The sequence below is a fragment of the Musca autumnalis genome, unplaced genomic scaffold (assembly GCF_047663935.1).
Source record: "Musca autumnalis isolate F117 unplaced genomic scaffold, ASM4766393v1 scaffold_5, whole genome shotgun sequence".
NCBI lineage: Eukaryota > Metazoa > Arthropoda > Insecta > Diptera > Muscidae > Musca > Musca autumnalis.
In genome coordinates, this window is record NW_027412088.1 from 166,301,370 (window position 1) to 166,373,458 (window position 72,089).

At 37.9% G+C, this 72,089-nt stretch overlaps 4 protein-coding genes across 4 annotated transcripts; all 4 read right to left on the minus strand.

Moving 5' to 3' along the window:
• Nucleotides 1-2,250: 2,250 nt before the first annotated feature.
• Nucleotides 2,251-2,736, minus strand: LOC141386826 (uncharacterized). The gene is made up of 2 exons (XM_073955734.1): nt 2,674-2,736; nt 2,251-2,610 (listed from the first exon to the last, which is right to left on the minus strand). Exons 1-2 carry the CDS (start codon nt 2,731-2,733, stop codon nt 2,251-2,253), a joined length of 420 nt encoding a protein of 139 aa, XP_073811835.1. The 5' UTR covers nt 2,734-2,736.
• Nucleotides 2,737-13,937: 11,201 nt separating this feature from the next.
• LOC141405440 (uncharacterized) lies at nt 13,938-14,453 on the minus strand. The gene is made up of 2 exons (XM_073989741.1): nt 14,376-14,453; nt 13,938-14,314 (listed from the first exon to the last, which is right to left on the minus strand). Exons 1-2 carry the CDS (start codon nt 14,445-14,447, stop codon nt 13,961-13,963), a joined length of 426 nt encoding a protein of 141 aa, XP_073845842.1. The 5' UTR covers nt 14,448-14,453; the 3' UTR covers nt 13,938-13,960.
• Nucleotides 14,454-49,206: 34,753 nt separating this feature from the next.
• Nucleotides 49,207-49,794, minus strand: LOC141386827 (uncharacterized). Its single transcript, XM_073955735.1, has 2 exons — nt 49,635-49,794; nt 49,207-49,575 (listed from the first exon to the last, which is right to left on the minus strand). The coding sequence occupies exons 1-2, from the start codon at nt 49,725-49,727 to the stop codon at nt 49,207-49,209; spliced, it is 462 nt and encodes a 153-aa protein (XP_073811836.1). The 5' UTR covers nt 49,728-49,794.
• Nucleotides 49,795-61,521: 11,727 nt separating this feature from the next.
• Nucleotides 61,522-62,064, minus strand: LOC141404883 (uncharacterized). Its single transcript, XM_073988706.1, has 2 exons — nt 61,990-62,064; nt 61,522-61,922 (listed from the first exon to the last, which is right to left on the minus strand). Exons 1-2 carry the CDS (start codon nt 62,059-62,061, stop codon nt 61,569-61,571), a joined length of 426 nt encoding a protein of 141 aa, XP_073844807.1. The 5' UTR covers nt 62,062-62,064; the 3' UTR covers nt 61,522-61,568.
• Between the last annotated feature and the right edge of the window lie 10,025 nt (nt 62,065-72,089).

The following is a 72,089-nucleotide window of genomic DNA, read 5'->3' on the forward strand; positions in this document are numbered from 1 at the left end:
ATGTTACGAACTACAAATATAATTCTCGAATTACAATTAAAATAATTAGAATTACATCTGAAAAAAGTGTAGTTAGGTTAAAAATTGTAGGTAAAATCCTCAAAATACCGAAAATCGGGAGGTATACCAAAACATGGATCAATATTGACGATTTTTTGGTGGAGAAGTTTCGTGGCCACTGAAAACCTTAAATGCCAAATTACAGTTAGTTCGGTTAAAATTTGTAGGTAGTAATTCTCAAAATACCGAAAATCGAGGGGTGCCGTTATATGGGGGCTGTACCAAAACATGGACCTTTGTCGACGATTTTTGGTGGAAAAGTTTCCTGCCCACTGAGAACCTCAAATGACAAAGTACAGCTAGTTCGTTTAAAATATTGGCTAAAATCCTCAAAATACCGAAAATCGGGAGGTACCGTTATAGGGAAAAGCCTCCTGACCACTGAGAACTTCAAATATCAAACTACATTTGGTTGAAAATTTTAGCTAAAACCTCAAAATACCAAAAATCGGTAGTTACCGTTATATGGGGGCTATACCAAAACATGGACCTATATTGACGATTTTTGGTGGGGATGTTTCGCGGCCACTGAGAATTTCAAATGTCAAATTACAGTAAATACGGACATGCAAAGATCGACTCAGTATTTTACCCTGATCAAGAATATATCAAAAATAGTGTCAATTATTTCATATTCCATTTCAAAAAAAGGTTAACTTTTTCCGCGCCACATCAAAGATTTTGGAACTTAGGTTAAGAAAAAATTCAAGAACCGTGGATGTGGCATCACACACTATTTTTTGGGATAAAATTAATCTAGCTCCCTTATCAGTGAAGTTGTTTCATTGCAGTGAAAACGACGAGCAGAAAACACGGTAAAATACGCTATATTTTCAAAAACAAATTTTAGGTGATTTTTCTACTTTGGAATTTCTCGTAACTCGCGTTTTAGTGGATGGATTTTCAAGTAGAATGATTCATTGGATCCGGAACGTAAAAAACTAAAATGTGCAATCATGTACGAGGTAATCGAATGACAGGTGCAAAAATTCGGCCCGAAAAATATAAGCAGATTTCTATGAAGCTTTGCAGACTACGTTCACAATAGTCGTATTAAATAACTCAGAATCCCAAGTACTACAATCCTATATATGATTTTCTGAAAAACCCGTTTGCGGAATGAATTTAGAAGAAAATTAAAAAAAAAACACTGTAAATCTGGCTTCAAAATGTCAGCATTATTTAATGGTAGAAGCAGATGCAATTTTGAAAATTAATACATTAGTGAGATGATCCTTATTTAGTTTGCATCTACTTTTACTTTGGCAGGAAGCTCGTGGAAAGTGTGGTTTAATCACAGATCGAGAGAAAACAAGAAAAGTCAAGTTGGCTTCAACCCATTTTTAACATAAATATAGTCACAGCTTCCACGCAAATTATATTTTAAGGCCAATATTTTTGCCACGTCCAAAAACATTTCATTTTATCCAAAAATAGTTAATTTGTATCATATAAAATCACAAGTCGCATGTTCCACAAGGGTAAACCTTGGCTTCAGCTATGTTAAATTTTTAAAAATATTGGTGATATATACTTCATAGGATCGCAAAGGATTAGATCGATGTGTTACAAACGGAAAAACAAACTTAATATACCGTCCATACTACACCTTTTTCAGATGTAATTCGAATCATTTTAGTTGTAATTCGAGAATTCCATTTGTAATTCGTAACATTTTATTTGTAATTCGAGAATTCCTTTTGTAATTCGAAACATTTTAATTGTAATTCGAATTATTCGATTTGTAATTCGAATTATTCTATTTGTTATTCGAATTATTCCATTTGTAATTTGAATTATTCCATTTGAAATTCTAATTATTCCATTTGTAATTCGAATTATTCCATTTGAAATTCGAATTATTCTATTTGTAATTCGAATTATTCTATTTGTAATTCGTATTATTTTATTTGTAATTCGAATTGTTTTATTTGTAATTCGAATTATTCCAGCTAAGCCAGCTAAGTATGTAAGTCACCAGAGGAAAATTGTAAATATTGGTCTATGTTTTGGAGGGAACAACGAGTATTATCAGTGAAGATATTCTGCTCCCGCAAGATTAGCAGAAATCCACCTACAAATGTCATAGTTAGAAAGACTTTTGGTATTATCGTTGTATATTTTTTATTACTATTCTTGAACATTTTTCATTTTAGAGAGACTTTTGGTATTATTGTTGTACTTTTGTTATTACCATCCTTGAACATTTTTCCACATACACACTTCAATTTGATAAATTTCTTCACATGCATCTGTTTCTTCGATTTCCAAACATTGCTTAAGAGCTGGACGAACTTTATGTTTATGCGCCTCAGAACGATCTTCCATGAAGACAGCAATCTGTTCGAATCTTGGGATATTCATATAGTCAATGAGATCAATTTTACGATAGAAACACAACAGCAAACACTTCATTTCATGAGTAAAATTATCCAAATTTGTTTCAGCATTCACAATGCGATTTGCTTCTATTATATCGACTTTTGTATCGTTGGCACAAGACTCTATTATATATCTAACAACGGTGACAGTTTCATCCTCCGTTAGGGTCTGTAAATAACAGAAATCGTAATTCACTGTAGCATTGTTAAGGATTATAAATATCAAACATACTGCATGTGAGTAATATAATGCCAGTACCAAAAGTCCGGTTAATAATTGATAAGCCTTCATTGTTACAAGTTGTGCTAAATAATCATAACTTTGCTGTTCACCATTTGGATTTAAATATCAAAATTATAGGCTTTGGTCTTTGGTACGGTCGGACGGTTTTGCTCACAAACAGTGACAGTTTAATAAATGTTAATAGTTCTTTAAAAAGCAACAAAAAATAATAATAAATTAATTTAAATATTTTGTTTTAATTAGTCACCAAAACTGTCTTACATTTATATAATTAGTATGTTGGTGGGGAGCGTGTTTTTGTTAGCATTTGTTAGCTCTGATGTGTGAGGTTTTAAATATAAAATGGCATGTTTACTTACAAATAAAATTGTTGGTGCACCAGTGTCAAAAGTGACAGGCACAAAATTAATTCTCCACAACAATTTGGCAATAATTACCATTATTGTTGCCTTTAATTGTTGGAAAATTAAATCAGTCTCGGCTGAAATAGTAAGACGTTATTATGCAATAATTTCCTTATTTATCAATATTAATTTTTCTTCCTCAAAAAGACAGTAAAGCTCCTGAAGCAATGGTTAAGAAATTCGCAAAAAATGCATTGCTTCTAATAAGTTATCTAAGGATCAACTTAAACTAATGAAGATCATGATTTGTTTATACCAACCACCACAGCTGCCAATACACCAAAATCACTGCAATGTTATTGCCTTTGTTATCTCCATGAAGCCCAAAATATTTCAAAACAATAAACCCAATGAGAAATTCATACGTGACACTCTACCCCTCCGCGGAATTTACATATTTATATGTTTGCGAAGTCGTTCACCCATAAGAACGTCAAAAACTTGGGTTTGGGCGTCGGGTTAGTAACCCTCCCTTAGAAAAAACATCCTACTATGAAAAAACGAAAGAAAAGAAAAACAAACCCCTCTAAAGTTGACGAACCCCGCAAACGTTTTAAGGACCATGATCTGCGAATCTGGAATCACCTGGAATGTTCGCACTCTTTATAGAGAAGGTGCAGTTTTCGCATTGGCAGACGTACTTGAAAAGTACAAGACCGATATTACTGCCATACAGGAAATACGATGGATTGGGAAAGGCGTCACAACAACACCTAAAGGTGACGCACTGTATTATAGCTGCCATGACGTAAAGCATGAGTTTGGTTGCGGATTCGCAGTTAGTCGGAGACTAAAACATCAGGTATACAGCTTCACCCCTGTGAATGAAAGACTTGCTGCAATTCGAATAAAAGCTAAATTCTTCAACATCAGCTTTATTTGTGCTCATGCTCCCACTGAAGAAAAGGACGAACAGACCAAAGATATATTTTATGAGCGCTTAGAAGAAACATATGACCGTTGCCCTGCCCATGACATTAAAATCATTCTAGGCGATTTTAATGCCAAAATTGGAAAGGAGAATATCTTTGGCCCATTAGTCGGGAAATTCAGTCTCCACAGTGAAACATCTGACAATGGTATGAGGCTGATAGACTTTGCAGCTGCAAAAAACATGGTAGTTAGCAGTACCAGATTTAATCATCTCGATATTCATAAGGGCACCTGGCTGTCTCCAGATCAAAGAACAAGTAATCAAATTGATCATGTTGTAATAGATGGAAGACATTCATCCAGCGTGTTGGATGTACGATCGTTCCGAGGCGCAAACATTGATTCGGACCACTACCTTGTTGCAGCAAAGGTACGTACCCGTCTAAACGTTGCAAATAAAGCACGAACAGACTCAACGCGGAAGTTGGACATCGATAGGCTGCAAACACAACATATAGCCACAGCATATTCCACTCAACTAGCCCAATTGCTTAACGCGAGCACTCCTTGTCCCGATAACATAACAACACAATGGCAACATATTGCCCACTCCATGCAAACAGCCGCAAAATCCATACTTGGATTCCAGAGACCTCCACAAAGGAATTCATGGTATGACCAGGAGTGTCGTGCTGCTACCGAAGAGAAAAATGCGGCATATAGAGCTACTTTACAATCAGTAGCAACGCGTAGCGCGCGAGAGAGATATCGGGAGAAAAGGAGAGAGAGAGCAAGAAAAAGAGAGAAATGGAAAAGCGGGAGTGTGAAAAAATCGAGATGTACAGGAGACAGAATGAAGTCCGAAAATTTTACCAAAGAGTGAAACATCAAACAGATGGCTTTGGTACAGGCACATCCTCCTGTAGAGACCAGCAAGGTAATCTGGTAACAGATACAGATAGCGTGCTCAGGATATGGAAGGAACATTTCTCCAATCTGCTGGTATCCAATAGTAGCGAAGACGATGATACCACAGATCCAATCCCAGAAGATGGTATAGAATGTATACCGCCCGGCCAAGATGAGGTAAAAACAGCAATCAACCGGCTGAAGAATAATAAAGCAGCAGGAGCCGATGGCTTACCAGCCGAGCTGTTTAAAACCGGAGGCGACGCGCTGATAAGGTGTATGCATCAGCTAGTTAGCACCATCAGGCAGGAAGAACGCGTACCCGACGATTGGAACCTGAGCATCCTATGTCCCGTCCACAAGAAAGGAGATAAGACTGTATGCTCAAACTATAGGGGCATAAGTCTTCTCCCTATAGCCTATAAGATAGTGTCAGGGATATTGTGCGAACGACTAAAGCCAATGGTCAACGAAATAGTTGGACCATACCAATGTGGCTTTAGACCTGGCAAGTCCACCATTGACCAGATATTTACCCTGCGGCAAATCCTATAGAAGACCCAAGAGATGCAGATCGACATATTTCACCTTTTTGTCGATTATAAAGCAGCATTCGACAGTCCCTCCGATCAAAGGTATTCCACGCAATGTCTGAATGTGGTATCCCCGCAAAGCTCATCCGGCTTTGTAAGATGACTTTAACTGATACTAGGTCCTCAGTTAAAATTGGAAAGAACCTCTCCGAAGAATTTTATACCAAAAGAGGTTTCAGACAAGGGGACAGCCTTTCGTGTGACCTATTCAACATTTTGCTGGAAAAGGTAATACGAGATGCAAATGTCAAAAGAAATGGCACAATTTACACCAATAGCCACATGTTACTTGCCTATGCTGATGACATAGACATCATGGGACGATCAGTAAAGGAAGTAACTGATACCTTTAGGAAGGTCGAAGCAGAATCTGCGAAAGTGGGTCTGGCGGTAAACGGCGAAAAGACCAAATTGATGGTGTCGACGCGCAAAGCGTCCATAGAGCTCGGACCAACTGTGGAAGTTGGTACCTACAATTTTGAGGTAGTTAAAGACTTCGTCTACCTCGGCACTGCCATAAACACAACAAACAACATCAGTTGTGAAATAAGAAGAAGAATTGTATTGGCCAACAGATGCTACTATGGTCTAAGTAAGCAATTTAAAAACAAAGCCACATCTCGTCAAACAAAAATAACACTATACAAAACGCTGATACTACCCGTGCTAATGTATGGCTCCGAAGCATGGGTACTTGCGCAAGCAGATAAGGCAGTGCTTGGTGTGTTTGAGAGGAAAATTCTTCGAAAGATTTACGGGCCGATTTGCGTTGACGGTGAATATCGACGTCGTATGAACCACGAGCTATATAAGCTATACAAAGACATGCATATAGTTAAACGTATCGAGATGCAACGATTGCGTTGGCTAGGCCATATCATGAGAATGAGCGATGATGAACCCGCTAAAAAGGCGTATGAATACATGCCACATGGCGGTGCACGCAGAATCGGCAGGCCTAAGCTTCGATGGAGCAAACAAGTGGATGAAGAAATGGAAAGGCGCGGTATTCCAAAAAGTCAAGCAAAAAACAGAGAGGAATGGAGATCTTTTCTTAGTTCGGTCTATGGAACAAATGTTCTGTAATGGGCCAACTAAGTAAGTAATATGTTTGCGAAGTCTGTCTTGTTTCTTCGGGGATGTTGTGGGAATATATGTTTGTTTGTATAATTGCGACACGTTATATATTGTTTTTATTACATATACTTTAGGGCGGGGCGATTTGTATGGAAGGAAAAAATCCTAAAGGGCGCGTCCTTTTAAATTGGTGAATAATATCCTTCGAAAATTTTAATTTTATAACATATAACTAAATAAGTCTGTAATAATTAACATTGCATGATCGCTAATATCCGAATACGGATTTGCAAATAAAGAAGAAGAAGCTACTTTTTTCAAATCGGCTAACAAATGAATTATGCTCGTTTAAATTTTCACTACTTTTTGTATTAAAAAACAAAAAAGCAAAGTGACCAAAACGAACCAAAGTATTTTCGTTGTCCACGGATCCCTACATGATACAAAGCTTGAATATTTTTCTGGTCAATTTTGTAGCACTGTGACATTTATCCGAAAAATGTGCACTTTCTCAATGCCAAAACTGCCTGAAGGAGCGTTTCAATGCTTTTGCGATGTACTACAGAGTTCTTAATTATTGTCTTAGCTACAGTATTTGTCTTAATGATGAATCGAAAATCTCAATGGTTTGGATGTTATATGCCAAAATATGCAAAAAACGTGTATAAAAAACTTTAAGTCAAAATCGGGAGGCTCAACTTTCACCGTGGACATATGGTCCAGTGGACTTTTTTGCTAAGTAAAATTCAAGAAAAGAGAATCGCGACGCGACCCTTAAGATTTAGAAATTTAGAAATAGCATTTGGTGACTATATCCGATTCGATCAATGAAAGACATCAATATTTCGAGGTATTACATTACTTCTAATCACAGATAGCATACAAACTTTAAAACCACTTACAGCCATACAATCACTTCATTGTCCCAATTTTAACTTCTATATCTCAATAATGATAAAACCTACGAAAAAGCCATAAAGATCAATCTTGTAGAGAATGTTCACAGCTACAACATTTGCTCTAATCCCATTTCAATAGGACTTGCGGTATCCAAGTCAAATCGCGAAAACCTAAAAAACCATATAATTGTGTGAACTTTGATCGCGAAAGCATGGAAATGCCTAAAATCGAGTTGTACCGTTATATGTGGGTTATACCACAACGTGGGTCTCTGTCCAGAATTTTTGAATGGAAAAGGTTTTAACTTTAACTAACTTTTTGGTAGTCGTGACTACTTACACTAGAAGTTGAAAAATAAGCTAAAAAACATATGTTCTATTTATACCCTACACCACTATGTGGAAAGGGTATTATAAGTTTGTTTTGGGAAAATTCATGTAACACCGCGAAATATTCGTCGGAGACCCCCAATGTGGTATACCAATCTTCATATATCGCCGAGATAAAGCGATTTGGAGATGTGTGTCCGTCCGTCCTTGTGTCCGTCTGTCCATTATAAATTGTAATCAAACTCCAGGCCGCAATTATGGACCGATCGTCACGAAATTTGGTATGGAGGTCGGCTTCACATCAGAATAGATCGCTATTTTAATTGGTGATGATCATGAAATATTTAGCGGATGAAATGGACCAAACACATAATTTTTATCCGATTTTGTAGCTGCTCTGTTGGTCGCAATAATAGTCCGATCGCCTCGAAATTTTAAATAAGGTAAGAGTATATGGCAAAGAAGAAGCTTGCAATTTGAGATGTCGATCAGATAATATTTAGAGGTTTAAATGGACCACAACTTTTGTGTGAAAATTGTGAAAATTTTTAATAAACAGCTTATATCTTTGCTCCTGAAAGACACATTCCCCACTCGTGAATTATATGTATGTGGAAGACCTTCTCTTGACCTTTCAATTGATGTCAATTATGTTGATGTACGTGATCAGATAACAGAGTTACAGCATAATATATCCAGTTTTTTGTTTGTAGTGTAATCATAAACCCGCTAGAGGTCGCAATTATAGCTCATTAGTCACGAAATTTTGCACGAGGTAAGAGTTTAGGTTGAAGAAAATGCCTATAATTTTGCATGATGATCTGATATTATTTAGTGGTTGAAAGTAATGTAATGGTCTATACTTTTGTATGACAAATATACAAATTTTATTTTTGGTCCATATTTTCATTCCTGGAGGGCATATACCGGCAAAGTAGCCTATATATGGAAAAATAATTACTGATCTTTCCAATGATGCATATTGCAATAAGGTGTCAGCTAGATAACACACCTACTGCCTGATATAGTTTTGTGTAGAGAACCACAATTTCCTCCCATGCTACAATTTGTCTCTATCATGACAGAGAAATTTTCAGTTCAGTTATCAAATTGGATGTTTATACAAATATTGCAACATGGGGTCGCCTCGCCAACTATTTTATACCTCAGGATTTAGGGTAAAATGGATACAAACAAAGTACGACCAAAGATGTGTCTCATAGAAATATTGGTTTTAGACGCCAAGTATATTTGGACGAAATTCGTTTCAGACATTTTGGAGTCGATTCAGCCATGTCCGTCCGTCTGTCTGGCTGGTGCGCCAGAACGGATCAACCAAACATCGGGAGGTCACTGGTATAAGGGGCTCCCAAGACATAGACCTATGTTGACAAGTTTTGGTTAAGAGAAGTTATGTGAACACTGGTAACCTCAAAAGTCAAATTACAGGTAGTTGCGTCAACAAATTTAGCTAAACTCTTCAAAACTCCAAAAAATACTAAAAGATAAAATGTTGAAATTTTTTGTGGAGAAGTTGTATGACCACTAGGAACCTCAAATGGCACATTACAGCTAGTTCGGCTAAAATTGTAGCTAAAATCCTCAAAATGCCGAAAATCGGGAGGTACCGTTATATAGGGGCTATACCAAAACATGGGCCTATGTTGATGACTTTTGGTGGAGTATTGTCGAGGCTACTGATCACCTCAAATGTCAAACTACAGATAGTTTCGGCCAACAAATGTAGCTAAACTCCTCAAAATGCCGAAATCCGGAGGTATTGTCATATGGGGGCTATACCAAGACATAGACCTATGTTGACAATTTTTGGTTGTGCGCTTTTTTAGTCTATGCTACTATCTATGCCGAAAGTCGTTATAACATGATGATCATCAGAACCTTTTGCTGTCCATTATGGACATAATGGGTAGGGTAGAATATAATAACTTCCCAGCAAAACTTGAAGGGATGGGTTCTTTGCGATGACGTGATTTCATGTCATCTTTGCTGATTCAAAGGAAGTCGTGAAAGATCCGATCTTTTCATTAGGATTTGAACCAATGCAAAGGAAGTCTTAAAAGATCCGATCTTTTCATCAGCATTTGTACCCATTCCATCGATCCAATAGAGATGATGTTTGTGTTTTTATTTACACACCTGTTTATTTTCATTTTGGTATGTTCCAGTACTGCAAAAATCTACTAATTTTTACTATTTTTTCCGATAACATAAAGGAAAAATTGTTATCGTAGTAAAAATTAGTAGATTCTTGCAGGTTCTGGAACAGACCAAAGTTGTTAGAACTGTCGTCGTGATGTTGTCTTACATTTCCTGCATATCAGACAACTAAAACTTCTAAACAATTGGTATTGTATGAAGCTCGAAATGTCTGCAATAAAAATGAAGTGCCAATCATCGTGGTAAAAATAGAATCGGACTGCACACATTGCTATTTTAAAAGTTCCATTGTCTGTTCTAAATCTGACATAGAACGAAATCAGTCAAATCTCGCTTCTTGGAATTTGAAAAAAAGTCCGAAACGAAAAGGAACAAGAATCTGAAAATAAAGAAGAAACGACTTTTAGAAGGAAACAATTAAAAATAAATTAAGCATAAATGGTATTTTCCAGAAAAAGTCTCTCCTTCCCGTTCGTTACATTTTGTTCTTAGAGATCCCTAAAGCAAGCCGGGTTGTAGATCCCTACATATTTTCGTCACTGAACAAAAGAGTATAAATTTCCAAAATGTTGTTATAAAATAACAAAATTATAAAATAAAAGTAATTTACGAGATAAAAATACTTAAAGGAGTGCATTTGGAGTCCATGTCGAAATCTGAACTGGTGATGGGAAGATAATAGATAAAAAATAATTTGTAAGATGAAAGAATATCAGTTGCGGGGAACGGAGGAAGTATTCTTTTGCGTTGCAGCGGTGGTGATTACATTGCAATTTTGGATGTAAACTTTTTGCTGATCAATTAATTGTAGTTATTTCGTGAATTCGTTTGAATTAATAAAGAGTTTTGTTTGTCCATATTTCAATAGAGCATTTCCATTTTCCAAACAAGACATGAAAATGTCATGCCAAGGGGTTGGTGAAAATGACATGTCAAAGAATGGGTGAAAATGACGTGTCAATGCATTGGTTAAAATGACATGCCAACGCATTGGTGAAAATGACATGTCAATGCATTGGTTAAAATGACATGCTTAGGATCCAAAAAAGAACGTCATCTTTTGGGGGTCACGCTCATATAAAATTCATGAGTGAAAATGACATGCCAGATCACTTGCACCCATGATTCATTTCATGATTTTTCATCGAAGATTTTACTGGGTTACTATAACTACCAATAATCTTTAAAAGAATTAAATAAACAAAAAAAAAATTTAATGTGCCAATAAAAGCAATATTGAAAATGTGTAAACTTAATAAAAACCGTATGCAATAAACCAACTATCATGTTGTCAGCGGTGATGACTTCATAGCTACTTCGCAGGTTATTGCCTTGAAGAGAACAATTCAGGCTATTGATTAGGGTTATGACTTTTTGAAATTTTATCTCAAAAATGATTTTCTGTAGTGAGAATGAATGAAATTTTGCCTACTAATGCCTAAAATAACATTCATTCGATTTTACTATAAAAAAGGTTCCGCACAAACCACTTTGTAAAAAAAATAATTTTAAAAATACTATGAAATAATTTTTTTTTGACTACGAATGACTAAAATAACATTTATTTCACAGAAATATTGAAAAAGGTCCCGCACAAACCACTTTTAATTTTTATGATATATGAAATAATGTTATATATAATATAAAACAAGTAAGCAAAGGTTATAGTCGGACGGGGCCGTCAATGTGATACCCTACACCACAACCTGTAGGAATTAGCTATGTACAACAGCCTTGCACGCTGAATGTCCGGGTTGGATTCCCATCAAATTGTCAAAGGTGGCAAAATACCTCTTAGTAATGTTGGCGATATTTCCTGAGTATTTCAGCCATGAGAAACGTCTCTACAAGTGGCAACTTAGAACACGCCGTTCGGACTCGCCGATAAAAACTAGGTCATATATCAATAACTTAATATGAATCCATTGATATAAGAGAAGCCTCCATTGTCTTTACTGGGATGTTTGTGGAAAAATATATAAATTATACATTTCTAAAAAAAATATTCGAACATTGGAAAATTCACATTGATTTGCCCCTCCTGCTTCATCTTTAAATTGTCTTTGAATATCAGGTTCCTTTTTGGAATAATGATCTATCGTCCAAAATTGTGCACTTATACCTATACAGATGAACGGACAGGGCTAAATAAACTCCAAATTGTCTAAAACTAATTTCGTCCAAACATACCTGGGGTCTAAATCCAATACTTCGATGAGACACATCTTTGATCGTATTTTGTTTGTATCCCCTTTACCCTAAATCCTGAGGTATAAAATAGGTGGGGTCGTTGCAATAGTTGTATAAAAAATCCAATTTGGCAACTGAACTGAAAATCTTACATGATAGAGACAATTTCTAGCATGGGAGGAAGATGTGGTTCTCTTCACAAAACTCATTATATCTTAGGTAGTAGGTCCGTTACCAAGCACACATATTATTGCAATTTTCATAAGAGGAAAGATCGGTAGTTAATGTTCATATATAGGCGAATTTGCCGGTATATGGCCTCCAGGGATTCAAATACGGACCAAAAATAAAATGTTTTTATTTAGCATACAAAGGTAATGGTCCATTGCACCCGCTAAATAATATCAGATCATCATCAAAAATTGTAGGCATCTTCTTCGACCTAAACCCCTACCTCGTGCAAAATTGCGTGACTATTGATCTATAATTGCGACCTGCAGTTTGCTTTTGATTACATTACTAGCAAAGCACTGGATATATTAGGCTGTAACTCTGTTATCTGACCACATAAATCAACATAATTGGCATTAATTGAAAGGGCAGAAGTTGTCCTTCCAAATATTATTTATGTGGGCGGAATGTGTGGTCAGGGAATAATGATATTACTGGTATATTAAAAATTTTCACAATTTTCACACAAAAGTTGTGGTCCATTTAACCCTCTAAACATCATCCGATCACCATCTCAAATTGCAAGCTTCTTCTTTGTCATATAATCTTACATTATTTAAAATTTCAAGGCGATCGGACTATAATTGCGACATACAGAGCCGCTACAAAATCGGATAAAAATTTTGTTTTTGGTCCATTTCACCCGCTAAATATTTCTCGATCATCTCCAATAAGAATAGGGATCTATTCTGGCCTGAAACCACGATCGGTCCATAATTGCGGCCTAGAGCGTGTTTACAATTTATAATGGACAGACGGACGGACGGACGGATGGACGGACGGACACACATTTCTAAATCGCTTTATCTCGTCGAGATATGAAGATTGGTACACCACATTGGGAGTCTCCGACGAATATTCCGCGGTGTTACATGAATTTTTACCAAAACAAACGTATAATACCCTTTCCACATTGTGGTGTAGGGTATAAAAACACTGTAAATCTGGCTTCAAAATGTCAGCATTATTTAATGATAGAAGCAGATGGAATTTTGAAAAGTAATACATTAGTGAGATATCCTTATTTAGTTTGCATCTACTTTTACTTTGGCAGGAAACTCGTGGAAAGTGTGGTTTAATCACAGATCGAGAGAAAACAAGAAAAGTCAAGTTGGCTTCAACCCATTTTTAACATAAATATAGTCACAGCTTCCACGCAAATTATATTTTAAGGCCAATATTTTTGCCACGTCCAAAAACATTTCATTTTATCCAAAAATAGTTAATTTGTATCATATAAAATCACAAGTCGCATGTTCCACAAGGGTAAACCTTGGCTTCAGCTATGTTAAATTTTTAAAAATATTGGTGATATATACTTCATAGGATCGCAAAGGATTAGATCGATGTGTTACAAACGGAAAAACAAACTTAATATACCGTCCATACTATGGTGGAGGGTATAAAAATTACAAACAGCCCAAAAAACGACCTACTTTATTGGACTTTGCTTTAATAACTACAAATATCCATTTAAACACTACTGCTGATGGCAAAGTAAATAAAAGAATCCATTCTGAATTCAAATTTATTATATGAAAATTTTTATTCAATTAATATGCCAACTTTCTGCAGTTTTGTTTCAAACTGTTCATCCCTGAACGTTTTGCAACATACATACCTCAAATTTATAAACCTCCTCACATGGATCTTTATCGTCGATGGTCATGCATTTAGCTAAAGCAGGCTTTACCTTATCCTTATTAGCAGCAAAACGTTTCTCCATTAATGTACCAAATAGTTCGTGGTTTGGATGATCGTCATAGGTTATTAAATCCATTTTCCTATACAAACACAGGAGGAAACATTTCATATTATGCGTAAAATTGTCCAAATCAGCTGCTTTGGCAGGCATAAAATGTTCCACCTGTTCCACTGGGACACTTGTGCTTTTGGCACATTTACCTATGGTAAATTTCACAATGGCCGACATTTCGGTTTCTGCCTGTAAAAATAAAGACGAAAACCTACATAAAACTGTGAAATTTAAAATAACATTTACATACCATGGATATTTGGGCGAAATCCGAAATTAATACCAACACCAATAGTCCACAAAGAATTAGATGAGCTTTCATTGTTGCAAGTTGTGACAAATAATCATAATGTTGCTGCCTGCATTTGAGTTTAAATAAGAAAATTATAGGGTTTCGGCATGAAATGGTTCGGTGGTTCTTTTGACAAACAATGACAGCTTAATAGTGTTGTTAATTGTTTAATATGTGTCATATAATTTCAACATTTTGTTTCACTTCAATAATAGAACTATTTCTAAAAATAAAAATATTTACATACATATGTACATAGTTAAAGCGTATGACTTGTTTAACTGTTTTCTGCTGGCATTTTGTATTCATCAGTATTGGCCCACGTCCTCATATAGTCCCCATAGAACCATACCTCCCGATTTTCGGTATTTTGAAAGTTGTAGCCTCAATATCCCACCGAAATGACTGAAATTTGGTATTTAGTCTTCGTTGGGGGTATAAAACTTTCAACCAGAAATTTCTCGATATATGTCCACGTCTTCATATAGTCTTCATATAGAACGGTACCTCTAGATTTCTGGTATTTTGAAGGTTGTGGCCTCAATATCCCTCCGAAATGGCTGAAATTTGGTATTAAGTCTTCTTTTGGAGTATATAAAACTTCCACCTGAAATTTCTCGACATGGGTCCACGTCTTTACACCTGAAATTTGTCCGCATCGGTCCACGTCTTCACATAGCCCCCCATAGAACGGTACTTCCCGATTTCCGATATTTTGAAGATTTTGGCCTCAACATAAAACTTAAATGGCTGACATTTTGTATAAAGTCTTCGTTGAGAGTATAAAACTTTCCACCTGAAATTTGTCAGTATAGGCCCACGCCTTCGTATAGCCCCCATAGAACGGTACCTCCGGATTTCTAGTATTTTGAAGGTTGTGGTCTCAATATCCCTCCAAAATGACTGAAATTTGGTATTAAGCCTTCCTTGGGGGTATAAAACTTTCCACCTTAAAATTTGCCGGTATAGGTCCACGTCTTCATATAGCCCCCATAGAACGGTACCTCCGGATTTGTGGTATTTAGAAGGTTGTGGCCTCAATATCCCTCCGAAATGGGTGAAATTTGGTATTAAGTCTACCTTGAGGGTATAAAACTTTCCACCTAAAATTTGTCGGTATAGGTCCACGTCTTCATATAGCACCATAGTACGGTACCTCCCGATTTCCTAAATTTTGAACGTTGTGGCCTAGAGTGGGGCGATTTGAACACCATCACGGGCGTCTGGAGATTCTGATTCTTGGGATTGTACTGAGCAAAAAAGTCAACTAGACCATATGTCTACGGTGAAAATCGAGCCCCCGGATTTTGACTTGAAGTTTTTTTTTAATGATTTTTGGATATTTTGGCATATAACAACCAAACCACTGAGATTTTCGATCCAACACAAAGACAACAATTGTAGCCAAGACAATAGTAAATAACTCTCTAGTACATCGCAAAAGCATTGGAACGCTTCTTCAGGCAGTTATGGCCTCGTGAAGGTGCACATTTTTCGGAAAATATCGATAAACGACACTGTGCTACAAAATGGAACTCAAAGTCAGTGGGTGGAACATTTCTTTTGGAGATGAAAGCCCTTGGTGAGTGTACTGAGAACCCAAAAGGAAATTTTCACCATAGGTCAAGTTTCCGAGATATTGCGTGATTAATTGTTTAATTTTGGCCCCTTAATTTGTGATCAAATAGCTTTATATCTCTCTAAAGCGTTATTGTAGCTTCATTTTGACATTACATGTCTTCAGTCAAATCGAATGGTGAATCTTTTTGTAGAATATTTCACCCCTCTAACTCAATTCCTTTTACGTCCTTTTCGTCCTTTATTTTTTGAACCGTAGTAAAAGTACAACAAGGCGAGATTTTACAGCATCCAAATATTCTACAAAAATTTTGTTCAGAAGATTTTAGGTACGGTTCTCATTGATGACCAATCGATATTTCCCCGTTTTCATGGTCCTTTTTGACATTTTACCGGTTTTTGTTCAGAAAACTATGTTTTGTTTTTATGTATATTCGTTATTGGTCTGTGGAGCTTCTGAAATACTTACCATAAATAGCTCTTGTAATGACGAACACGTTAATAACAAATTTTATTGGAGGACAGATCCGGTTATCTAAATTTTTGAACCGGATATTCTGATATTAAAACCGATTTTGGAACCGGTTTTAAGTAACCGATTAACCGAATATGTATATCATTAGAAAGCCAATAAATTGGTCAATCAAATGACAGCAAGTAGCTGATTACAACTTTGTCGGTTACGAAGCTTTTCAAAATAAATATTGAACAAAACAAAAAACATTATAGTTTTGGATAAAATGTAGGAAAAATAAGAAATATAACATTTTATAATTTTGCGCTATGGAAAAATGAAAATGATAAGGACTATTATTGACGTGGTTCAAACTTCTGAGTTATGGCGAAATCAATTCATTCTTGATGAACTTTAAGTGCATGATAAAAAAAAAACAGCATAACACAAATTCATCTCGCCATAACTCAGAAGTTTGACCTATGACATAACTGCCTTCCCAGATTTATAATATTATCTTAATCGACTTTCATCGCCAAAAAGAACCCAGTGATATTTTACATCAAAATCGGTTTAAGAACGCGGTTTTTTTGTTGTAATCAGCTACTTGCTGTCATTTGATTGACCATTTTATTAGCTTTCTAATGATATACATATTCGGTTAATCGGTTACTTAAAACCGGTTCCAAAATCGGTTTTAATATCAGAATATCCGGTTCAAAAATTTAGATAACCGGATCTGTCCTCCAATAAAATTTGTTATTAACGTGTTCGTCATTACAAGAGCTATTTATGGTAAGTATTTCAGAAGCACCACAGACCAATAACGAATATACATAAAAACAAAACATAGTTTTCTGAACAAAAACCGGTAAAATGTCAAAAAGGACCATGAAAACGGGGAAATATCGATTGGTCATCAATGAGAACCGTACCTAAAATCTTCTGAACAACATTTTTGTAGAATATTTGGATGCTGTAAAATATCGCCTTGTGGTACTTTTACTACGGTTAAAAAAATAAAGGACGAAAAGGACATGAAAGGAATTGAGTTAGAGGGGTGAAATATTCTACAAAAAGATTCACCATTCGATTTGACTGAAGACATGTAATGTCAAAATGAAGCTACAATAACGCTTTAGAGAGATATAAAGCTATTTGATCACAAATTAAGGGGCCAAAATTAAACCATTAATCACGCAATATCTCGGAAACTCGACCTATGGTGAAAATTTCCTTTTGGGTTCTCAGTACACTCACCAAGAGCTTTCATCTCCAAAAGAAATTTTCAACCCACTGACTTTGAGTTCCATTTTGTAGCACAGTGTCGTTTATTGATATTTTCCGAAAAATGTGCACCTTCTCGAGGCCATAACTACCTGAAGGAGCGTTCCAATGCTTTTGCGATGTACTACAATTGTTGTCTTTGTGTTGGATCGAAAATCTCAGTGGTGTAACGTGACAATACTATCACGTACATACATAGTACAACAACACAATACCGGCTACCATCCAATACACTGCAGACATACTGAACAGCCATTCCATAGGCAGCAGTCATTACATTTCATCCATTTACATGTTGTGTTTTAAGATGTAACCCAAAGGAGAATTCAATTCCAGTGTAGTTTCGCAGTTACAATTTTAACGCACACTGTGAATAATTCTCATTTACTCTGTACTCCAAGCCACTAAAGTATTTCAGGTTTACTTGAGAATGGCGAGCTTACTACTGCAGGGAGTTTGCTACACGGGCTGGAACAAAAGGTTGCTCTAAGTCCGCCAACTTAAGCCTCGGTGCCTAGTGTTGGGAATACTTTTTGAGAGCTACCCATTAAGTTGTGGTGGCTGATACATACACAGGGCCTTCGGGTCAGCTGTTCCACTGGGCCTTCGGGTCAGCAGTTCCACAGGACCTTCGGGTCAGCTGTTCCACAGGGCCTTCGGGTCAGCTGTTCCACTGGGCCTTCGGGTCAGCAGTTCCACAGGACCTTCGGGTCAGCTGTTCCACTGGGCCTTCGGGTCAGCAGTTCCACAGGGCCTTCGGGTCAGCTGTTCCACTGGGCCTTCGGGTCAGCAGTTCCACAGGGCCTTCGGGTCAGCTGTTCCACTGGGCCTTCGGGTCAGCAGTTCCACAGGGCCTTCGGGTCAGCTGTTCCACAGGGCATTCGTGCCAGCTGTTCCACAGGGCATTCGTGCCAGCTGTTCCACAGGGCCTTCGGGTCAGCTGTTCCGTACTCAGTAGCGCATGGTAGATACTAGATCGTAGCCTAGACTAACTCCCGAACATCAACAGCCGAGCGCCGGAGCCGACATTCATCGTACTCCCGAACATCAACATCCGACTGCCGAGCCCATCGTGTTGCCGAACATCACCAACCGAACACCGAACCCGTTGAATTCCAGAACACCAGCAGCCGACTGCCGAACACACCGCTATCCCGAACATCCACAGCCGAGCTCCGAAGCCGACACCCATCGTATTCCCGAACATCAACAGCCGAGCTCCGAAGCCGACATCCATCGTATTCACGAACGTCATCAGCCGAACTCCGAAGCCGACAACCCATCGTATTCCCGAACATCAACAGCCGAACACCGAATTCATCGTCTTCCCGATCATCTACAGCCGAACATCGAATACATCGTCATCCCGATCATCTGTAGCCGAACACCGAATTTATCGTCTTCCCGATCATTTATAGCCGAACACCGAATTCCTCGTCTTCCCGATCATCTACAGCCGAACACCGAATACTACGTCATCCCGATCATCTGTAGCCGAACACCGAATTTATCGTCTTCCCGATCATCTACAGCCGAACACCGAATACATCGTCATCCCGATCATCTGTAGCCGAACACCGAATTTATCGTCTTCCCGATCATCTATAGCCGAACACCGAATTCCTCGTCTTCCCGATCATCTACAGCCGAACACCGAATACATCGTCATCCCGATCATCTGTAGCCGAACACCGAATTTATCGTCTTCCCGATCATCTATAACCGAACACCGAATTCATCGTCTTCCCGATCCTCTACAGCCGAATACCGAATACATCGTCATCCCGATCATCTGTAGCCGAACACCAAACACAAACAACACCGTTTCCCTCGTAGAAGAAGCCGATAACTCAACACGAGCTCCTCAGCTGCCAAATCCCAGCGTGTCTGCATAATCCAACGCCAAATATTAATCTAAATACATATACCATTGAATTCATTCTTATCGTATTTGAACACAAGTAGATTGTAAATTAGTATTTATTCAATAAATCCCCGATTTAGCCCCCAGGAAAGGGAGAATACTAGTCTTCTCATTTCGTAAGGTTTAGTGGGTCCTTATGGAGACCCCGGACGCGACTGAGCTTACCCCAGCCGACGACAAAACCACGTTACAAATGGCGCCCGAGCAGGGACCCGATTCAAAATCGCATTGCGGAAAACCCGAAACCACCGCCAACGACGACGGATCGAGTCACAAATGCGGTAAGAAGTTAAAAGAAGAATCATTGGATTGGATTTATTTGCTGAGGAAGGAACAGCTCGTAGAGCAATGTCAGTTGGCAGCAATACCGACGGAAGGTTTAACAGTCGGGTACTTGAGGAAGCAATTGGCAGACCTCGTACTGAAGAAGCGGCAGGAGACCTGTAACAAAAATTTTCTTTGGGAGATAGAAAACGAATTGAGAGCCGAGGAGAGAACGGTGGTCACAAAGAAATGCTTGACCGTCCCAGAACCTGTTTCCCGACGAGAGACGAGCGATTCCGAGACCATAAATAGTGTGCAGCGCTGGAACCTTAAATACACAGGCGAAGGAAACTTGGTGGAGTTCCTAGAAAGGCTTGAGGAATTGGCCGAGTGTTATAGAGTACCCCACGACCGTTTGATTTCCACTCTACCCATCATCCTCGAGGGTAAGGCCTTGAAGTGGTACAGGGTGAAGAAAAACGATATCAAGTCTTGGAGCACTTTTCGGGGGGAAGTCGAGAAGTTCTTTTTATCGAAGCGACATCTAGCGCAATTAGAACATTCCTTCTACAACCGCCGGCAAGATAACCGAGAAAATGCGAAGGACTTTATCCTGCAGATATTGACCATGGCGAAACAACACCCCACCCTCCGAGAAATGGATCACCTCGACCGAATCTACGATAGTCTCCGCCCCGAATATCGCCACTATATCCGTCGATGTGATTTCCAGACCTTGGAGGAGCTAATGTCATTCACGGACGACTTCGAGCTCTTAAAAGGGGATGAAACTCGTGCCGAACGTCCACACACCTCACACATGCTTTTTCATCGAACCGAAAGTTATCAACGCTCAACCCATTGCTGGCGATGTAAGCAGAAAGGTCACACCCGTTTCCAATGCAATGCCCGGTGGAAAATCTTCTGTTCGTATTGTGGCAAGGAGGATGTAATGACAAGGCACTGTCAATGTCGAGAAGATACGAACGTCGAGTTCTCCAGGGATAGGGACTCGGTTCACTTCCTCTATAGCCCAACGAGCCAGCAGCATCACAACAAGTTCGGAGGACCGACTCCATTACGACTAAGCCTACAATCAACCTCTGCGTCGGAAAACCGAACGTCGACGAAGGCAATCCCCAACCAATCGACTCGCAAAGAATCTGCCACCAGCCGTCAATCCCCCAGCAGGTGTTCAACTGCCCGTCACATCACCGAAGCACCGACGTCATCCATCCAACGGTCACCTTTGATTGCTAACGAGGAACCTAAAACAGGAGTACCCCCTACCGTCTCGTTGAATGCAGACGAACATTCTTCTTTATCGCAGAGAACTGATTCACCACTTGTTAAAACTTTACCAACTAACGTAGACCCCGACCAGTGTAAGGGAAGATGCGAACCTGAGCAAAGCTGTACTAAAGAATCCCGAGAAGTAAAACCAAAACTGAAAAGGAAACAGAAACAAAGATCAAGATTTAGAAGGAAGAAATCCGAATTCTCTTGCTGATTTTAAGTTTTCCTTGGTATCCCCTTTGGTTTCCCTCTCCGAAGCGGGGGGGAGATGTAACGTGACAATACTATCACGTACATACATAGTACAACAACACAATACCGGCTACCATCCAATACACTGCAGACATACTGAACAGCCATTCCATAGGCAGCAGTCATTACATTTCATCCATTTACATGTTGTGTTTTAAGATGTAACCCAAAGGAGAATTCAATTCCAGTGTAGTTTCGCAGTTACAATTTTAACGCACACTGTGAATAATTCTCATTTACTCTGTACTCCAAGCCACTAAAGTATTTCAGGTTTACTTGAGAATGGCGAGCTTACTACTGCAGGGAGTTTGCTACACGGGCTGGAACAAAAGGTTGCTCTAAGTCCGCCAACTTAAGCCTCGGTGCCTAGTGTTGGGAATACTTTTTGAGAGCTACCCATTAAGTTGTGGTGGCTGATACATACACAGGGCCTTCGGGTCAGCTGTTCCACTGGGCCTTCGGGTCAGCAGTTCCACAGGACCTTCGGGTCAGCTGTTCCACAGGGCCTTCGGGTCAGCTGTTCCACTGGGCCTTCGGGTCAGCAGTTCCACAGGACCTTCGGGTCAGCTGTTCCACTGGGCCTTCGGGTCAGCAGTTCCACAGGACCTTCGGGTCAGCTGTTCCACTGGGCCTTCGGGTCAGCAGTTCCACAGGGCCTTCGGGTCAGCTGTTCCACTGGGCCTTCGGGTCAGCAGTTCCACAGGGCCTTCGGGTCAGCTGTTCCACAGGGCATTCGTGCCAGCTGTTCCACAGGGCATTCGTGCCAGCTGTTCCACAGGGCCTTCGGGTCAGCTGTTCCGTACTCAGTAGCGCATGGTAGATACTAGATCGTAGCCTAGACTAACTCCCGAACATCAACAGCCGAGCGCCGGAGCCGACATTCATCGTACTCCCGAACATCAACATCCGACTGCCGAGCCCATCGTGTTGCCGAACATCACCAACCGAACACCGAACCCGTTGAATTCCAGAACACCAGCAGCCGACTGCCGAACACACCGCTATCCCGAACATCCACAGCCGAGCTCCGAAGCCGACACCCATCGTATTCCCGAACATCAACAGCCGAGCTCCGAAGCCGACATCCATCGTATTCACGAACGTCATCAGCCGAACTCCGAAGCCGACAACCCATCGTATTCCCGAACATCAACAGCCGAACACCGAATTCATCGTCTTCCCGATCATCTACAGCCGAACATCGAATACATCGTCATCCCGATCATCTGTAGCCGAACACCGAATTTATCGTCTTCCCGATCATTTATAGCCGAACACCGAATTCCTCGTCTTCCCGATCATCTACAGCCGAACACCGAATACTACGTCATCCCGATCATCTGTAGCCGAACACCGAATTTATCGTCTTCCCGATCATCTACAGCCGAACACCGAATACATCGTCATCCCGATCATCTGTAGCCGAACACCGAATTTATCGTCTTCCCGATCATCTATAGCCGAACACCGAATTCCTCGTCTTCCCGATCATCTACAGCCGAACACCGAATACATCGTCATCCCGATCATCTGTAGCCGAACACCGAATTTATCGTCTTCCCGATCATCTATAACCGAACACCGAATTCATCGTCTTCCCGATCCTCTACAGCCGAATACCGAATACATCGTCATCCCGATCATCTGTAGCCGAACACCAAACACAAACAACACCGTTTCCCTCGTAGAAGAAGCCGATAACTCAACACGAGCTCCTCAGCTGCCAAATCCCAGCGTGTCTGCATAATCCAACGCCAAATATTAATCTAAATACATATACCATTGAATTCATTCTTATCGTATTTGAACACAAGTAGATTGTAAATTAGTATTTATTCAATAAATCCCCGATTTAGCCCCCAGGAAAGGGAGAATACTAGTCTTCTCATTTCGTAAGGTTTAGTGGGTCCTTATGGAGACCCCGGACGCGACTGAGCTTACCCCAGCCGACGACAAAACCACGTTACAGTGGTTTGGTTGTTATATGCCAAAATATCCAAAAATCCTTGAAAAAAAACTTCAAGTCAAAATCCGGGGGCTCGATTTTCACCGTAGACATATGGTCTAGTTGACTTTTTTGCTCAGTACAAACCCAAGAATCAGAATCTCCAGGCGCCCGATAACACTTTTTTCCTTCCATACAAATCGCCCCGGCCTATTGTGGCCTCAAAATGGCAGAAATGTGGTAATAAGTCTTCCTTGGGGTAAACAACTTTCCACCTAAAATTTGTCGGTTTAGCTTCAGACAAAAGATATGGCGCTTTTATATTGTTTTTTAAGAAAAGAAATATTATTATAAACGCTAATTATTTTAATGAGCACAATTGTTACAAAAAAGTTCTCTCGAAGTGACTTAAATCTCCCAAAAAAATAAAATAAATACGTGTAAATCGTGTAAGTATCAAAATCATTTTGTGCGCATGTGATTTTCATGTACAGCAAGACCATATCTATTACGTTGAATATATTTTTGGAAATATAATTTTGACGCTAAAATGTAGCATCGGCTGCATCTTAACATTAAAAAACCTATAAAATATGGCTAATTTGCCCAAAGTGCCTACAATTTTTGTCCGCATCCGATTTCAGTGTCCACCATGAAAATTTACATCGATATATATCTATTTCAAGGCGATCAATAAAGAACCGTGGATGTAGCATCACACACTATTTTTTGGGATAAAACTAATGTAGCTTCCTTATCAGTGAAGTTTTCAAATCTCTGTTGCAGCTAAAACGAAGATGCTGCACTAGTTTTTTCATTGCAGTGGAAACTATCAGCAAAAAACGCGATAAAATACGAGATATTGTCAAAAACAATTTTAGGTGATTTTTTCTACTTTGGAATTTCTCGTAATTCGCGTTTTAGTAGATGGATTTTCACGACGAATGATTTATTGGATCCGGAACGTAAAAAAAAACTAAAATGTGCAATAGAGATCGAGGCATTCTAGAGACAATTGCAAATATTAGACCCGAAAAATATGATTTTTAGAAAAATGTTCGTACAAAATTTCCGCATTTGGGTGTAGATTTCTATGAAGCTATGCAGACTACATTCACAATATACGTATCAAATAACTCAGAATCGCAAGTACTACAATCCTATTTTTTGAAAAACCTGTTTGCGGAATGAAATTAGAAGAAATTTTCAAAAAACACTGTAAATCTGGATTCAAAATGTCAGCATCATTTAATGGTAGAAGCAGTTCAAATTTTGAAAAGTGAGATTATCCTTATTTAGTTTGCTTCTAATTTTACTTTGACAGGAAACTCGTGGAAAGTGTGGTTTACTCACAAATCGAAAGAAAACTAAAAAAGACATGTTGGCTTTAACCCATTTTTTAACGTAAATATAGCCACAGCTTCAATGCAAATTTTCTTTTAAGGTCAATATTTTTTGCCACTCCAAAAACATTTCATTTTATCCAAAAATATTGAATTTGTATAATATACAATCACAAGTCGCGTGTTCTAAAAGGGTAAACTTTGGTTTCAGCTATGTTAAATTTTCAAAAATATTGGTTATATACACTAGGGATATAACTTTTTGCACTTTTTTGCAGATATCGAAAATACCACCACATAGCCGTGTAGAGCATGAAAAACTATTATGAAATAAGGTGTAATTTTTTCTCTATCGCGAAAAAAGTTTCCGCACCAAATGCATTGAAGTTCAGTAATGCATTTTTTAATTTTATCTGTTATAACAACATATTTGCTTTTCATTAAAATTTTTATTTTTTTGTAATCTAATTTAAAATCATTATCAAAGCGTTCTGGACCAATTTGTTCTCAAATCGCGCCATTTCGGACCATATTAGGATTTTTTGACACTATTGCAATTTTTGGTTTTTCTTTATAAACTCGCAAATTTTATGTTTATATTTTTGTACCTATCGGACAAGAGAATATGGTGTCATTTGCAACAAATTCGCGAAAGTTACAGACCGTTTTTAATGACTTTGCTTGTGAGATATGTATTTTTGTCTATAAATATTTATTCAAACAAAGCAAATTTAAAATTATAAGTAGAAAAAATATCAAAAGGGTTTTAGTAATTGCGGTCGGTGCTGAAACTTTTTTCATCTATTCGATCTTAGAAACGCGTTTTCATTATTAGGACAAAATTCCCCACATGGTACTGGTGTTGTATTTTTGTAGAAAACAAATACGATTCTCACAGGCAAAGTCAACAAAAACAGCCTGTAACTTTCGCGCATTCTTTGCAAATGACCCCATATTCTCTTGTCCGATAGGTACAAAAAATATAAACATAAAATTCGCGAGTTTATAAAGAAAAGCCAAAAATTGCAATAGTGTCAAAAAATCCTAATATGGTCCGAAATGGCGCGATTTGAGAACAAATTGGTCCAGAACGCTTTGATAATGATTTTAAATTAGATTACAAAAAAATAAAAATTTTAATGAAAAGCAAATATGTTGTTATAACAGATAAAATTAAAAAATGCATTACTGAACTTCAATGCATTTGGTGCGGAAACTTTTTTCGCGATAGAGAAAAAATTACACCTTATTTCATAATAGTTTTTCATGCTCTACACGGCTATGTGGTGGTATTTTTTTGGTTATAACCCTAATATACACTTTTATACAATACAAATGTCCCTAATCGAAATAATGTTTTAGACTCCACAAATGTTTTGACGAAATCCGGGTCGCACAATCTGCAGTCATTTATCCCAGTCTGCCTCTCTGGCTGGAACGCATGACATCTCTTAAACGGATTAACCGATTTGGTAAAAATTTTACTTGCTTTTCGAAATATAATTGACAAGTTTTCATGAGTTTACTTCCAACCGTTTACAAGTTACTACTTTGGGCACACGTAATTGATTAATCGGTGTGGGCAGATTAGAGATATTTGCTTATTTTTTACAAAATATTTGAATTCTAGTTCCAATAAATAGCAAAACCGATATCCAGAAAATTGTTAATGTCATCGAGTTCAAAAGCTTCTTCTCGTACAGCTAATAAATAAAAGAGATATCGCAATAGGTAATACATCCCTTTTTCCATTTCTTGTGCAATCACACTACAGTTCGGAATTTTGATCGGAACTTCACGAAATTTTGGGGGCTGATGGGGGTCTCAGAGAAAGAAGTCTATTAATGGCTGGCGTACCTCTGGTAGGGTATCACATAGTCGGTTCCGACCCGACTGTATCCTTGGCTCACTTGTTTTATTGAAGTTTTTAGTTAGATTGCCAGTTTAGATTGCAAGTTTTTGCGTTTTATGACATAAAAAATGTTTTCTTAGGTTATCGACACAATAGTATTAGACAATTTCCGATAGCAATTATTGGATACAAGTCCAATATGCACTCGCGGATGCGAGTTATTCTTCTTTTTGGAGGTATTTAATTAATAGAAGTCGTTTAGTGTCTATTCAGATAAATAATTTAAAAGAGATAATAACAAGTAAAAAAGTATCAGTCGGCTTTGCCGACAGAGATATACCCTCAGCCTGTGCAAAATGAAACACTTTTTTCACAAAAAACTTATGTATTTAGGGGGTTTCAAAATTTTGGTCGTATGAACCGACAAAAATGTTGATTAGGTTTAAAGTTCAAAAATTTTGTGGAAAAGGTACTTAAAGGAATGGACTGACATTGACCATGGGGGTGCCATAGGGGGTTTTTACACCCTTCGGGCTGTTTTCTCAAGAAGTATGGACTTGCCCCTGAAACAACTTTTACCATTGTAATTGAGGCAGCGAATGTAAGTTGCTCCAACAAAAATCAAAGTGATTCAATAGCAGGTCTTAAAGTGAACTTATCCAAAATTTTGTGTGAGAGGTACGGGATGGAGTGGACAAATATAGTCCATATTCGAACCTGATCTATATCTGGTAGATATTATGAGAATGTGTAAGGTATGGACCAAATCGGTCACTCCCATCAAGAGTTATCGTGCGCACAATTTTTCCGAATATTTTTGAACTTTTGTGGGGTAAGTACCTGACGGAGTGGACCGATATGGCTTATCTACGAACTTAAACTAAGTTTGGAAACAATATTACGAAGGCCAAATTTTGGCCGGAATCGGCATATCCGTTCGAGAATTATCTTGCGGTTCCACCCATAAACATGGTGTCATAGGGTTTGTTTTTCAACTTTGCCTGAGGAAACTTGTGCCTTCGTATAGGGGACAGTGAATACAAGATGTTACAACAAAAACCAAGGCGATTCGAGAGCAGGTCTTAAACTGAACTTTTCCGAAATTTTGTGTGGGAGGTACCTGAAGGAGTTTACCGATTGAGTCCATATTGGAACCTCATCTAAGTCTGGTAGAAATTTCATAATGTGCAAAGCATGGACCAAATCGGTTACTCCCTTCAAGAGTTATCGTACGCACAAATTTTCCGAACATTTTCGAACTTTTGTGGGGGAGGTACCGGAAGGTGTGGATCGATATAATCCATCTTTGAACTTGAACTAAGTTTGGACAAAATATTACGAAAGCCAAATTTTGGACCGAATCGGCATATCCGTTCCAGAGTTATCTTGCGCTCCAACCACTACACACGGTGTTATAGGGTTTTTTGTAATTTTTTCAGGATATTTTCTCAGGAAGTATGGACTTGCCCCTAATGAAACTTACAGCGTCGTATAGAGGACAGCGAATACAACTTGCGTAAACATAAATCAAAGCGATTCGAGACCAGTTCCTAATCGGAACTTTTCCGAAATTTTGTGTGGGAGGTACCCGAAGGAGTGCACCGATTGAGTCCATATTGGAACCTCATCTAAGTTTGGTACAAATTACATGATGTGCAAAGTATGGACCAAATCGGTTATTCCCTACAAGAGTTATCGTGCGCACAAATTTTGCGACAATTTTTGAACATTTGTGGGGGAGGTACCTGAAGGAGTGGACTTATATGGCCCATCTTCGAACTTAAATCGAATCTGGACAAAATATTCCGATACCCAAAATTTGAACCGAATCGATTGATCCGTTCGAGAGTTATCGTGCGCACCAGCCAGCCAGACAGACAGACGGACAGACAGACAGACAGACAGACGGACGGACATTGCTAGATCTACTCAAAATTGTCTGAAACGGATATCGTACAAACATACTTGGGATCTAAAACCATTATTTCGATGAGGCACATTTTTGGTCGTAGCAAAGTGTAAATACCCTCTTTAGCCTAAAGGCTGAGGGTATAAAAATAAAATACCTTGACGTATTACAATATACCAAATACCATTAAAAGGTTTATAAGATGTTAATTTGTAATGTATGGGGGTCAACTAAAAACTTTTTAATAATGGGACTGAAATTAGAGGACGTTATATCAATATGCATTAAAACGTGGATCTATTTTAATCACTTTTAGCATGGAGGTTCTCCAACCAAACAAAATCCCTAACTCCGTACTTACTGCGTACGTCCCTGGGGTCTATAACCAAACCTGAACCGATTTTAATATCTCATTTCTAGTCCGAATTTGGTGATATTTTCCAAACTGCATCAAACTCGGGCAGAATTTGCGTGTTGGGTGCACCAATCTATATCCAAATCTGAACCGATTTCAATATAGTTTGACAAAATTATTTCTATTCCGAATTTGGTGACATTTTCCAAATTGCATGAAAATCGAACAGACTTTGCGTGTTTGGTGCACCAAATACCTCAAATCGGGCGAAAATATATATGGGGTCTGTATCCAAATCTGAACCGATTTCAATATAATCTGACAAAATTATTTCTAGTTCGAATTTGGTGATATTTTCAAAATCACATCAAACTTGGACAAAATTTTAGTGTTTGGTGCAATAATTACCTCAAATCGGCCGAAATAATATATGGGGGATATATCCAAATCTGAACCGATTTTTACCAAACTGAATAGCGTTCGTCCTTTTGGCAAAAAACCTATCTTCCTAAATTTTCATGCGAATCGGACAATAAATGCGACCGGTACTTTGTTTACAAAAATACATGGACAGACGGACAGGCAGATCGGACATGCGTAAATCGACTCATAAAATTGTTGTATGTATATCCCTAAAAGGAAATATGGGTCTGTCTCGATTCCTTTAGCATGTAGTGCAGGGTGTAAAAATTGGGTTACAGATGAATGATCGAAATTGTTTTTGCAAATGCAAAAGGAAAGCAGAAAAGATTTCACACTCCAACAAAATTATGATACCAGTTTCGCTCTTTGTAAAGCAGCTCACCGTGTTTTGATGTCTATCGTTCTCTATGTCTATGCATTAATATTGTAAGATTATTTCTTTAAACATGATTTAGAGTCCTCCATGTAGTTCCCTCGATTATATTTTGCATGCAATGGGCAGGAGTCTAATGGAAGTGCATAAAATAGAAACATCCCAAATAAGTACCTAGGTTAGGTTAGGTTAGGTTTGGGGATGTGTAGTCAATATATATGTATATTGACTACGCCACTCGGAGACCTTTCGGTCCATTGTGATCATCCATAAAGAAAAAGGGAGGTTCAGAATTACCTGAAAAGAGAAGAGAAAAGAGAGAAGAATAAAGAAAAAAAGGGGGGTGTGGTTTGGAGAGTAGTAATAAATGAATTATTGATAAGAAAGAATGAAGATATAATAAAGACAGAGAGGGTGGTTTATTTGGCGATGGTGGAAAAAACTGTCAGAGAAGTAGTTACGCTTATGGGTCGCGCCGTCCCAGCCACTTCAGATTTTTGATGATGTTGTTTATGATTGTTGGTTCCATGTTTGAGTAAAAGGTTAAGCTTGGAGGAAAGCGTATTCCTGTTAATCTATACCGCTTTCGAGTTAACATCGGGCAACGACATAAAATATGCTCGATCGTCTCCGTTTCCTCCTCATCTTCACAGAGCCTACAATAGTCCACGCCATCATCCTGCCATTTGCCGATAAAAGCTCGGATGTTGCAATGGCCGGTAATGACTCCCGTCAATACCTTGATTTCTGACTTACTCAAACTTAAAAGCGAAGTTGTTCTCCTTGTTGAAAGATTCGGCAAAATGGCCCTTGACACGTTGCACCTTGGTTCATTATGCCATAGTTCCTTGGCTTGTTCTTCAAAGAACGTCTCCACCTTCCGAAAAACGTGACATATGGGTGGTTTAATAGAAACAGTGATAGCTTGACTTGTTGATTGAGATCCGTGTCTTGCCAGTTCATCTGCCTTCTCGTTTCCCACAATGTCACAGTGTCCCGGTACCCAGCAGAGTCGGACAGCGTTAGTTAGGTTCGCCAAGGCAGTTCTACACTCAAGAACGTCCTCAGACTTGATATTGGGGGATTTGATGGCTTTAAGAGCCGGCTGACTATCAACGAAGATAGTCACCGGTTCAAATATTTCAGCATCCAGACTTTTTATCAACTCTGCGGCCATTTTGATCGCGAAGATTTCTGCTTGGAAAACGCGAGGCAAAGCTTTTCGCAGTAGACGCCAGCTCCGGTACCTTCTTCCATCTTGGAACCGTCTGTATAGAAAGCCAGACCGTCCAGAGGAGGGTTACTACGGATCCAGTCATCTCTACTAGGGATAACGACCTCAAAATCATCAAATCTATGGATTGGTGATAAGTAGTCGCTGAATTTCCCCTGCTGATTTAAGCTAAGGTTTGGCCCTAGCTCTCGAAGAATGCATGAATGACCATAGGTGTTGTCACGCCAACGATTCAATTCATGTAGCCTTAGGGCACTACGTGCTGCTTGACCTTTGATGCTAAGTCTAGTGGGCAAGAGGTTTAGCATCGCGTTCAGAGCTGCTTGTGGTGTACTTCTAAAAGCTCCAGTTATCAGGATCGAGGCTGCCCTTTGCACCTTGTCTATGCTGCCCGAGTTCGATTTATGTCGAAGCGCATGCCACCAGACAAGACATCCATAGGATAGGATGGGTCTCACCACAGTATTATACAACCAGTGTATAATAGCTGGATTTAAACCCCAACTTTTCCCAATCGAATTCTTACATGAATAGAGTGCGATCATACCTCTCTTCGTCCGTTCCTTTTCCATCTCAGTTGAGAATCCAGGATTGTACCTAGGTATTTGGCCTCAGGAGATAGATGCAACTGCACTCCATCCAATGTTGGTGGTATGAAGTCGCCAAGCTTACGCTTTCTGGTGAACAATACCAGTTCTGTTTTCGTTGGATTTACACCAATGCCATTTATGGTGGCCCAACGATACAGATTTGATAAGGCTCCTTGCATAAGCTCCGAAGTTGTGGACAAGAATTTGCCAGTTATTAGTAAGACTACATCATCCGCGTATGCGACAACCTTGATGCCCTGATTGTCGAATTCCGCCAAAATATTGTTTATCACAAGTAGCCACAGCAGCGGTGGGAGTACACCTCCCTGGGGAGTACCTCTAGTTACTGTCTTCCTTGTTGTCAACTCCCCAATGCTGGAATTTATGATCCTGCTCTCCAGCATTCTCTTTATCCAGCAGATCAGGGTTTCCGGGGTGTTGACCGATCTAAGCGAGAGATGTACCTATCTAGGAGGACTTTTCTTTAATAATTACACATATCCAATTAAATATTACAACTACCAACAAAGAACCTATTCCGAATTCGAACCTCTTATTGAAAAATCTTTATTCAATTAATTTTCACACACTCTGGTTGTTTGCCTCAACATGTTCATCCCTGAATAGTTTGCAACATACATATTTCAAATTTATAAACTTCTTCACATGGATCTATATCATCTATGGTCTTGCACTTAGCTAAAGCGGGTTGCACCTTATCCTTATTTGCAGCAAAACGTTGTTCCATTAAGGTAGCAAACTTTTCATGATTTGGATGACCGTCATAGTTTAGTAATTCCATTTTCCTATACAAACACAGTAGAAAACATTTCATATTATGCGTAAAATTATCCAAATCAGCAGCTTTTTGCGGCATAAAGTTATCCGCCTGTTCATTTGGAACACTTGTACTTTTGGCACATGCATGTATAGTATACTTTATTAAGGCTTTCATTTCAGCTTCAGGGACTGCCTTTAAAATAAGAATGGAAATAAAATTAAAATTATATATCATTTACAAACCTTTGATATTTGGGCGAAGTCTGAAATTAGTACAAGCACTAATAGATCATAAAGAAATTGATGAACTTTCATTGTTGCAAGTTGTGGCAAATAATCAGAATCATGTTCGTGTTTAAATATGAAAATTATAGGGGTTTGGAATGAAGTGGTTCGTTGGTTCTTTTGACAAGCAATGACAGCTTATTAGTTATGTTAATTGCTTAATACGTGTCAAAAATTTAAGCATTTTGTTTCAATTCAATAACAAAACAAGTAAAAAGCGTTAAGTTCGATGGGTCGAGGGTATAATAAATGAATAAAATAAGGAGGGAACACGCAGTGTCGCCAGGCGTTATTTGACATTTTTTTTGTGAAGTTTGATAGTTTTTAGCATAAGCGTACTCAGGACAGTTTTACATATAACCATGTGTGGTGTTACTTACAGTGAATTGAAATAATTACTTTGCAAAATAAAAAGGGGAATTTACTTGTGAATATTTTCGTCCGATAATTTTTCACAACTTTTACCGTGGATAATCACGGCAAGTGTGCATCCATCAAATTAAATCTTTGTATAAAGGACCATCCTATAGCACTATGAAAAACTGGTTTAATGAATTCAATCGTGGCCAACACTCGCCAAAAAACGAAGTTCGTCAGGGTCGTCCAAAAACGATCGCTGTGCCAGAAAAAATTAAGCCGTGTTTAAACGGATAATGCAAGAACGCCATGTTATGTACCGTTAGATAGAGGCATACGTGGACATTTATTCCACCAACGAACATATGATATTGCATTGACACTTGACGCGGAAAATTGGGTTTTTCTCGTTGGATCCCTTGATGTGCGGTGCAAGAAATTTCGAAAAAAAAAATACGATTGCTGTGCTTCTAAAGACGTTTGTAAGATGGATCCAGGTGACAAATCATGGAACTATGCGTATGAAATATAACATTGCTAACTGTTTTCATTACGCGGGATTAATGGTCCGTTGAACGACGCTGTCTCCATTCTCATTTCTCCCAACACTTGGAAGATATTGATGAATATGTTGCCATCGATGCCATGTATAATGACGACGACATAATATTGGAAGTTTTATATGAAAGCAATTCTAATGAAGAAATTGAGGATACTACAAAATCAGAATTTCAATTACCGTCAGTATCCGTAGAAACAGTAGAAACTCTTTAAAAATCTATTTACTCAGAGGATGTTACAACAAAGAATGTGTTTTGGAAACCCTTTCAAAACTCAGATTTGAGTTATATTTAAACTTATGAATTCCAAGAAAGCCAGCATTAAAATAACAGATTATTTTAAATAAAACCATAATATCTGCTGTAGAATGAATTGAATATCATTATATTTTATTATTTTGTTATTGAATTGTTATTGAATTGAATTGAATTTATTAATTTACTTAATAAAATAACGTATTTATACCCAAAAGTATATAATTTTATTAATATCGTTTATAACGACCTTGACCGACTTTATAAGCGATTTCAACTGTATATACACATATACTTTATAGGGTCAGGGGGAGCGTTCTCTCTCTTTCTCTCTCCTTGATATGATAATATCAAATATTGTTTATTTGAATAAATTTTAGCTTGAGGGCATTTAAACTTATTAATAGTAATGCTGAAAATAATCTAATGTGTCACGAGAAAAAACGGGGTTATCCAAGGGAAAGGGACGAGGGGAAGTAACCCCTTTGGATCGAACAATGCCATTTAATATTTCTGCTTCATTATAAATTGTTTTAGGCTGCTCTTAAATAACACCTAAGATCTGTTAGAGTTCATAGCCATCCATTATTTACTCGTTTATTGGAGCAGTGGAGATACAAAGCGTAATATTCCTTACAGGACCTCCCATTTTTTTGCTCTAAAATCATAAAAATATTAACTTTTTTCGACCGATTCTTGATGTTTTCTTCTTTTTGAAAGTAGTTTAGCACATTTTCTTCACAAACACAAATATTATTGATATTTGCAATATATTGGAGATCTTTATGGGGCATTATCTTTGATTCTGGGTCCATATGGGGTTTCAGCCCCATTAACTCTAGAAGGGGAATTACAATTTTAATTTTTGGTGCAGGTTCATTCAGGAAAATAATGTTAGGAAGGAAAACTAAAGTTTTCTCTATGATTTTGACGGTCAAGTTTAAATTTCCTTAAGAAATTGTCTTATTTAATTGAAGTGGCTCTATTATTTCGCACAGCTCTTTACAGGCTCTGCCCTGCCTAATACAAGGTCAAACCCCAAATTGGACAAATGCTGACTGAATTTTATTTATGGGATAATGTTCCACTATAAAAATGCAATTTGCGCCATAAAACACTATTCAGAAGTGATTTAGAAACGTTTAATGCGTTGTAACTTCAGTGTCTCTATTATTTCGCACACCAGTGTATATAGCGTGTTTCGTGCATCAAATGCCTCAAATCGGTCGAAAATATATATGGGAGCTATATCCAAATCTGAACCGATTTCGATATGATTTGCCACAGTTATTTCTAGACTAACCACCGTCACATATTCCAAATTTCATTGAAATCGGACAAATATAGCGTGTTTCGTGCATCAAATACCTCAAATCTGCCTAAAATAGATATGAGAGCTATATCCAAATCTGAACCGATTTCAATAAAACTTGGCACACTTATTTCTAGGCCAAATCCCGGCAAACATTCTAAATTTTATTGAAATCGTACATATATAGCGCGTTTCGTGCATCAAATAACTAAAATCGGCCGAGAATGTATATTGGAGCCAGGGTTTCGGAGTCGGAGTCGGAGTCGGAGTCTACGAGTCGGAGTCGAGCAATTTTGCTGGAGACGGAGTCGTTGTCTGAGTCAAAAAAAAAAAAATAACTCGACTCCGACTCCGGGCAATTTTTTCTACAATATAAAAATATAACCTTAAATTCCCGACACCATTTTTTTTTTTCAAAAATCATTATTTATTTTAAAAGAGAGGTAAAATAACACGGTATACTTTACAAATTTAGAGAACGATTCACAGGATGTTAACTATCCTTTGAAGTCTAGTCTTTTCATCTCTATTTTTATTACAAATTGCATGTCCAGAATATTTTTGGTCCACTTGATCCTTTATTTTTGTTGCAACTTACAAGCATAAGTAATGTTCTATGACAAACGAATTATAATTGGACATTTAACGTCTTTTATATAAGCCCTACAAGTCTTTTGTCAGAAGATCTACTGGTCTTCTCACAAAAATCTACTGATCTTCTCATCTTGTCTTTTGTGAGATGTCATCCTTGTCTTCTATTAAAGGACCTGTTGGACTCCTATAAAGAACATTGTGGTCGCTATGGGAAATCATACTTATTACACTGTAATATAAAATGGAAGTCAAGGGGGTAGGAAATTCATGTTGGGAATGAATGCGCCTAATGAATATATTAAGAAGTCCAATATTGCTTGCTTATATCTTTGTTTGGCGATATTGTTTCATCATTTTCCTTCCAGTTCAGTTCCTTCCATGTCCTTGTTGTTCTTGAACGGAAAAATAAACACAATATCAGATTTTCTACATAAAAAAAAATTGACATATATGTCCCCCAAAAATTTTGGTAAGGACATTAAAACCTGATAATTCATCGATCGATTGTAAAGGGTTATGGTCACTTACAAATTTTACAAAATCGAACAATCCGTTTTATGACCAAAAACGTAATTTTTTAAAGCGAAAAATGTAAATGTTTTTTTTTTCAAAATCGATCGATGAATAAATAGATTTTGATGTCCTTGTTAAGCCCACACAAAATATATGACAATCGGATTATTAGTTTGCGAGTTAGAGTTGGAACCGCAAAACGCTTTAATAAAAACAGGGTTTCGTAGGCGGCCATTTGCACAAAACTTCTTAAACCCATCACAAAAGTTTCGTAGTTTTCGTAGTTAAGAAAACTCATGACAAGGGCTTTTTGTTTGGCTTTTTTACTGGGGTCACCTCTTAAGGTTCTCGAAGAACTCCATTTTAAAACCTGGTCATGAATGGCTTATAATTTTTATTGCATGTAGTTCTTATGATTTTTATTGCCCCTTCATTTTCACATAGTTTTGTGCCAGACTATGCAAATATTCATGAAAATGTTTTGAGCAAAAAGGTAAAAAAATTGCTTGTTATATTTTCAATGTCTGACACAGGAGATATTTTCTCACGATGAAATGTTCCTCCCAAAATATTCTCGTGCAAAACACCGGCAAAACCGACAAATAATTTCTAACTTGTTGCTACTTTCCAATGTAAGATACTGTAGAAACAATATAGATATGAATTCTACTACATATTTATGTTCTGTAGTTAAGCATTATATTCGAACGGATGCCCTTTTTAAAGAATATGTTAGAAAAACCCAATAGATTAGCCTATATGAGCCCAAATATACGGAAATGTTAAAAATTTGTGAACATTTTATTAATATTTAGCGGTATAGGAATTTACTCTAGGAGTCGACCTGGAGTTGGAGCCGGAGTCGTGAAAAAAATTGGTCTGGAGTCGGAGTCGGAGTCGACCCAAAAATACCTCGACTCCGAAACCCTGATTGGAGCTATAGCCAATTTTGAACCGATTTCTATATAATTTGGCACACTAATTTCTAGACTAAATTCCGTCGCACATTCCAAATTTAATTGAAATCGGACATACATATATAGCATGTTTCGTGCAACTAATGCCTTAAATCGGGCGAAAGTATATATGGGGGCTATATCCAAATGTGAACCGATTTCTATATAATTTGGCACACTTATTTCTAGACTAAATTCCGTCGCACATTCCAAATTTCATTAAAATCGGACATATATAGCGTGTTTCGTGCGCCAAATTCCTTAAATCGGGCGAAAGTATATATGGGGGCTATATCCAAATCTGAACCGATTTCTATATAATTTGGCACACTTATTTCTAGACTAAATTCCGTCGCACATTCCAAATTTCATTAAAATCGGACATATATAGCGTGTTTCGTGCAACAAATGCCTTAAATCGGGCGAAAGTATATATGGGGGCTATATCCAAATGTGAACCGATTTCTATATAATTTGGCACACTTATTTCTAGACTAAATTCCGTCGCACATTCCAAATTTCATTAAAATCGGACATATATAGCGAGTTTCGTGCAACAAATGCCTTAAATCGGGCGAAAGTATATATGGGGGCTATATCCAAATCTGAACCGATTTCTATATAATTTGGCACACTTATTTCTAGACTAAATTCCGTCGCACATTCCAAATTTCATTAAAATCGGACATATATAGCGTGTTTCGTGCGCAAAATTGCTTAAATCGGGCGAAAGTATATATGGGGGCTATATCCAAATCTGAACCGATTTCTATATAATTTGGCACACTTATTTCTAGACTAAATTCCGTCGCACATTCCAAATTTCATTAAAATCGGACATATATAGCGTGTTTCGTGCAACAAATGCCTTAAATCGGGCTAAGATATATGTATATGGGGGCTATATCCAAATCTGAACCGATTTTTACCAAAATTAATAGCGTTCGTCCTTTGGCCAAAAAAAACTATCTTTCCCACTTTTAATGCGAATCGGACAATAAAGGCGGCCTGTACTTTGTTTACAGACGGACAGAAAGACGGACATACGTAAATCGACTCAGAAAGTGATTCTATGTATATCCCTAAAAGGAACTGTGGGTCTATTTCGTTGCCTTTTGCGTGTTACAAACTAATGCACAAAGACATAATACCACTTACCACAAGGTGGTATAGGGTATAAACACTAAGTTCGGTCGTTCCGAACTTTTTACTCTGAACTAAAATCTAACAATTAGTTTCCTGTTAGGTGCAAAAATTGTTCGACCACGGATATCTCAAATGTCTAAATAAGGTCAAACAATGTATCTAAAAATTTATTCAATCTGTTTTAGCTAAAATCCTCCAAATACCGAAAATTGCGAGGTACCACAATATCAAAACATAGACGTATTTTGACGATTTTTGATGAAGATGTTTTTCTGACTACTGGGAACCTCACATGATAAATTAGAAGTAGTTTGGTCCAAAAAATGCAGCTACAATCCGCCTAATATCGAAAATCGGGAAGTACCGTTATATGGGGGGTATACCAAAAAATTTACCTATGTGAAAAATTTTTGTGGAGATTTTTTGTGTGACCACTGGGAACCTCAAATGTGAAATTACAGGTAGCTCGGTCAAATATGTAGCAAAAATCGTCAAAATACCGTTACGGGAGGTACCGTTATATGGGGCCATACCAAAACATGGACCTACGTTGACGATTTTTGGTGGAGGTATTTTTTGACCACCAGGAACCTCAAATGTTAAATTTCTGGTAGTTCGGCTCAAAAATATATAGCCAAAATCCTCCAAATACCAATTGGTATCGGGAGATACCATACAAAAGTTCACCGGAGATGGCTTTTCCAATACAAAAGTTCACCGGAGATGACTTTTCCCATACAAAAGTTCACCGGAGATGACTTTGCCAATACAAAAGTTCACCGGAGATGATTTTCCCATACAAAAGTTCACCGGGCATGACTTTCCCAGTACAAAAGTTCACCGGAAATGACTTTTCCCATACAAAAGTTCACCGGGCATGACTTTTTCAATACAAAAGTTCACCGGGCATGACTTTCCCAATACAAAAGTTCACCGGGCATTACTTTACCAATACAAAAGTTCACCGGATATGACTTTTCACATACAAAAGTTCACCGGGCATGACTTTCCCAATACAAAAGTTCACCGGAGATGACTTTTCCCATACAAAAGTTCACCGGAGATGACTTTTCCCATACAAACGTTCACCGGGCATGACTTTCCCAATACAAAAGTTCACCGGAGATGACTTTTCCCATACAAAAGTTCACCGGAGATGACTTTTCCAGTACAAAAGTTCACCGGAGATGACTTTTCCCATACAAAAGTTCACCGGAGATGACTTTTCCCATACAAAAGTTCACCGGAGATGACTTTTCCAGTACAAAAGTTGACCGGAGATGACTTTCCCAATACAAAAGTTCACCAGAGATGACTTTTCCAATACAAAAGTTCACCGGAGATGACTTTTCCCATACAAAAGTTCACCGGAGATGACTTTTCCTATACAAAAGTTCACCGGAGACGACTTTTCCAATACAAAAGTTCTCCGGAGATGACTTTTCCCATACAAAAGTTCACCGGAGATGAATTTTCCCATACAAAAGTTCACCGGAGATGACTTTCCCAATACAAAAGTTCACCGGAGATGACTTTTCCCATACAAAAGTTCACCGGAGATGACTTTTCCCATACAAAAGTTCACCGGGCATGACTTTTCCAATACAAAAGTTCACCGGAGATGACTTTCCCAATACAAAAGTTCACCGGAGATGACTTTTCCCATACAAAAGTTCACCGGAGATGACTTTTCCAATACAAAAGTTCACCGGAGATGACTTTCCCAATACAAAAGTTCACCAGAGATGACTTTTCCAATACAGAAGTTCACCGGAGATGACTTTTCCCATACAAAAGTTCACCGGAGATGACTTTTCCTATACAAAACTTCACCGGAGATGACTTTTCCAATACAAAAGTTCACCGGAGATGACTTTTCCCATACAAAAGTTCACCGGGCATGACTTTCCCAATACAAAAGTTCACCGGGCATTACTTTGCCAATACAAAAGTTCACAGGAGATGACTTTTCCCATACCTCCCATTGTACCCGAAGAACGGGATTGATATGGACTATATCCGACTTGATACATGACTGGATGAATTAATACGATGTGCAAATTTTGGACCAAATCGATTGCTCCCATCGAGAGTTGTCTTTCACACCATTTTACAGAATATATTCCGAAACAAGCTAAATATACACCTAATGACTAGACAGCGGAATTTTATGCAACCCCTATTTTTGGTCCGATTTATGTCAAATTTTGGGACTGTTAATATTTTTGGCTTCTGATTACATTGCAATCGAAACATATGACATATGCAAAACTATGCAAAATGCATACATTTTTGCATATGCAAAATTTACGCATTTTACATATCGGGAGGTTCCATTCTATGTGGGCTATATGAAGACATGGACCTGTGCAGACAAATTTCAGGTGGAATGTTTTATACCACCAACGAAGACTAAATACCAATTTTCAGTCATTTCGGTGGGATATTGAGGGCACAACTTTCAAAATACCAGAAATCCGGAGGTACCGTTCTATGGGGGCTATATAAAGTGGACCTGTGCCGACAAATTTCAGGTGGAATGTTTTATACCCCCAATTAAGACTCAATACCAATTTTCAGTCATTTCGGTGGGATATTGAGGCTACAACTTTCAAAATACCGAATATCGGTAGGTACCGTTCTATGGGGGCTATATGAAGACGTGGACATATGCGGACAGATTTCAGTTGTAAAGCTGCATACCCCTAACGAAGACTTAATACCAAATTTCAGCCATTTCGGTGGGATATTTAGACCACAAATCCTTGAATATATTTTTGCATATGCTCATTTTATGCAGATATGTAAAAATATGTCAAAATATGCACTATATGCAAAAAATTTCCTAACCATATATGCATTTGCATAGGATTCCGCTGTCTAGTGATAGGTTAAACATCTACGCAGCAGACTTAGTGCAGTTCTTCCATGTGAGGAATGTGAAAATATCCGCCTCTAAAACTAGCGGCTGAACATAGGTCCACGAATTGCGAACATAGGTCCACGTTTTGGTATGGCATTTTTATGCCCTCAGCCTTTAGGATAACGAGGTTATATACACTTTCATATGATCAAAATGTGTCTTATCGACATAATTATTTTAGACCCCAATTGAGGCACTCAGCGCCAAAACGGCCTAACCCACATGCCCAACATCAAGGGCTCCATGTCAACATCAAGGGCTTTGATTTAGAAAATATCGCATGACATGGAAAGCACAGAAACATAGGCGCTCTTTTTTGTAAAATAACGGATCAGAAATATTTTTTCGGTACTTATACTATGAGGAAAAGATGCGTGAACATCATAACCATCAAAATTAAACCTTTTCCTTTCGAAAAAAATAACGTCTGCCTTCCCCTATCGCTAAGCTGTTTCTTCTCATCAAATGTCTTAGAACCTTTTGCAATTCCAAGGACTTGATGGTGACATGGAGCGTTCGGCGGTGGAATTTTCTTTATTTTTTGGACCTGTAGATGTCCACAGCCAACGAAACTGGGTGGAACCCATCGATTTGCATTCACTTTCCTGAGATAAAATATCAAATTTTGGATTGGAAAGGTAGAATTTTGAGTTTCAGACAATTTGAAGTCGATTTAGCAATGATAACTCTAGAACGGTTGAACTTGACTTTCGCTATATTTTGGACAAACCTAGTTTAAGTTCGAAGAAAGGTTATATCGGTCAACTACTACCGGTATCTCCCCAACAAAAGTTCGGAAATGTTCGAACAATTTGTGCGCACGATAACTCTTGAAGGGAGTAACCGATTAGGTCCATACTTTGCACATCATGAAATTTCTAATAGACTTAGATGAGGTTCTAGTATGGACTCAAGCAACTTGTATTCACTGTCCTCCATACGACGGTACAAGTTTCATTAGGGGCAAGTCCATTCTTCCTTAGAAAATAGCCTGAAAAATGCAAAAAAAAACACCTATGACGCGGTGTGTAGTGGTTGGAGCGCAAATAACTCTCGAATGGATCTACCGATTCGGTCCAAAATTTGGCTTTAGTAATATTTTGTCCAAACATAGTATAAGTTCGAAGATAATCCATATCCGTCCACTCCTGCAGGTACCTCCCCCACGAAAGTTCAAAACTGTTCAAAAAAATTGTTCGTACGGTAACTCTTGAAGGGAGTGGTTGATTTAGTTCATACTTGACACATCCTAATATATCTACCAGATATAGATCAGGTTCAAATGTGTGTGATATTTGTCCACTCCATCCGGTTCCTCCTACACAAAATTTCGGATAAGTTCACTTTAAGATCTGCTATCGAATCACTTTGATTTTTGTTGAAGCAACTTGCATTCTTTGCTTCAATTACGATTGTAAAAGTTTTTTCAGGGGCAAGTCCATACTTAAGTAAACAGCCCATAGGGTGTAAAAAACCCCTATGGCACCATATCTAGTGGTTGGAGATTCACTTCCATAATGGCCTATGTGAATCCATTCCTTTAAGTATCTCCTCAGCAAAAATTTTAATCTTTAATCTTAATCAACACTTTTGTCGGTTCATACGCCCAACCACGCCCCGTGTTGGTCGGTGCAAAAAATTTCGAAAAAATATGCGGTGCTTCAAAGATTGTGCTTCAAAAGACGTTTATAGGGTGGATCCAGGTGACGAATCATGAAACTATGCGTATGAGCTCGAAAAATCGCAGCAATCGCCAGTAGATGCTGCAAAAGCGTTTACAAACCATGTTTTGGAGGTGTCTCAATCAAGCCACTGTAAACAACCCAAAACATGGTCGTAAGTCAAACTGTCCTGAGTACACTTAGGCTAAAAGCTGTTAAACTTTCCAAAAAATGGCAAATGATGCCTGTCTACTATGCGTGTTGCCTAGGCCAGATAGTTCGTTATTGCTAAAAAATTTCTAAAATCCTCAAAATATCGAAATACGGATGGTACCGTCATATTGGAGCTATACCAAAACATGGACCTATGTCGACAATGTGACCTTTTGAACAGGTAGTTTAGTCAAAAAATATTTCTAAAACCCTCAAAATACTGAAAATCGGGAGGTACCGTAATATGGGGGCTATACCAAAACATTAGCCGAAGAATCAGTCGACCATTTGCTTCGAAGTGATTCTTCCATGAACAACTTTCGTTGAATTTGGCTCACTTCGAAGACCTACATGATCGATTGCTGTTTCGGGCACATACGCATAGATCCATGATTCATCACCTGTGATGAACTCATAAATGTCCTTTGAAGCATCGCGATCGTATTTATTCACAATTTCTTTGCACAAATCGACAAGAACTTTTTTTGTGTGATTGTCCAATTTTGCTGTATCTAATGAGAAAAAAATCAATTTTTGAGGTCATGTGTTCATGCAATATCAAATGTTAGTTGGTGGAAGAAATGTCCAAGGATGTCTCCTTCTCACGCCATATAACATAGCGTTCTTCTATTATCCGTTGAAGTACGGCTTAACTTTTTTCTGGTACAACATCCGATTATGGGCAAGCCTCACGACATTCGTATTTTGGCGAGTGTCGGCTAAGATTGTATTCCTTAAACCAGTGTTTCATAGTGCTATAGGATGGCCCTTTAGCGATATGCAAAGATTTAATTTGACCGATGCCCTCTTGCCGTGATTATACACGTCGAAAGTTGTGAAAAAATATCGAATGAAATTTCCAAAGAAAAAAATGCAAACAGGCTGTACCACTAATAGGACGCCAACGTTCAATATTGGATTTTTAATTCATTATTTGAAGGAGAGGCTTCAAACTTATGGTACGCGTGTCCTTATAGTGGTAAAAGAATTAACCAAGCCAACAAATATTAAATAACTGAAAGGCTTCAAAGAGTAACCCCAACACGTTGCCATGGAAGAAATAAGGAGTGTGGGCACAAAGACGCCAGTAACTTTATAGGTCCTATTTTTATCATTATTAGAGATAAAGTAATCAATACAAGTGGTAGTTATCCTTGGAGTTATTTACAGTACCAGATTAACTTGAAATATATAGTAACCTGACCTCCCAGTGGTGTCACCTGGGGAACTGCCTTTAACACCCGTTAAAGGTAGTGAGCAAACACGTGCCGCGCGTTCACCCATAAGAACGTTAAAAACTTGGGTTTGGGCATCGGGTTAGTAACCCTCCCCTAGAAAAAACAGCCTACCATGAAAAAACGAAAGAAAAGAAAAACAAACCCCTCTAAAGTCGACGAACCCCGCAAACGTTTTAAGGACCGTGATCTGCACCTGGAATGTTCGCACTCTTTGTAGAGAAGGTGCAGTCTTCGCATTGGCAGACGTACTTGAAAAGTACAAGGCCGATATTACTGCCATTCAAGAAATCCGATGAATTGGGAAAGGCGTCACAACAACACCTAAAGGTGACGCACTGTATTATAGCTGCCATGACGTAAAGCATGAGTTTGGTTGCGGATTTGTAGTTAGTCTAAAACATCTGGTATCCAGCTTCACCCTGGTGAATGAGAGACTTGCTGCAGTTCGAATAAAAGCTAAATTCTTCAACATCAGCTTTATTTGCGCTCATGCTCCCACTAAAGAAAAGGACGAACAGACCAAATATATATTTTACGAGCGCTTAGAAGAAACATATGACCGTTGCCCGCCCATGACATTAAAATTATTCTAGGCGATTTTAATGCCAAAATTGGAAATGAGAATATCTTTGGCCCAACAGTCGGGAATTTCAGTCTCCACAGACTTTGCAGCTGCAAAAAACATGGTAGTTAGCAGTACAAGATTTAATCATCTCGATATTCATAAGGGCACCTGGCTGTCTCCAGATCAAAGAACAAGTAATCAAATTGATCATGTTGTGATAGATGGAAGACATTCATCGAGCGTGTTGGATGTACGATCGTTCCGAGGCGCAAACATTGATTCGGGCCACTACCTTGTTGCAGCAAAGGTACGTACCCGTTTAAACGTCGCAAATAAAGCACGAACAGACACAATGCGGAAGTTGGACATCGATAGGCTGCAAACACAACAGATAGACACAGCGTATTCCACTCTACTAGCCCAATTGCTTAATGAGAGCACTCCTTGTCCCGACCGACAACATAACAACACAATGGCAAAATATTGTCCACTCCATGCAAACAGCCGCAAAATCCATACTTAGATACCAGAGACCTCCACAAAGGAATTCATGGTATGACCAGGAGTGTCGTGTTGCTACCGAACAGAAAAATGCGACATATAGTAGTCAGCAGCAACGCTTAGAGCACGAGAGAGATATCGGGAGAAAAGGAGAGAAGAGAAACGTCTTTTCCGCAAGAAAAAGAGATAAATGGGAAAGGGGGGTGTGAAAAAATCGAGATGTACAGAAGCCAGAATGGAGTCCGAAAATTTTACCAAAGAGTGAAACATCAAACAGATGGCTTTGGTATAGGCCCATCCTCCTGTAGAGACCAGCAAGGTAATGCAGTAACAGATACAGATAGCGTGTTCAGGATATGGAGGGAACATTTCTCTAATCTGCTGGTATCCAATAGTAGCGAAGACGATGATACCACAGATCCAATCCCAGAAGATGAGGTAAAAACAGCAATCATCCGACTGAAGAATAATAAAGCAGCAGGAGCCGATGGCTTACTAAACGAGCTGTTTAAAACCGGAGGCGACGCGCTGATAAGGTGTATGCATCAGCTAGTTACCACCATCTGGCAGGAAGAACCCGTACCCGACGATTGGAACATGAGCATCCTGCGTCCCGTCCACAAGAAAGGAGATAAGACTTTATGCTCCAACTTCTTCTCCCTATTGCCTATAAGATAGTGTCAGGGATATTGTGCGAACGACTAAAGCCAATGGTCAACGAAATAATTGGACCATACCAATGTGGCTTTAGACCTGGCAAGTCCACCACTGACCAGATATTTACCCTGCGGCAAATCCTGGAGAAGACCCAAGAGGTGCAGATCGACACATATCACCTTTTTGTCGATTATAAAGCAGCCTACGATGTCTGAATTTGGTATCCTCGCAAAGCTCAACCGGCTTTGTAAGATGACTTTAACAGATACTAGGTCCTCAGTTAAAATTGGAAAGAACCTCTCCTAACAGTTCAGTACCAACAGAGGTTTCAGACAAGGAGACAGCCTTTCGTGTGACCTATTCAACATTTTGCTGGAAAAGGTAATACGAGATGCAAATGTCAAAAGAAATGGCACAATTTACACCAATAGCCACATGTTACTTGCTTATGCTGATGACATAGATATCATACCTTTAGGAAGGTCGAAGCAGAATCTGCGAAAGTGGGTCTGGTGGTAAACGGCGAAAGGTCCAAATTGATAGTGTCGACGCGCAAAGCGTCCATAGAGCTCGGACCAACTGTGGAAGTTGGAACCTATAATTTTGAGGTAGTTAAAGACTTCGTCTACCTCGGCAATGCCATAAACACAACAAAGAGCATCAGTTGTGAAATAAGAAGAAGAATTGTATTGGCCAACAGATGCTACTATGGTTTAAGTAAGCAATTTAAAAACAAAGCCACATTTCGTCAAACAAAAAAAAAAAGTAAAAAAGCATTAAGTTCGGCCGGGCCGAACTTTTCATACCCTCCACCATAAAATATTCATTCCTGTCCCCAACTTTAAGTGAGTACGTTAAAATGTCAGATAATGTACATAAAATGCTTCATTCGGGAGGCCCTTTTTTATGGTGCCTATATCTAACTGTTCACAATTTTTGGTGGGCTAGAAATTGGGAGGTACTGTTATATAGGGGTTATAATAAAACATGGGCCTATGTTGACAGTTTTTGATGGGAGCCTTTAATGTCAAATAACTCCTAATTCGGTTAAAAAATTTAGCTAGAATCCTCAAAATATCGAAAATCGGTACATAACGTGGGAACTTCAAATGTCATTAACAGCTAGTTCGGAGGTATCTGGGTTATACGAAAATAGGAACTTAAATGAACAATTTCTGTTGCAGAATTTTTGTTGACTTTTAAATTTCAAATTACAGAAAGTTCGTCCAAAAAATAAAGCTAAGATACGGAAAATCGGGAGGCTTGTTTTGGGGCTATACAAAAACATGGACCTACGTTCGGTTAAACATTTTAAGTAAAATCCTCAAAGTACCGAAAATCGGGAAGTATCGTTATATTGGGGCTATGTTGAAAATTGTTGATGCAGATGTGTGGTGACCACTACAACCTTCAAATGTCAAACTACAGTTAGTTCTGTTAAAAATTGTAGCTAAAATTGCCAAATAACTGAAAATTGGGAGGTACCGTTACATGGGAGCTATATCCGAACATGGACCTATGTTGACAATTTTTGATGGAGAGGTGTTGTGACCACTAAGAACTTCAAATGTCAAATCACTGCTAGTTCGGCTTAATATTGTAGCTAAAATCATCAAATTACTGAAAATCGGGAGGAAAATCTTGACAATTTTTGGTGGAGAGGTGTGGTGACCACTAAGAATTTCAAATGTCAAATGTTCAAATTACAGATAATTCGGTTAAAACTTGTTGGTAAAATTCTCAAAATACCTGAAATCGGGCGGTAACGTTATATGGGGGCTATTCCAAAACATGGACCTATATCCACTAGTTATATAAGTTTATTGATATTTAAGAACCCTAAATGTCAATTGATAGCTAAATTGGTCTGAAAATGTAGATAAAAACGTCAAAATGCCGTAAATCGGGGGTACTGTTATATGGGGGCTATACCAAAACGTGGACCTAGGTCCCCAACTTTTGTTATATAAGTTTAGTTACACTTAAGAACCCTAAATGTGAAAATATAGCTAAGTCGGTCTGAAAATCTAGCTAAAACCGTCAAAATACCGTAAATCGGGGGGTACCGTTATATGGGGGCTATACCAAAACGTGGACCTATGTCCACAACTTTTGTTATATAAGTTTATTGACATTTAAGAACCCTAAATGTCAAATTATAGCTACATCGGTCTGAAAATGTAGCTAAAAACGTCAAAATACCGTATATCGGGGGGTACCGTTATATGGGGGCTATACCAAAAAGTGGACCTCTGTCCACAACTTTTGTTATATATGTTTATTGATACCTAAGAACCCTAAATGTCAAATCATAGCTAAATCGGTTTAAAAATGTAGCTAAAAACGTCTAAATACCGCAAATCGGGGGGTACCGTTATATGGGGGCTATACCAAAACGTGGACCTATGCCCACAAGTTTTGTTATATATGTTTATTGACACTTAAGAACCCTAAATGTCAAATCATAGCCAAATCGGTCTGAAAATGTAGCTAAAACCGTCAAAATACCGTAAATCGGGGGTACCGTTATATGGTGGCTATACCAAAACATGGACCTATGTCCACAACTTTTGTTATATAAGTTTATTGACATTTAAGAACCCTAAATGTCAAATTTTAGCTACATCGGTCTGAAAATGTAGCTAAAAACGTCAAAATACCGCAAATCGGGGGGTACCGTTATATGGGGGCTATACCAAAACGTGGACCTATGTCCACAACTTCTAATATATAAGTTAATTAACACTTAAGAACCCTAAATGTCAAATTATAGCTACATCGGTCTGATAATGTAGCTAAAAACGTCAAAATACCGTATATCCGGGGGTACCGTTATATGGGGGCTATACCAAAACGTGGACCTATGTCCACAACTTTTGTTATATAAGTTAACTGATACTTAAGAACCCTAAATGTCAAATTATAGCTGAATCGGTCTAAAAATGCAGCTAAAAACGTCAAAATACCGCTAATCGGGGGGTACTGTTATATGGAGGCTATACCAAAACGTGGACCTATGTCCACCTATGTCCATTAGTAAGTAAGTATCCCATAATTAAGAGCCTTATACATGGTAATTTGTATACATTAAGTTTACTCGGGGGTGCGAAGCGCACCAGATTCAGATAGTTATTAATATGTACATGTATATATTTCCTTCATACACTTAAGATATGTACTCGTAGTTGTATCTATTAGATATACAATCCACTTTCCTTAATCAAACACAGCTCGAAATTGAAAGCAATTTCACAATCATCGGAACCTACAAATTTCATGCATTTGTCCAAAATTGCATGAGCTTTCTTCTTGTCGTTTATCATCATGGTTATAGTGTCACGTAAAAATTTTTCATTCGGTTTATTGTTTTGAAATATTTGGGCTTCATGGAGATAACAAAGGCAATAGCATTGCAGTGACTTTGGTGTATTGGCGGCCGTGGTGGTTGGTGTAAACAAATCATGATCCATAATTAGGTTTATTTGTTCATCAGATAAGTTATTGGAATCAATGCATTTTTTGCGAATTTCCTTGATCAAAGCTTCAGGATCTTGACTATCGGTCTACGAAAGAAAGTATTTTTTAAATTAGTAATAAAATTATTGGAATTTTGACGACCTACAATTCCAGCCGATACCGATTTTATTTTCCAACAATTATAGGCAAAAATAATTATTGCCAGTAATGTTTTAACCTGAAGTCTGGATGTAGGCATTTAGGTTTTTTTTTTTCACGGATCAACTGTGGAATAAATTGTGGAGAATTAAGTTTGTTGCCTGTCACTTTTTACACCGGTGTTGTGGCAATATTTATGTATGCAAAATCATGTCATTTTATATTAAAAACCGCACACATCACAGCCAAAAATGTCGGCAAAAACAATCTAACTCCTCTATACATTACTTTTATAACTATAAAAAAAATTTTTGCAACTAAATATTTATAATTTATATAATTTTTAAACTTTTTGCGGAATTATTAACATTTATTAAACTGTCACCATTTGTCAACACAACCGTCCAACCATGACAAAGACCAAACCCTATAATTTTGATATTTAAGTCCAAATGGCAAACGACAAAGTTATGTTTATTTACCACAACTTGCAACAATGAAGGCTAATCAATTTCTATCCGGACTCTTGGTATTGGGATTATTTTTTGGTTTTCAACACTACTCGCAGGCGGTAAGTCTAATATTTGTAATCCATAACAATCATCTAGTGAATTACGATCACTATTTTTTACAGAACCTAACGGATGATGAAATAGAATCCGTCTTCTCACATATAATACTTTCTTGTGGCAACGTTACAGAAGCTGGTATAGTGGATGCTGGTATATTGCAAGCAGCTACTTTTATTCTTGGTGACACAACAATTTTGGATCATTTTACTCATCGTATGAAGTGTTTCCTAGTGTGTTTCTATCGTAAAGTTGATCTCATTGACTATATGGACCATCCAATATATGAAGAGTTTGCGGACTTCATGGAAGCACGTTATGTGGCGAATAAACATAAAGTTCGTCCGGCACTAAAGCAATGTTTGAAAATCGAGAATAAAGATGCATGTGAGGAAATTTATCAAGTTGAAGCGTGTATGATAAAACATATTCAAGAATAATAATAAAACAAATCTGCTTAAACGAAAAAAAAATATCCTCAACCCATGACTGCAATTAATATTAGCCGTATATGGATTATAAAAAATGGCTGGCTTCTGTCGCAAATTTTTGATTTTGCCCTATCGACAGAGTAACATTGACTAAAATAAATAAAATAAAACTATTTTCCCTTATTTTTTATTTATATAGAGACACAGTTTTGGTTTATGACAATATGCTTCGTAAGAACTTTAGTTCCCAAGAAAAAGTGCATCGAAGTAATTAGAGTCTCAACGCATAAAAGCGATAAAAAATTGAAAGCTGTTTTAGAGATATCATGAAACTGCACCTAAGCCTTGTTTTTGACTTTTGTTTCTTTTTTATATCCCCAGCATTTATGCTAACGAGGGTATATACACTTTCATATGGGCAAAATGTGCCTCATCGAAATAATGGTTTTAGATCCCAAGTATGTTTGGACGAAATCCGTTTCAGACAATTTGGAGTCGATTTAGCATGGGCGGACCATCCGTCCGTCTGTCTATCTGGCTGGCTGGTTCGCACGATAACTCTCGAACGGATCAAACGATTCGAACCAAATTTTGGGTATCGTAATATTTTGCCTAAACTTAGTTTAAGTTCGATGGCCATATTGGTCCACTCCTTCGGGTACCTCCCCCACAAAAGTTCGAACATGTTCTGAAAATTTGTGCGTACGATAACTCTTGAAGGGAGTGGCCGATTTAGTCCATACTTTACACATCCGAATATATCTGCCAGGTATAGATCAGGTTCGAATATGGACTATATTTGTCTACCCCTTCGTGTACCTCCTCCACAAAATTTCGGATAAGCTCACTTTAAGACCTGCAACTTGCTTTCACTGACCCCCTTGGCGATGGTATAAGTTTTTTCAGGTGCAAGTAAATACTTTCTGAGAAAAAAATTTGGCCTTCGTCATATTTTGTTCGAACTTAGTTTCAGTTCGATGATGCGTAATACCGGTCCACAACTTCCAGTACTTCCCCCGAAAATTTAAAAATGTCACTAAAATGGTATGCACGGAACACTTTCGTGAACAGGGTAACCACTTTAGTTCAAACTTTGTATCTTCTAATATGTTGTCCAAATTTATTTTGTCCGCAAAACTTCAACATTTTTGTTTTAGTGCAGATTAGGGTATGTTCGAATATCCTTTGGAAATGTATACCGATGCTATTGGGTGTGGTCCTGTTTACAGCGATATTATGTTTTCCGTAGACAAGATCATGCTTCCTGACATGACCACTGAAATGACTTGCTGGCACACTATCTATCGAAAAGATGTGACTCCCAAAAAAAAGATCCACTTTAATTATGGACTATGTCGGTCCATTCCGTCAAGTGCAACTTTAATCATAATCTACATTTTTGTCTGTAGTTCAAGTGTTCAAAAAGGGCCACAAAATTCTGATAAGACCCTAAATACATTCGATCTGTCCGTAGATGAAAGTTTCAATTCACATAGGCTGAGGGTATATCTCTGTCGGCAAAGCCGACTGATACCTTTTTACTTGCTTTTTTTAATGACTATTTAAAGGACAGAATAAAATACCACTTCCCTTTTTTGTAAAAAACACTTCTATGAGAAGAACCTAGGGGTTTCTATGTTCTTCCATGAGAACACCTCCTGGTCTTCCATGGGATAACCTAGTTGTCTTCTAAAAGTAGTCCTCTGGGTCCTCCATGAGAACATTGCATGGTCTACCGAGGAAAGACCTATTTTGGGAGATGTCCTTCTCATGGAAGACTTCTTGGTTTTCTAAGAAGTTCTCTTGGTCTCCTATAAGAAGGCTTCATTGTCTTCTTTATGAATGCCTCTTAGTCTTCAAGAAGACGTTCTCATGGTCGTCGTAATATTTTGTCTAAACTTAGTTTAAGTTCGATGGCATTATTGGTCCACTCCTCCGGGTACCTCCCCCACAAAAGTTCGAACATGTTCTGAAAATTTATAACTCTTGAAGGGAGTGACCGATTTAGTCCATACTTTACACATCCGAATATATCTGCCAGGTATAGATCAGGTTCGAATATGGACTATATTTGTCTACCTCTTCGTGTACCTCCTCTACAAAATTTCGGATAAGCTCACTTTAAGACCTGCAACTTGCTTTCACTGACCCCCTTGGCGATGGTATAAGTTTTTTCAGGGGCAAGTAAATACTTTCTGAGAAAAAAAGCCCAAAAGCTGTAAAAATCCCTATGGCAATATGTGTAGTGGCTGCAGTTCACTATAGCACTCGAACTGGTCAGTGGATTTGGTCCAAAATTTGGCCTTCGTCATATTTTGTCCGAACTTAGTTTCAGTTCGATGATGCGTAATACCGGTCCACAACTTCCAGTACTTCCCCCCAAAATTTAAAAATGTCAATAAAATGGTATGCGCGGAACACTTTCGTGAACAGGGTAACCAATTTAGTTCAAACTTTGTATCTTCTAATATGTTGTCCAAATTTATTTTGTCCGCAAACTTCAACATTTTTTTAAGTGCAGTTTAGGGTGTGTTCGAATATCCTTTGGAAATGTATACCGATGTTATTGGTTGTGGTCCTGTTTACCGCGATATTATGTTTTCCGTAGACAAGATCATGCTTCCTGACATGACCACTGAAATGACTTGCTGGCACACTATCTATCGAAAAGATGTGACTCCCAAGAAAGATCCACTTTAATTATGGACTATGTCTGTCCATTCCGTCAAGTGCAACTTTAATCATAATCCACATTTTTGTCTGAAGTTCAAGTGTTCAAAAAGGGCCACAAAATTCTGATAAGACCCTAAATACATTCGATCTGTCCGTAGATGAAAGTTTCAATTCACATAGGCTGAGGGTATATCTCTGTCGGCAAAGCCGACTGCTACCTTTTTACTTGCTTTTTTTAATGACTATTTAAAGGACAGAATAAAATCCCTAGGGGTTTCTATGTTCTTCCATGAGAACACCTCCTTGTCTTCCATGGTATAACCTAGTTGTCTTCTAAAAGTAGTCCTCTGGGTCCTCCATGAGAACATTGCATGGTCTTCCGAGGAAACACCTATTTTGGGAGATGTCCTTCTCATGGAAGACTTCTTGGTTTTCTAAGAAGTTCTCTTGGTCTCCTATAAGAAGGCTTCATTGTCTTCTTTATGAATGCCTCTTAGTCTTCAAGAAGACGTCCTCATGGTCGTCTATTAGAAGTCCGCATGGTCTTATATAAGAAGATATTTTGGTTTTTTATCAGAAGGCCTCACGGTCTTATATGAGAACAACTCATTTTATTCTATAAGAAGGCCTATTGGCCTTTTTTAAGAAGACTAATAATCTTCTGTAAAAACCTTACAGGCTTCCACAAGAAAATGAGGAGACCCAATTATCTTCCATGAAAAGATCGTGGAAAACCTCCTGGCATTTTATGAAAAAATCTTGCGATCATCAGCGAGCAGACTTCACGGTCCTCTTTAATTTGTTTTTCGTGGAGTCTTCTATACGAAGACTTCGTGGTCTTCTATACAAATACCTTGTGGTCTTCAAATCGAGGATAAATCGTGATGCTGTATAAGAAGATCTTAATTAATTTGTATGAAAAGGTCTACGAAAACTCCACATGGACCTCTGTGGAAAGCTCCTTGCTTGTTTATAAGAAGTCTTCGTGGTATTAATTAAATGAACGTATGGCCAATTAACACATGGACTTCTATGAAAAGACCTCTTGGTCTTCCATGAAAAGGCCTCCTTCATTTCAATGAGAAGGCTTTGTATAGGAATAACTCATGGATTTTTACAAGGAGACCTCTGAGAAAATCTCTCACTGCCTTCTAAGAGAAGATATCTTGATATTCTAGGTGAAGACCTCTTGATTCACTATCAATTATAGGTAAACTAATGATGAAAACGGATGTCAAGATGGTTGGTGGCGGCTTTGACACAGCAGCGGCCCTATGAATGCTGTCGTAAAGCCAAGGTAACGTTTTTCAACCCCACTGGACTTAGACGACAACGCCACCAGCTAAGGCAGTGAAGGCGCAATGTCTACGCTGATGTCTTGTCGAAAAGCCTAAGGCACGGCAACACATCCGAGGGACCCGCACGATGACCACAACTAGCTTCTGCACCAGCCGAGGTTCGTTTTGCAACCCACTCGACGAGGCAGAAACTACAACACAGAGACTACGCCACGCCTACTTCCACTGATAGCCGAGGTTTTGTTTTTATACCCTCAGCATTTATGCTAACGAGGGCATATATACTTTCATACGGACAAAATGTGCCTCATCGAAATAATAGTTTTAGACACCAAGTATGTTTAGACGAAATCCGTTTCAGACAATTTAGAGTTGATTTAGCCATGTCCGTCTGTCTGGCTAGCTGAAGCGCCCGATGACTCTCGAACGGATCAACCGATTCGGTCAAAATTTTAGCTTTCGTAATATTTTGTCCAAACTTAGTTTAAGTTCGAAGATGGGTTATATCGGTCCACTCCTTCCGTTACCTCCCCCACAAAAGTTCAAATATGTTCGGAAAAATTGTGCGCACGACAACTTGTGAAGGGAGCTACCGATTTGTTCCATACATTACACGTCATAATATGTCTACCTGATATAGATCAAGTTCAAATATGGACTATATCTGTCCACTCCTTCTGGTACCTATCACACAAAATTTCGGATAAGTTCACCTGCTCTCGAATCACTTTGATTTCTGTTGAAGCAATTTGCATTCGCTGCCTTAATTACGGCGGTAAACGTTTTTTCAGGGGCAAATCCATACTTCTTGAGAAAACAGCCCGAAAGTATTAACAAACCCCTATGGCAATATATGGAATGGCTGAAGATTACGTTAGCCCTCCTACTGCTCAACCGATTTTGTTGAAAATTTGGCCTTATATATTGTCCAGTTTCAGTGCGAAGATGGGCAATACCAGTCCACAACATCGGTACTTCGTCTCAATATTTAAAAAATGTCACTAAAATGGTATGCACGATATCTCTTGAACCGGGCAACCAACTTGGTCCAAACTTTGGATCTCTTAATATTTTGTCCAAATTTAGTTTAAATTCTAAAATGGCCCACATCAGTCCCCTACTTAGGGTACTTCACCCACAAAAGTTCAGGGTCTGTTCGAAGTTCCTTTGGAAATGTAGACCGAAACTGTTCGTTGCGGGCCTGTTTAAAGCGATATTATGTTTTTTGTGGACAAGTCTATGTTTCCTGGCATACGGGTCCAAAAGTTATGACTAGTGAACGCGATATTTATCGAAAACAGAAACTCCCAAAATAAGATCCACTTCCATAATAGTCCATTATTTAAATACCTACTCCGCAATACTTTTGAACTTTAATCCTAATCGACATTTTTGTCGGCAAGTTCAAATGTCCCAAAAATGCCACAAAATTCTGAAATACCCTGAATACATTCGAGCTGTCCTCAAAGCCGACTGATATTTTTTACGTGTTCAACACCAATTGCCTACGTAGAAGCTACCATCTAATGTATTTTCACAAAAGTCAGGGTTTTGTTATTCAATACCACGACTTTTGAGCGTTACAATGGATCGATGCAAGTGGGAGTTGAACGGAACTGTGTCTTTTTATTGAAGAAGCAAAAGCAGTATTTACCTAGCAGAAATCAGGCGTTGCCTAGAAATTCCAAACTTGTACCAAAACTGAAATGGAAAGATGCACATAAAGAGTTATACCAAAGATCTTTGAGCCAAAATGTATCGACTTTGCCATCAGGACCCAACCTTACAGTTTTAATCAAATCAATAATCCAATCGTACCCGAAGAATACAAAACCCGAAACCAATCATTTTAAGAATTTATACCCACAACCTGTGTGAATTGAAACGTCCATCTATTGACAATATCGAATCTACGGATTACGGATTTTGTAGCTCTTTGCGAAATTTGCCGACAAAAAAAATTGGGGGAAGGTACCGGTGGACGCGCACCGATAGTGCCAACCTTCAAACTTAAACTTAGTTTGGACTAAATACTATGAAGGTCAAATTTTGAACCGAATCGGCAGATCCGTTCGAGAGTTATCGTACGCATAGTGCCATAGAGATTTTTATAGCTTTCTGGCTATTTTCTCAGGAAGTATGGACGAATACAAGTTGCTAAAACAAAAATCAAAACGATCCGAGAGCAGGTCCTAAACCCAACTTTTCCGGAATTTTGTGTGAGAGGTACGCGAAAGAGTGGGCCGATATAGTCCATATTGCAACCTCATCTATGTCTGGTAGAAATTTCACGATGTGCAAAATATGGACCAAATCGGTTACTCCCTTCAAGAACATTTTCGAGCTTCTGTGGGGGAGGTACCTGAAGGAGTAGACCGATATGGCCCATCTTCGAACTTAAACTAAGTTCGGACAAAATATTACGAAAGCCAAATTTTGGACCAAATCGGCTCAACCTTTCGAGAGTTATCGTGCTACCAGCCAGCCAGACAGACAGATGGGCGGACATTGCTAAATCGACTCCAAATTTCGTCCAAACATAATTGAGGTCTAAAACCATTATTTCGTAGAGGCATTCGATGTTGAAGATTTTTAATGAAGAAATTTCGTGACCACTGAAAATTCAAATGTCAAATTACAGCTATTCGATGTTTGGAGGAGAAGTTTTTCTGACAAGAGAGAACCTCAAATGTCAAATTACAGCTACATAGTTCGGTTAAAAATTGTAGTTAAAATCCTCAAAATGCCGAAAATCGGGAGGTATACCAAAACATTGATCTATAATGACGATTTTTTGGTGGAGAAGTTTCGTGGCCACTGAAAACCTTAAATGCCAATTTACAGTTAGTTCGGTTAAAAATTGTAGGTAAAATCCTCAAAATACCGAAAATCGGGAGGTGCCGTTATATGGGGGCTGTACCAGAACATGGACCTTTGTCGACGATTTTTGGTGGAGAAGTTTTGTGACCACTGAGAACCTCAAATGTCAAAGTACAGCTAGTTCGTTTAAAATTTTGGCTAAATTCATCAAAATACGGAAAATCGGGAGGTACCGTTATAGGGAAAAGTCTCCTGACCACTGAGAACTTCAAATATCAAACTACATTTGGTTGAAAATTTTAGCTTAAACCTCAATATACCAAAAATCCACTCATCCATCCATCCATATTGTCAATTATTTCATATTCCATTTCAAAAAAAGGTTAACTTTTTCCGCGCCACATCAGATTTTGGAACACAGGTTAAGAAAAAATTCAAGAACCGTGGATGTGGCATCACACACTATTTTTTGGGATAAAATTAATCTAGCTCCAGTGTTTGAATTTGCTACCAGCACAGCACTGAAATCACTAAAAATATGCTATTGCTATGCTGTGCTGCGAACATAAAAGTAGCATAGCGCATGGTCTATGCTGTGCTTCTGAAATCTGCGAAGCACATAGCATAGCATAGTCATCAAAATCAAAAACGAATGCTATTGCTATGCTGTGCTGCAGACGTTTTAACAGCATAGTAAACAGCCGCAGTCAAGAAAACAAAAACGAAAACTATTGCTGTACTGTGCTATGAACAAAATCAACAGCATAGCATCAAACATAGCCCAGAAAAATGTTTGATGGCAAAGAAGTATGTATTTGAAATATAACAGAATTTGGTATTGAGCTGTGAAATTATGACTAATTGCACAATTCGATATTTTTAACACACTACTATTATTTTGACCGCAACTATTGCTCTGTTCCAGAACCTGCAACAGTCTACTATTTTTGAAATGTTAACACTTTTCCTTTATAAAGCGAATTTCGAGCTTCTAAACGCATGATATTGCCACTTGCACCTTTTTATACCCTACACCACCATGTGGTAAGGGGTATTATGTCTTTGTGCATTAGTTTGTAAAATGCAAAAGGAAACGAGATAGACCCATAGTTCCTTTTTGGGATGTACGATTTACGCATGTCCGTCTGTCTGTCCGTCTGTCAATGTATTTTTGTAAACAAAGTACAGGTCGCATTTATTGTCCGATTCGCATGAAAATTGGGGAAGATAGTTTTTTTTGGCCAAAGGACGAACGCTATTTATTTTGGTAAAAATCGGTTCAAATTTGGTTATAGCCCCCGTATATATCTTCGCCCGATTTAAGGCATTTGGTGCACGAAACACGCTATATATGTCCGATTTCAATGAAATTTGGAATGTGCGACGGAATTTAGTCTAGAAATAAGTGTGCCAAATTATATAGAAATCGGTTCAAATTTGGCTATAGCTCCTATATATATTCTCGGGCGATTTTAGGTATTTGATGCACGAAACGCGCTATATATGTCCGAGTTCAATTAAATGTGGAGAGTGCGACGGTATTTAGTCTAGAAATAACTGTGGCAAATCATATCGAAATCGGTTCAGATTTGGATATAGCCCATATATATCTTCGACCGATATAGGTATTTGATGCACGAAACACGCTATATATGTTCAATTTTGATGAAATTTGGACTACGAGACGGAATTTGGTCTACAAATAAATGTGAAAAATTATATCAAAATCTGTTCTGATTTGGATTTAGCTCCCATATATATTTTACATATTCACAGTGGTGTAGGGTATTATATAGTCGGCCCCGCCCGACTTTGAACCTTTCCTTACTGGTTTAATATATGTACTAGAGTGGTTTGAAAAATCGATATCGGATTTTTATGCGCCACCCTCCTAAAACTTTTAGTTTTGTTAAAAATTAAGATTGTCAGAGTTTGAGTTCAATCGTGCCACTGGGGCCTCAAAGTTTCCAAGGGCCCTTTATATAGCCAAAATTAAAATCTGACCCGATTTTCAAAATGTTTGTGGGATTACTTGTTTAGCAACTTGTAAACTTTTTTCATCGATTGGACAATAAATGTGATCTGTAAAGTGATATTGTGAAAATTCGCCAATACAAATTAAAATTAAAATTGGTCCCCATTTTATAGGGCCAAAGGCGAATTTTCACAAAATCACTCTATAGACCACATTTATTATCCAATCGATGAAAAAAGTACCATGTATGTACATTGTAAGCAATAAACAACACTGAATAACTCATAGGGCCTTTATTATAAGTTCTCTTTTACTATTGGATATATTTGAAAACGCAAAATAAATAAATTTGAAGACATTAAAAATATAATTTTCTCATTATAAGTTAATGCCAAGAAAGTTCTCCTTGAAATTGAATGATCCCTTTTAATATTATTTTTACCGGAATGCTAAAAAATCTGATCGAAAAAGCCAAACTATAACCAAAGAAGGCTTTATAATAATGGGGGTTAGTGAGTTTGCTGGATTAACATTAATTATGCTATGCTATGTAGAAATGTTTACAGCATAGTCACGGTCCACACTAGCGTGAATTTCATTAAAAAATTTCATGAAATTAGGCGTTCTTAAATCGAATTCCCCACTACAGCAATTTTATGATTTTACTCTACTATGGAAGTCGATCTAGAGACGCATAATTTCATGCAATTTTTTCAATGAAATCACTCTAGTGTGGACCGGGACATAGCAGAGCACAGCAATCGTTTTTCGATTTCATGACTATGCTATGTGCTATGCTACTTTAATGTTCGTAGCATAGCATAGCACAGCAACAGTTTTCGTTTTTGTTTTTGAAAACAGCACAGCATAGCAATAGCATTCGTTTTTGATTTTGATGACTATGCTATGCTATGTGCTGTGAAGATTTCAGAAGCACAGCATAGACCTTGTGCTATGCTACGTTTATGTTCGCAGCATAGCACAGCAACAGTTTTCGATTTTGTTTTTGAAAACAGCACAGCATAGCATAGCAATAGCATAGCAATAGCACTCGTTTTTATTTTTGATGCTATGGCTATGTGCTATGCTGCGTCACTTTCACAGCACCAGCATAGACCTTGTGCTGTGCTGTGAAAAACTAGTAGCAAATTCAAACACTGTCTAGCTCCCTTATCAGTGAAGTTGTTTCATTGCAGTGAAAACGACGAGCAGGAAACGCGATAAAATACGCTATATTTTCAAAAACAAATTTTAGATGATTTTTCTACTTTGGAATTTCTCGTAACTGGCGTTTTAGTGGATGAATTTTCAAGTAAAATGATTCATTGCACCTGCATGACAGGTGCAAAAATTCGGCCCGAAAAATATGATTTTTAGAAAAATTTTCGCACAAAATTTCCGCATTCGGAAGCAGATTTCTATGAAGCTTTGCAGACTATGTTCACAATAGTACTAAATAACTCAGAATCGCAAGTACTACAATCCTATATATGATTTTTTGAAAAACCTGTTTGCGGAATGAAATTAGAAGAAAATTAAAAAAAAATGGTATTTAATGGTAGAAGCAGATGCAATTTTGAAAAGTAATACATTAGTGAAATGATCCTTATTTAGTTTGCATCTACTTTTACTTTGGCAGGAAACTCGTGGAAAGTGTGGTTTAATCACAGATCGAGAGACAACAAGAAAAGTCAAGTTGGCTTCAACCCATTTTTAACATAAATATAGTCACAGCTTCCACGCAAATTATCTTTTAAGGCCAATATTTTTGCCACGTCCAAAAACATTTCATTTCATCCAAAAATATTTAATTTGTATCATATAAAATCACAAGTCGCATTTTCCACAAGGGTAAACCTTGGCTTCAGCTATGTTAAATTTTTAAAAATATTGATGATATATACTTCATAGGATCGCAAAGGATTAGATCGATGTGTTACAAACGGAAAAACAAACTTAATATACCGTCCATACTATGGTGGAGGGTATAAAAAGTACAAACAGCCCAAAAACGACCTACTTTATTGGACTTTGCTTTATTAACTACAAATTTCCATTTAAACACTACTGCTGATGGCAAAGTAAATAAAAGAATCCATTCTGAATTCAAATTTATTATATAAACATTTTTATTCAATTAATATGCCAAATTTCTGGAGTTTTGTTTCAAACTGTTCATCCCTGAACGTTTTGCAACATACATACTTCAAATTTATAAACCTCCTCACATGGATCTTTATCGTCGATGGTCATGCATTTAGCTAAAGCAGGCTTTACCTTATCCTTATTAGCAGCAAAACGTTTCTCCATTAATGTACCAAATAGTTCGTGGTTTGGATGATCGTCATAGGTTATTAAATCCATTTTCCTATACAAACACAGGAGAAAACATTTCATATTATGCGTAAAATTGTCCAAATCAGCTGCTTTGGCAGGCATAAAATGTTCCACCTGTTCAACTGGGACACTTGTGCTTTTGGCACATTTACCTATGGTATATTTTACAATGGCCGACATTTCGGTTTCTGCCTGTAAAAATAAAGGCGAAAACCTATGTACATAAAACTGTGAAATTTAAAATAAAAAATTAACATACCACGGATATTTGGGCGAAATCCGAAATTAATACCAACACCAATAGTCCACAAAGAATTAGATGAGCTTTCATTGTTGCAAGTTGTGACAAATAATCATAATGTTGCTGCCTGCGTTTGAGTTTAAATAAGAAAATTATAGGGTTTCGGCATGAAATGGTTCGGTGGTTCTTTTGACAAACAATGACAGCTTAATAGTGTTGTTAATTGTTTAATATGTGTCATATAATTTAAACATTTTGTTTCACTTCAATAATAGAACTTTTTCTAAAAATTAAAATATTTACATACATATGTACATAGTTAAAGCGTATGACTTTTTTAACTGTTTTCTGTTGGCATTTTGTAGCTTTGAAGTAAAAGTAAACGCATAATAGCGTTAACATTATGGTATTTGTGATAATCATCTTGCAACCGATTGGTACTGCGTTTCGATTTAGAATACATATATTATTACTCCCTGTATTAGCTACCAAGGAATGGTCTCGAATTTCTCTAACATATGTATGTAGAAAAGTAAACTACTAATCATTCTTCTCTTTTTAATTCTTCGTGGGGTAACCTAGGTAGTTAACTATAAAACAAATCACAACAGCTGTAAGCCAACATTTGTCTTTCAAGACCATAAGATCTCCTCGTAGAAGACAAAAATATATAATATAAAAAATAATAATATTACATAATAATAATATACTTACTTAGCTGGCCCATTACAGAACATTTGTTCCATAGACCGAACTAAGAAAAGATCTCCAATTCTCTCTGTTTCGTGTTTCGCTTTTTTGAATACCGCTCCTTGTCATCTCTTCATCCACTTGTTTGCGCCCTCTATTCTTTAGCCTGCCAATTCTGCGTGCACCGCCATGTGGCTCGAATTTATACGCCTTTTTAGCGGGTTCATCATCGCTCATTCTTATTATATGGCCTAGCCAACGCAATCGCTGCATCTCAATACGTTTAACTATATTAATGTCGTTGCATAGCAGATACAGCTCGTGATTCATACGACGTCGATATTTACCGTCAACGCAGATCGGTCCGTAGATCTTTTGAAGAGTTTTACTCTCAAACGCGCCAAGCACTGCCTTATCTGCTTGCGCAAGTACCCAGCTTCGGAACCGTACATCAGCACGGGTAGTATCAGTGTTTTGTAAAGCGTTATTTTTTGACGAGTTGTGGCTTTGTTTTTGAAGTGCTTACTTAAGCCAAAGTAGCATCTGTTAGCCAATACAATTCTTCTTTTTATTTCACAACTGATGTCGTTTGTTGTGTTTACGGCGGTGCCGAGGTATACGAAGTCTTTTACTACCTCAAAATTAAAGGAACCAACTTCAACAGTTGGTCCGATTTCAATGGACGCATTGCGCGTCGACACCATCAGCTTGGTCTTCTCGACGTTTACCGCCAGACCCACTTTAGCAAATTCTCCTTCGACCTTCATAAAGGTATCGGTTACCTCTTTTACTGATCGTCCCATGATGAATATATCATCACGCGAAAGGCTGTCTCCTTGCCTGAAACCTCTTTTGGTACAAAACTCTTCGGAGAGGTTCTCTCCTACTTTAACTGAAGATCTTGTGTCACTTAGAATCATTTTACAAAGCCGAATGAGCTTTGCGGGGATACCAAATTCAGACATTGCTTGGAATACCTTTGAACGTAGCGGGTCTTCTCCAGGATTTGCCGCATGGTAAATATCTGGTCAATGGTGGACTTGTCAGGTCTAAAGCCACATTGGTATGGTCAAATTATTTCGTTGACCATGGGCTTTAGTCGTTCGCATAATATCCCTGACATTATCTTGTAGGCGATAGGGAGAAGACTTATGCCCCTATAGATGGAGCATAAAGTCTTATATCCTTTCTTATGGACGGGACACAGGATGCTCAGGTTTCAATCGTCGGGTACGCGTTCTTCCTGCCAGATGGAGCTAACTAGCTGATGCATACACCTTTTCAGCGTGTCGCCTCCGGTTTTAAACAGCTTGGATGGTAGGCCATCAGCTTCTGCTGCCTTATTATTCTTCAGTCGGTTAATTGCTGTCTTTACCTCATCTTGGCCGGGTGGTATACATTCAATGCCATCTTCTGGGATTGGATCTGTGGTATCTTCGTCGACTTCGCTACTATTGGATACCAACAGTTTGGAAAAATGCTCTTTCCATATCCTTAGCACACTATCTATATCAGTTATCAGATTACCTTGCTGGTCTCTACAGGAGGATGTGCCAGTTCCAAAGCCATCAGTTTGATGTTTCACTCGTTGGTAGAATTTTCGGACTTCATTCTGTATCATGTACATCTCGGTTTTTTCACACTCCCGTCTTTCCATTTCTCTGTGGAAAAGACGTTTCTCCTCTCTCCTTTTCTCCCGATACCTCTCTCGTGCGCTACGCGTTGCTACTGATTGTAAGGTAGCCCTATATGCCGCATTTTTCTCTTCGGTAGCAGCACGACACTTGCCAATGGTGGACTTGCCAGGTCTAAAGCCACATTGGTATGGTCCAATTATTTCGTTTGTTTTAGTCATTCGCATAATATCCCTGACACTATCTTGTAGGCGATAGGGAGAAGACTTATGCCCCTATAGATGGAGCATAAAGTCTTATATCCTTTCTTATGGACGGGACACAGGATGCTCAGGTTTCAATCGTCGGGTACGCGTTCTTCCTGCCAGATGGAGCTAACTAGCTGATGCATACACCTTTTCAGCGTGTCGCCTCCGGTTTTAAACAGCTTGGATGGTAGGCCATCAGCTTCTGCTGCCTTATTATTCTTCAGTCGGTTAATTGCTGTCTTTACCTCATCTTGGCCGGGTGGTATACATTCAATGCCATCTTCTGGGATTGGATCTGTGGTATCTTCGTCGACTTCGCTACTATTGGATACCAACAGTTTCGAAAAATGCTCTTTCCATATCCTTAGCACACTATCTGTATCAGTTATCAGATTACCTTGCTGGTCTCTACAGGAGAATGTGCCAGTTCCAAAGCTATCAGTTTGATGTTTCACTCTTTGGTAGAATTTTCGGACTTCATTCTGTATCCTGTACATCTCGGTTTTTTCACACTCCCGTCTTTCCATTTCTCTGTGGAAAAGACGTTTCTCCTCTCTCCTTTTTTCCGATACCTCTCTCGAGCGCTACGCGTTGCTACTGATTGTAAGGTAGCCCTATATGCCGCATTTTTCTCTTCGGTAGCAGCACGACACTCCTGGTCATACCATGGATTCCTTGGTGGAGGTCTCTGGTATACAAGTACTGATTTTGCGGCTGTTTGCATGGAGTGGGCAATGTTTTGCCATTGTCCTGATATGTAATCGGGACGAGGAGTGCTTTCCTTACCTTTGCTGCACCAATGTAGTGGCCCGAGTCTATGTTTGCAGCTCGGAACGATCGTACATCCAATACGCTTGATGCATGTCTTCCATCTATCACAACCTGATCAATTTGATTTCTTGTTCTTTGATCGGGCGACAGCCAGGTGCCCTTATGAATATCGAGATGCTTAAATCTGGTACTGCTAACTACCATGTTTCTTGCAGCTGCAAAGTCTATCAGTCTCATACCATTTCCAGATGTTTCACTGTGGAGGCTGAATTTCCCGACTGTATAATTTTAATGTCATGGGCAGGGCAACGGTCATAAGTTTCTTCTAAACGCTCGTAAAATATATCTTTGGTCTGTGCGTTCTTGTCTTCAGTGGGAGCATGAGCGCAAATACAGCTGATGTTGAAGAATTTTGCTTTTAATCGAATTGTAGCGAGTCTTTCATTCACTCGGGTGAAGCTGGAGACCAGATGTTTTATCCTCCGACCAACTACAAATCCGCAACCAAACTCATGCTTTGTGTCATGGCAGCTATAATACAGTGCGTCACCTTTAGGTGTTGTGGTGACGCCTTTCCCAATCCATTGTATTTCCTGTATGGCAGTAATGTCGGCCTTGTACTTTTCAAGTACATCTGTCAAGGCGTAAACTGCACCTTCTCTATAAAGAGTGCGAACATTTCAGGTGCAGATTCGCAGATCATGGTCCTTAAAAAGTTTGCGGGGTCCGTCAACATTAGAGGGGTTTGTTTTTCCTTTCTTTCGTTTTTCATAGTAGGCTGTTTTTATAAAATAATATAAAAGATAATTTCTTCTTATAAAATACAATAAGGTGTTCTTATAGAAGACGAAGAATGCCAAAAATTCTTATATAGAAGACCAGAAGGCTATAAGAAAATCGTATGATCACCTTTTTTTTCCTGGATGTGGATGGTATAATTGGAGGGTATAATTAAATTTGTCATTCCGCTTGTAATACATCAAAATATTTTTCGGAGACGTTTAAAAGTATATATATTCTTTATCAGCATAAAATTCTAAGTCGAAATAGCGATGTCCGACTGTCAGGCCGTCCGCTATTTTTATAGGAGGGCTGAACGATAACTATCTGGCCTAACAATGAAAACGCGAATATTTACCATCAAAAACGGTTTTATTGTTTTCTTAAGCCGTCTCCAGCATGATTTATAAACTTTTTGTTTTGAATGATTTTTCAGAATCTTCAGGCAACAAAAATCGTTGACCACGCATTTTTTCTTGATGTGCTTGAATCAAATGAAGTCATTAGATCCCTAGTCAAGGCTGTACGGCGGATGACCCACCAATTCCACGTTCTGTCCGGTCAAACAGGCGTTGCAGGGTGGTCGAAACCACTGATCCAGCGGCGCGAAATTAATAACTTGCAAACTAATTGAGATATGTTACTGAAATTTTGCACAAGCTTTGTCTGTGTCTGTGAGTAATAACACTGTGCAACAAAATTCAATTTTTTTCAAAATGATGGGAAAAATCGATTAGATTATGAAAGTAGAGCTAAAAATATGAGACACGTGTATCGGCGTTTTAAAAGTTTACGTCGGAAAGTAACCAAAATAGGCGGGACAAGTTCCGCCCATTTTTAATTTTTTCGAAATATTCGAGTTAAGATATCTTTGAATCCTTGCATTTTAGGTATATAGTGTGTTTGGCAACTTTACAGAAGAGTATGTGGGCAATATTTTTGTTAAAAATTTTAACCTTCATGCGGTTCATCAAAGGGGTCTTTTATGTCCTTTTTTCAAAAATCTTTCAAAAACTCCTTAAGAATTTGGTTGTATCAAATCCAAATATTCTACAAAATTGTTTGCCATAAATTTCTACTATAGGTCTCAGAATACACCAAATCTGTAACTCTTGTCTAAGCGCCAGGAATCTCTAAAAATGAAAAACACGTTTTAGGGTTAAAGTCGGATTTTATCTGAGTTTATTCAAAATTGTCCCACAAAACATAATTTTAGAGAGATAATGTCAGAGACAAAAATATTCTTCGTCAAATTTCACTATGGGTCACCAAAGAAATGAAATGTCTATTTACATTTTATAGCATGAAAATATCAGTATCAATTTTGCTGAAAAAACATGAAAATATTTCCCAATTTTTTTGGTGAAAAATGTTTCCTTCTTTTTTCGAGTTGGTACATGGAAGTAATATGAAACTTGATTATAGGTGAAAAGTGTCAAGGGATGAAAAATTCTACACAAAATTTCACCATGAGTTTCAAAATAAACCATATATCTATGTATTCTATTTCTTTAAAAAATTAGATTACAAATTTATATATATTAGGATGAAATTATATGTTTCAATTTTGGACTGTTAATTTTACATATTTCCATACTGGATCAAAATCTAGCAAATCCTTTACTTTTTGGGATTATTGTTAAAGAAAGAAATGTTCCAAATGAAATTTCATTATGGGTCTCTGAATAAAAGAAATCTGTAGCCATAGCATATAACATCCTCAGCAGCACTTGTTTTTGATATATATGTTTTAGGGCCATATTTCCAAATTTTCATACAGATTGTCGTTGTGATTGGATACTGTAAATATCATATTGATGGTTTTTCGTTGTGAATTCATACAGAAGATGTTGTGCGTTCCATTCATAATGATTTGTGGTGCATATATATTTGGAATATAAAAAACCCACATTGGACCTGCCCAAATTGCGTATTTTTAGTACTTTCAACTTAAATTCCGTAGTTTGGATAAGCCATTGGTTGTTTATATTGTAAGTGAAAATACATTAGAGGTCTACGGCTACGGTCAAGTGAAAATATAGGTGTGAAATGGGCTCTCACATGCACAATTTGGTGTGGTCAAAAAACCTACAATGATGGGACTAACTCCTACTTTAGTGGCATTTACGGAATTAACAATAGAATTTGACATAAATAGCTGTATCATGAATGGCCGTAACGAACCCAGTTACGATATAGTGATTTATGTCAATTTCTAAGGTTTATTCCGTAAATGCCACTAAAGTAGGAGTTAGTCCCATCATTGTAGGTTTTTTGACCACACCAAATTGTGCATGTGAGAGCCCATTTCACACCTATATTTTCACTTGACCGTAGCCGTAGACCTCTAATGTATTTTCACTTACAATATAAACAACCAATGGCTTATCCAAACTACGGAATTTAAGTTGAAAGTACTAAAAATACACAATTTGGGCAGGTCCAATGTGGGTTTTTTATATTCCAAATATATATGCAACACAAAGCATTATGAATGGAACGCACAACATCTTCTGTATGAATTCACAACGAAAAACCATCAATATTATATTTACAGTATCCAATCACAACGACAATCTGTATGAAAATTTGGAAATATGGCCCTAAAACATATATATCAAAAACAAGTGCTGCTAAGGATGTTATATGCTATGGCTACAGATTTCTTTTATTCAGAGACCCATAATGAAATTTCATTTGGAACATTTCTTTCTTTAACAATATTCCCAAAAAGTAAAGGATTTTGCTAGATTTTGATCCAGTATGGAAATATGTAAAATTAACAGTCCAAAATTGAAACATATAATTTCATCCTAATATATATAAATTTGTAATCTAATTTTTTAAAGAAATAGAATACATAGATATATGGTTTATTTTGAAACTCATAGTGAAATTTTGTGTAGAATTTTTCATCCTTTGACACTTTTCACCTATAATCAAGTTTCATATTACTTCCATGTACCAACTCGAAAAAAGAAGGAAACATTTTTCACCAAAAAATTGGGAAATATTTTCATGTTTTTTCAGCAAAATTGATACTGATATTTTCATGCTATAAAATGTAAATAGACATTTCATTTCTTTGGTGACCCATAGTGAAATTTGACGAAGAATATTTTTGTCTCTGACATTATCTCTCTAAAATTATGTTTTGTGGGACAATTTTGAATAAACTCAGATAAAATCCGACTTTAACCCTAAAACGTGTTTTTCATTTTTAGAGATTCCTGGCGCGTAGACAAGAGTTACAGATTTGGTGTATTCTGAGACCTATAGTAGAATTTTATGGCAAATAATTTTGTAGAATATTTGGATTTGATACAACCAAATTCTTAAGGAGTTTTTGAAAGATTTTTGAAAAAAGGACATAAAAGACCCCTTTGATGAACCGCATGAAGGTTAAAATTTTTAACAAAAATATTGCCCACATACTCTTCTGTAAAGTTGCCAAACACACTATATACCTAAAATGCAAGGATTCAAAGATATCTTAACTCGAATATTTCGAAAAAATTAAAAATGGGCGGAACTTGTCCCGCCTATTTTGGTTACTTTCCGACGTAAACTTTTAAAACGCCGATACACGTGTCTCATGTTTTTAGCTCTACTTTCATAATCTACCCGATTTTCCTCGTCATTTTTTTTGTTGTCGCACAGTGTAATAGGCCAAATATGCACAATATCGGCTAATGTTTTGGTAAAGCCCCCATATAACGGTGCCTTTCGTTTTTCCGTATTTTGAGGATTTAAGCCACATTTTCGTAGCAAATCAGTTGTAATTTGGTACTTAGAGTTCCTAGTGGTCACAAAACATTTGCACCAAAAATTATGGACATAGGTGGACGTTTTGATATAGCCCCCATGTAACCGTACTTCCCGTTTTAAGGTATTTTGAATATAATATAATGATCACAATTTTCAACCGACTTGGCTGTAATTTTGCATTCCGTTTTCTCACTGCGTATAAAATCTTCTTACAAAACCGTTTTCAATACAAATTTATGTTTCGATGTAGCCTCTTTTTTGGTACCGCCGATTCTTGAATTTTTACTTTTTATCCCATATTTATTAACATATTTAGCTATAATATGGTATTAAAGTGTCTCCGGGGGTAGAACTCTTCCTTGCAAATATGTCTCAAGAGAGATCCATATTTTGATATAGCTCCCATACAAATGCACAGCTAAATTTGTATGAATTTCGTGATAAATCCATTATTTTTAAAGTGCATTCATCAGAAAATTTGGAAATATTTGCAGCCCTAATGTGGTTATTCCGTAACTAGAGAGTCCAATTTAATTCCCCAAAAAATAATCGAACCCAAGTTCGGCCAAATTTACAAGATGCACTGGCACAAGCTCGTACAACCCATAAAAACACTAAAAAATTTATTTTTTGAAACTTATTGCTATATAACTAAGTACCTACAGGCCCCAAACTATTTTTTATAATTTAAATCACACCCCCTGCTATTAATTAAAAATAAATGTTGTCCAGTTTTATTACGAATCTATTTAACATTTAAACAAATATGAAGTTATTTTTTTAGCAACAATTTTTTAAAAGCTGATGCAACAAAAATTCTTGTATTTGATAGTGAATAACTGAGTGAATATTTACAACAACAAAAATGAAAAAAAAAAAAACAAAATCTTTGCCTGCAAAGTGTCTGTAATCGATACAATGGAAAATATTTCGCAATTTTATAGTTCGATTTGTTGACTTTCACGCCGCTAGATCTGTGGTTACGACCAGTGTGCGCTGGTTTGAATCGATGTGTGCGAGCACACATTGTCATGATGTAGAATGATTTGTCTTCTCATGTTCGTTTTTCGAATTTCTCAGGAGACTTCAGGCAAACAAATTATAGTGTACCACTCAGAATTAGCCGTCCTATATTTCTCAAGCCGTATAGTTGCCACACGGTCAGTTTTTCTGAAGAAACAGGTAACCTTTTGCTTCGAAGTGCTCGTTTGATTTGGCTGGCTTTTGAAGACCCAAACGGCCGATTCCTGCTGTTGTTTAAGGCTCCTAAGCATAGATCCTAGATTCATCCTCAATGACGATCCTATAAACGTCTTTCGAAGCACAGCGATCGATGTTATGAACAATTTCTTTGAACCAATTCGCCGGAGACTTGTTTTGAGCGATTGTCCAATTTTGCTGGATCTAACGAGAAAAATCCATTTTTGCGTCCAGGTTGTTATGCAAAATCAAATGTTAGTTGGTGGAAGAAATGCCCAAGGATACATCTATCTCACATGCCGATCTCGCATTATCCGTTCATGAACGGCATATTTTTTCTGGCACAACGACCGGTTTTGGGCGACCCTCACAACTTTTTTTCTTTTTTTTTGGCGAGTGACGACCACGGTTGAATTCATTAAACCAGTTTTTCATAGCCCCATATGATGGTCCTTTATCGACATACAAACATTTAATTTGATCGATACACTCTTGCTCTGATTATCCACGTCGAAAGTTGTGAACAATTCTCGGACGAAAATGTTCACAACTAAATTCCATTTTTTTCGCAAAGTGATTTTTTCAAATCACTGTAAACAACACATAAAATGGTCGTACGACAAACTGTTCTGAGTAAATCTAGTATAAAAACTGTCAAACTTTCCAAAACAAAAGTTCAAGTGGCGCCTGGCTATACGCGGTGTTGCCTAGGCCATGTAGTTTTTGTGCAGCCCTCGTATACACTTTGATACGACCAAAAATGTGCCTCATCGAAATAACGGTCTTAGACCCCAAATATGTTTGGACGCAATTCGTTTCAGACAATTTGGAGTCGATTTGTCCGTCCGTCCGCCCGTCTGTTTGTATGTCCGTCTGACTGGCTGGTGCGCACGATAACTTTCGAACGGATCAACCGATTTTGGGTATCGTAATATCTTGTTCAAACTTAGTTTAAGTTCGAAGATGGGCGGTCCACTCCAAGTTAAACAATTTTCTGTAAAATGGGGTGAACGATAACTCTCGAAGG

What these genes read in the sequence shown, in the direction of transcription:
- LOC141386827 (XM_073955735.1), bottom strand. Translation starts at nt 49,727, where the DNA reads ATGCCTACATCCAGACTTCAGGTTAAAACATTACTGGCAATAATTATT. An exon ending in AATCGGTATCGGCTGGAATT is followed by an intron (nt 49,576 to 49,634) that starts GTAGGTCGTCAA and finishes TTTCTTTCGTAG; the next exon opens with ACCGATAGTCAAGATCCTGA.
- LOC141404883 (XM_073988706.1), bottom strand. Translation starts at nt 62,061, where the DNA reads ATGAAAGCTCATCTAATTCTTTGTGGACTATTGGTGTTGGTATTAATT. An exon ending in ATTTCGCCCAAATATCCGTG is followed by an intron (nt 61,923 to 61,989) that starts GTATGTTAATTT and finishes TTATTTTTACAG; the next exon opens with GCAGAAACCGAAATGTCGGC.
- LOC141405440 (XM_073989741.1), bottom strand. Translation starts at nt 14,447, where the DNA reads ATGAAAGCTCATCTAATTCTTTGTGGACTATTGGTGTTGGTATTAATT. An exon ending in ATTTCGCCCAAATATCCATG is followed by an intron (nt 14,315 to 14,375) that starts GTATGTAAATGT and finishes TTATTTTTACAG; the next exon opens with GCAGAAACCGAAATGTCGGC.
- LOC141386826 (XM_073955734.1), bottom strand. Translation starts at nt 2,733, where the DNA reads ATGAAGGCTTATCAATTATTAACCGGACTTTTGGTACTGGCATTATAT. An exon ending in CATTATATTACTCACATGCA is followed by an intron (nt 2,611 to 2,673) that starts GTATGTTTGATA and finishes TGTTATTTACAG; the next exon opens with ACCCTAACGGAGGATGAAAC.